The 63752-nt window shown below is 34.7% G+C and overlaps 1 protein-coding gene and 1 long non-coding RNA gene across 2 annotated transcripts; both read left to right on the forward strand.

The window, feature by feature from the left end:
• The first annotated feature begins 7548 nt into the window (after positions 1-7548).
• Positions 7549-26346, forward strand: LOC120203790 (biotin carboxyl carrier protein of acetyl-CoA carboxylase, chloroplastic-like). Its single transcript, XM_039203970.1, has 7 exons — positions 7549-7750; positions 23810-23863; positions 23957-24120; positions 24207-24528; positions 24640-24711; positions 25947-26012; positions 26114-26346. Exons 1-7 carry the CDS (start codon positions 7604-7606, stop codon positions 26135-26137), a joined length of 849 nt encoding a protein of 282 aa, XP_039059901.1. The 5' UTR covers positions 7549-7603; the 3' UTR covers positions 26138-26346.
• A 4423-nt stretch (positions 26347-30769) lies between these two features.
• On the forward strand, positions 30770-32197 carry LOC120198994. Its single transcript, XR_005523412.1, has 4 exons — positions 30770-31029; positions 31300-31402; positions 31678-31754; positions 32029-32197. It is a non-coding gene; the product is annotated as an uncharacterized LOC120198994 (long non-coding RNA).
• The last annotated feature ends 31555 nt before the right edge of the window (positions 32198-63752 follow it).

The following is a 63752-nucleotide window of genomic DNA, read 5'->3' on the forward strand; positions in this document are numbered from 1 at the left end:
CCGACGGTCCCAACAACTTCTTGATAGCCACTACTTGACACTTTGTCCGGACATTACTCTCGATTGATATCTACACAATCACACATATCATATACATATCAGCATTCCATTTGATAACTCTAATATTTCATTTCTTAAACTAAAAGAAAGATCTAATTCCATTTTCCCTTTGAAGTGTATCGATACACACTATAGTGTATCGGTATATTCCTTAACATGTATATCGAGACACTACCTGCATATCGATTCATAAATTACATTCGATGTTTTCATTTTAAGGGGTTTATCGATACACTTCCTGTGTATTGGTACACTTTGAACATTTTATGGAAATTTACCCTTGATGTATCGGTACATGTTGAATGTGTACCGATACACACTAGCCTAGAATTCATATTTAAGCCCGAAAATCACTCCATTTTCACCTCAACACTTCATATTTCATTCCTTTACATATTCCTAACTCACCTACTCATATTTAAACTCATTTCTATTCATTAATCATCTTTAACCTCAAAATCCTATCCTCCATATGTAATTCAAGAATTACACTCAATTTTCAACATGTTCCAAATTCAATTCTATTATTTCTAACTTCTTAATTAGACTATTGACAAGTCAAATTTGGTATGGAAATCTAATAACTATCTTCCTACCAAGATTTCCTTTATTCACTTCCTTACTTTAATCCTTTCTATACCTTTCCTCTTATTGTTTTAGGATAAATTAAGCTTTCTTTAAGCTTAAGTGTCACTTGATAATCAAAACCAAACTTAAAATTCAACTGAAAATCAACTAGTAAGAACTCTCACCTTTGCCTTGAGCTCCCACGTATGAAGAAGAAAGGAGAAAATGAGGACTCTGGAAGATGGGATATTTCTTCCCCTCATCCACGTGGTTTACTCCCTTAAAAAGGGAAAATAAAAAATCTTTCATTGCCAAATTTCCATTTTACCCTTTACTTAATTTAATAATTACCAATAATCCTTCACACAATATTCCAAATAAGTCCCTGAACTTTTCAATCTTTTAAAATCATACCTCAAAGTTTCAAAAATTCCATTTTAGTCACTGACCTTGATTTTGGGATATTACATAACCCATTCGCTAAATGCATGGCTTTTCCCCTTTAAAACGACATAGTTTTGTGTGTCATATATATAGTTAAGAGTAAGGCCATAACCGACCATATTTTCTCATATCTCCCATTTTTGTTTTAACCAAAGGAGAGAGAGAGAAAAAAAAAACTCTTTCAACTCTCCTTCCCCTCTCTTCACTCCTCCGCCGTGAGGATATCCGCAATAGCCGCAGCCACCGTACGTCGACGATGATGGCATAAGAAACCCCACCCGAATCAAACCCTCTGTCTTCCACTCTTTTCTTTTCTTAGAAAGCCGACCTTCCCACTACCCCCAAGAAAAATCGAGCCCCATACCCTTTGAAAACATAGATCTGACGAAGCAAGAAGGTTTTACCTTCGGTGGTGGGTCCTCATCATTTCGGTGAGGCTACAACAACCAGATCTTTCTCTAAAGGTAATATTTATCTCTTAATTTTTTTTCTTTCTCTCTGATTTTTTATTTTATTTTTTTTGTTTTCTTTTGCTCGAAAATCTCTTGGATTCTTCTCTAGTTTTTTTCTTCTCTACTTTGTTTTTTTATCCCCGAATGCCCTTTCCTCTATGTGTTGATTTTTTCTTTTATCTCTTGCTTGTGATGGATTTGATGATGCTACCGAGAAGATATGCTTGTGGTAGAGCTAGATTTGCGTCAAGATTCTTTGTTGTTTTCTTTTTATTTATTTCTGATTTGTTTGATTGATTTGGTTGATTGATACAAGTTCGATCACTGTTGATGAATACATTGGCTCAGGGGGCTTTCGACAGCAGCTCACGCGATTGGGGTAATGGCCGATTAAGCATACGCACCGATATGGGAGTTGAAGAGTTGGAGCCGGTGATGGACGATCCACATTATACTGATGGCGACGGCTGCTGTTGTTGGAGGATTAGGGTAAAAACCCTAATATGTTTGGGTTGATAAGATGGGTTGGTTCGGGTCAGCTAGGCCTGAGATGGGTCGGATCTTGGGCTGGGTCAGCCGTTTGTAACTGGGCCTAGGTCTGTTGGGTTGATTAGTATACTATTGGGCTTTGTCCTTGTGGGCTTCAAGTTGTAATTTGGGTTTGTATATTGGACCTGCAAAAATGTAAAAATAATAATAATAATAATAAAAGTAGAACCTGGACAAAAACGGGTGTTTACAACCATGTTTCCACTTTGTATTTTTTAACGTTTACGTGTTTGATAATATAACATAAATTTTTCTACTATATACTAAAACTAGTTACATACAACCAGAGAATTGATTCAAGTGGTAAGCAGTTTGATATCGTTTAAATAGGCTTCAAGTTCGAGTCTTTTTGTATGCATAAAATCTCCGTCGAGAGATTTACTCACCAAAATCAAGTATGCGACATGGGTCGGTCTGAATTAGTCACTGTTGAGAGACTCACCCATCAAAACTAGATACATGCAGAATAAGAACAAACCAAGTTAAATACTTGCATAACAAAATCAAAGGAAAAATCCTAGGTTAAATGAATATTCAAGGGTGTTTTATTACTTGTGTTTGTAGTGTAAAACGACGTGGAAAAATACCAAAATAATTGTTACGTAATTTTGTAATTGGTTGGTATGTAAAAACATAAGGGTAAATTACGTATGTAGTTATTCAATTATTATTTGGGTTTTGTTTTGATCATTCAACTATTGTTTTTATATCATGTCATCATTGAAAAAAATTAATTTTTTATGTTAATAGTTCTGTTAATTTTTTAATGGTAGGTGACCAGAATAAAATCAAAATGTAATGTTAGAAATAATTTTAAAAAAAATTGTTAGATGATTAAATACGTAATTTACTCAAAATAAAAGTAAAAATATTTGTTTAGCGGTCTTGCGTTTATCAATTACTAGTCGCTATAAATTTATTGTATGGCGCAATATAATGGATAAAATACAACCTATAGATTTGGCAATGACAGTTTAATTCATGTTGCGTTTATCAATTAACTCAAATGATTAGCTTAACTCTATGATTGAGGGCCTAACATCTCATGCAAGAGGCCCGAGTTTAATTCATGTTGGGAGCAAGAATGGTTTCTTTTATTTTATCCTCATAGATGATGACACGTGTCATCACCTAATTGGTTGAATAAAATTAATTAAAAAAATTGATAGAAAAAGGTGATGTGAAAATAAAATAAAAATAATAAATTGGCACGTCATGCCACATTAACATCTCCATTAAGTTTTTAATAGTGGGGTACCAAATTAAAACTTAAACTAAACGTTAGTTATGATTTTGAAAATAAAATAAAATTTAGTTACTAAAATGAAACAAAAATGATAGTTTATGTACTAAATATGTAGTTTACCCTTTTAATATTTACTTAATAAAGATAATTATAATTAGTGTGTTTCACTGTGTTGTTGTAACTCCCTAGACCCGATCTATGCGTTTCAACTAAGTCTAGTGAATCACATTCATGATTCTTAAAGATATTGTTCCAAAACCATTATTCAATCATGGTAAAATCACATTATAAATGACGTTTATGAAATTATAATAATTTATACTATAAAAATACAACTCATAAAATATAATGAAAAAAAACAAATTAATTTAAACATGTCTTAAAAATCCAAATTTACGATAAACCAAATATAAATAGCAAAGGAGTAATCATTATAAAATCCAATACTTTAAAATAAGGCCCATGTTACCAAAATAGTGTCAACTTAAAAGATAAAACATTACAATACGATATACTTCAAGAGATATGTTGATCCTCCAAGTGCTCAATCAGGTGAATCTAACCAACAATATCTGAAAGGGGAAAACATTTTCGAAAAGTGAGCTAGGCTCAGTGTGTCCCAACATTACTATAAAATCATGATAGGTACACTAAACAAATCATAGTCCAGTAAATCTCATAAAAATTATACTGTAGTAAATCTCATAAAAATTATACTACAGTAAATCTCATAAAAGAGTTACCTTAAGGGAACATCTTAGGGCCTGATAGCCTACCCAAGATAGATTTTGGGGCTGTGGGGCCTACCTAAGAACACATCTTAGGGCCGCAGGGCCTACTCGATAATGATCTCAGGGCCGCAGAGCCTACCTAAGAGTCACATTAGGTCCATAAAATTTTCCAGCTTGATCAGGGTTGTACTTTATAAATTCGTATTCCAAAAATTCAATTGCAATGTGACATAAATTCCATAAATCCATAAACATGATAATCATATACCATTTCAAAACAAAATCAGATAGCAATCATAATCCATAAACCATCACATTAAATCGGTGCATCAATAAAACAGTAACAAAAGAATTCAGTGTACTACATATTAAAACAAATAAAACAGCACATTAATAAATAGGGAACACACCTCGATAATAGGTTCAAGTAGTAGATCTACTGATTGTTGGTCTCACCACGCTCTACTACAGTTTTCGAACCTAATTTATAGTAACACTATATTACTAATGGGTAACATAATTAATCTCTAAAATCATAAAATTTACGGGTCTTACGGGTGAATACTGGAACACGTGGTTTAACTGATCTAGAAGAGCTGGGTCGAGCTGTCGAACGATCCGGAGAGTCTCTTGTACCTTCAAACAATAATAATTTATCAACCCCAAGTCTTATTTAATTGATCAAAGCTAAAATTCTTAAGTATATAAGCATTTTTCCGGGTTTGACTATCAATTTGGAGGATTTCGAGTCTGAATTTGACCAAACAGATTGCGAAATCGGAATCAGGACGTCGAAAAACATAAAGTATGACTTTTCAAAAATTCAAATTCTTGGTCAAAATCAAAGTCAACGAGTTTGACTGATGATTTGGAGGCCTTTAGGTTTCAATTTGGCAAAACGAATTTCAGAAACGGATTCGGCACGTCAAAAAATGTCAGAATATGTATACTCGAACAAAATCAAATGTCGTTTAATGACCGTTTAAAGCCGACCAAAGTTATGGTCAAAGGGGTTCAATAGTCTACATTCAAAAATTCCCAAAATATCACCTTTTTCAAAATAATTCCCAGAATGTCACCTTTTTTCAAAATAATTCCCAAAATATCACCTTTTTATAATTCCCAGAATGTCACTTTTTTTAAAATAATTCTCAAAATGTCATCGGGTCGGGTCGGGTCAACGGGTCGGTCAACGGGTCGTGACAGACCGGTCAACCCGGTTCAGACCGGTTTAGACCGGTTAAGCCGGTCACAACATCACCCGCCGTTCGCATCTTTCCCGGCGCGTGAGACCTCCTCCGGTCTCCAAAAATTCCTACAAAAATTTCCAAAAATTATTTTAAGCGATTTTGTGTCACTTACCAACCTCGGTTCAAATTTTTGAACGGTGGAGAGCTCGATTTCAACTCGGTCGAATCTTTGACCGCTCCACCTCCCACACGCGCCGCCGCCTACGGAGACAAGGACGACACCGTCGGACTCGGAATGACACCAGGAACACGATGGTGCGGGAGGTGTCGAAAACCGATTAACGATCGGAGATGAATTTAAGATTTTCTCGGCGGTGGTGCTAAAAAAAGTTGAGACTTTGACTCGAAATTCACGTCGTTTGGCAGCGTTTTGCTATAATTGGTTTACTGAGTTTTGATCACGGGTCGAAGATGAACACGACGGTGGTTTTAATTTTACGATTGGAGCTCGGGCAACGTCGGAATTGAGCTTGAAGGAAGGGGTATGGGAGAGCAAAGTTTAAGCAAAATCATGTGTTTTCTGATTTGAAATCAGAAAATACACTTATAACACTAAAGCTGCCAACAATTTTAGGGTAAATTCAGGGCTTGGTCCCTCAATTTTCTTTACATTTAAAATGGCCTATAAGTTTTCATAAATTTTATTTTAGTCACTAAATTTCACCAAATTACTTAATTAATAATAATTTTTTTCTTCAAAATTTTTCAGGTTGTTACAATTGTATTAGTAGTGTATTTCGGTGTGCGACGTTCACAGTAAAATTTTCCTAATAATATGACAAGTATATTAAAAATTATTTTTTATAAATAAAAATTTAGGTAAATTATACATTTAATTTCTCAATTATCATTTTTTCCCGTTTTAGTCACTCAATTATTTAAAAAAAAACCATACATAACACTACGTTTTGGTTTCATTTTAGTAATCCACTGTTAAATAATTAACAAAATTGTTGATGCAACATTTTTTTTTATTTTTTTCAATGATGACGTGGTATTATCTTATGGTAATACGTCAGCATTATCGTTAATTTTTAACGACGAGTGACCAAAATGAAACCAAAACTAAAAGATAGGTATGATTCTAAAAAAAATAATTGAGTGACTAAAACGGAACAAAAGTGATAGTTATGGTAGTAAATGTGTAGTTTACCCTAAAAATGAAAGGGTAAAGAATTTAAATGTTCCCCTGACTAATAAGATATTACTTTATTGAGCCCACTAACTATTAAAAGTCGTAAAATGATCATTGATTATAGGGTACTACTTTGTTGAGTCATTCAATTTTTAAAAGTTACAAATTGATCCCTTGACTATAAGGTACTACTTTGTTGAGTCATTCGACTATTAAAATTTTAAAAAGTGGTTACTCGACTATTCATATGTTCTAGATTCATCATTTTTCAGTTAAAATATTTTTGGGTATCTGGGCTGGATGTTAACTTGTTGACTAAGATATGATAAAATATGATCCCAGAAATGTTTAAGTTATATTTTTTTGAATCGACTCTCTATTTTAATTATGTCATCGAGCCAGTTCTTGAAATATTATGTCGTCGAGCCAGTACCTGAAAGCAAAGATAGTGCCAGGAAACATAAATAAAATATGATTTTATCATATCTCAATCAATTGGTTAATGCCCAACTTAGACGTCCATCAAATTTTTATCAAAAAAAAAAAGACAAGTTTAGAATTTATAAATAGCCAAGTGACTATTTTGTATCTTTTAATATTAAAGGGACTCAATAAAATAATGCATTATAGTTTAGGGATTATTTTACAACTTTTAATAATTGAGGGACTAAAAAAAGTAGTGTTCTATAGTTGGGGAATATTTGTATACTTTACCCAAAGTTAAATTAACAGGGCTAAATGGCAGATTAGTAGAAACTCGTCTCTCCTAGATTTCATCTAACGCTAAGGGTGCGTTTGGTTCACGGAATATAAGATAATCAGTGAGAATAAAAGATTACCAGGAATAAGATTACTGAGAATATTGTATTTTGTGTTTGGTTGGTTTAGCAGGAATATAAGATTACCGTATTTAGTTAAAAAAATAAAAAATAATTAGAATATATATTTGATCAAATTATATTTATTATATATTTATTTTTTAACAACTTAACAAATATTTATATATTTTCTTTAAAAAATTTAAATTCATCCACTCTTCTTCTCGACGGATTCCCCAAAGCCCTCTCCTCTCCTCTCCTCTCCTCTCCTCTCCTTCTCTGTTTCTCTTTTAAACAGTCTCTTCTTTCCTACAAATCCAATCGCTTGAAAATAAATAAATAAATAAATAAATGGCGTCTTCACTCTCAACAACAGCCTCCGCTGCCTTCACTTCCGTTGCTAAAACCACCGCTACTTTGCCTCCTTCCTCTAACCTTCAGCTCTCCAACCTCTCCTTTCGCTTCTCTTCCAACCCAAGCCGTCTATTGTTCTCCAAGGTAACTAAATCGTTCTTAATTCTCTCTCTTTCTAATTTTATTTCTTTACTGTACATTTTAGCTGCTTGTAATCTGTGAATCTTGCATTAGATTTTATTTTTTTCTTGATACGTTTAAGTTTGAGGGTAGCAGAGTTTGGATTGGTGGTCTCCATTGTTCGGTCTATTTTACGTATGAATCCTTGACTTTTTTTTCTGGTAAAATAGTAGCAAAAAGAGGAGAATATGATTTATTTTAATCTTTGCAATTGATTTTTCTGGCTTTTAGAACTGTTTCATATGCTGATTTATTTGCATATGAACCCCAAATTTTTGCTTTGGTTGTTATGATTGGATAAAAAATATTTTAATGCTTGAATTACATATTTAGACATGAAACTGTTTTGACATTGATGATTGTTTATTTGTGTGCGACATAAAGTTATCTCCTTGGTTAAACCCAAACATGAATTTTCTTTCAGCAACTTTTGGAAAACTAAAGGCAAGTGTTAATAAGGGGAAAAAGATAAGAAAAGAAAAAAGTATTTGGTATTCTTGTTTCTCGTTTTGTTTGTAATTAGATAGATCCTTTTTTTCTTGGTTATTTCTCTTTTATTGCATTGTGCTAGAAATCAGAAAGCAGTTTATCCAATAATCTAGGAATAGATTGCAAGGTATGGGAGTAAGGCGAACAAATTAGTTCCCTTTTCTCATTTTGTAAATATCTGTACCGCGATAAGTAATAGCTTTTTCCATGTCGCAGCATGGTTTGATCATTTTGTCATCATTCTTTGAAAGAGAAAAACACTTGCATGTTTTATTCCCGTGCTTTCATTTGCATGAGTCATCTTTGTAAAACAATACGCTTCCAGTTATAGAATTTCAAGTTCCTTTGTTGCTGGTCAAATGTGCACCCTTATGTAATAGAAGAATTTTATGAATAAGTAGAGCAATGAAGATTTATTGTTCTATTGATCCCATTATAGGCTTAACTCTGTACCATAATATTTACAACCATAAATCAACGTATTTCTCGGTGTTCTATCATATCATATGTTAAAAATATTAACTTGTTATTTTCCTTTTTGTTTTTTGGATAATACAACTTGTTAGTTTCAGTTATACTAAATTGCAATTTAAGTTGAATACATTTTGTAAGAGTTTATATGAAACAAAATATATATTGGAAATTAGCTCTGCAGGTTAAAGAAAATATACATGCTAGGCATTTGACCGTTTACAGATATGCAACTAGCTTTGATGCTTTATCAGTTTAGTAGGATTAATGGAACTCTGGTGTGGTTTACAAGAAGATCTGCGGTTAATCAACAGAATTAAGAATGAAAATTAGTAGAAAGAAGATGGAACTCTTGAAACTTTCTAGTCTCTATTAATTCAAGAAGATAAGAATAAGTTTTAATCATAATCCTAGTTTTAAAACCTAAAGAAACTTATAATTGTAGCAGTCTATAGTCTAATACTTAATAATATTGGAATAATAAAATATCATAAAATAAATAAAGCTCCTGCACCATTCTCTCCTGCTGGAAAATTTGACTCTGACGAGAAAACTTTAACATAAAATTTTGGTTCAACTCTTCTGCAACCCAAGTACTTTCACTAGCTGATTTGCGTAACCATTTCACCAAAAATCTCCTATATAGATTACCCCTTCTAGATCTTAGCTTTTAACATTCAACAAATCTTCAATAACCTCAGTGTTCACCTTAGTTAGCTTCATATGCATATTTAAAATTTTAACAAGACCCATCAAAACCAGCAAAAGATTACAAGTCAGACACGTTGAAAACTGGGTTGATATGCAAGTCTGAAGGCAACTTGATCAAATAAGCATTGGAGCTTATTTTATTCAACACCTTACATGGCCCAAACTTCTTTAACTTGATGAGTGCCCTTTTGAAACCTTTCTTGCCTTATATGTTCAAGATCTGAGTCTCTGTCTTCAAACATCCTAATTGGATTATGTATATTAGCTATCTCATTGATTGCTTTCAAGGCAACCATCAATTCTTCATGAACTTGTGGTATATAATCATTAAATGCTTATCCATCTCCACTCACCCTAGTCCCAATTGGAAAAGGATCTAAATCAAGCACAAGTTGAGGTTTTAGTCCATAGGTAGTTCAAAAGGTGTAATCTTAATTGTTCTATTCACATAATTGTATGCAACACTTGAATTCAGTAATAACCAAATCCTTACTCTTCACATGATTAAATTTCCAACATGAAACCTAAGCATATTTCCTAAACTCTGATAATCAGATGGTTAATAGCCTTTGTTTTTCTTTAACATTTTGTATTTGAAATTATAGACACATGAAAGCCACACAATATTAGTAGCGTAAGAAGTTTTTGAACAAGGAATGAAGTGTGTCGTCTTCGAGAAACGATCCACGTCCACCACTGTTAGAGTATACCCAAAGACCAATCATATGATGATTGTAATAATACTTTTATTTACCGATTTTATTGAATAAAAGGCATTGCTGCTATTATTTTCAGTTATATATATGTGTTTAACATAAACTGGAAGATAATAAAGTCCATATAATGACATAATTATTATTATTAAAAGATCCCTAGTCAAGTATTATTATGGGCATGGACAATAATAATACGCTTAAGACTAACATGTTATTGATTGATGACAACGAGTTGTCATTGACATAGAGATGTCAGAATTGATACATGATTATATTGTTAGAGAACAATGTATTGGATTGACCCACCATGAGCATATGTCTTGGATTATTATGTGACACTCATAACATTGCTCATGGTGATGACTATATGTATGATCCTCAGACTTGAGATCAATACTATCCCAACATATATTGTTGTATGTTTTGATGCAGCTAAACAAGCTCCGTAACTGGTTGTTCTATAAAGACTGTTATTGAATATATCTCAATATATGTAGTGGGTGTGTATGATTAAGATAGGATATGCCCTTCCTACATAATAGGAAATATATCACAGGCCACTTGATTGAGTAAGACTAGAAACGCATGGCCATGTTCGAATAAGTTGATATGAGATATCATAAACTATTCGTTAATTAAAGTCTACTCTAGAAATCAAGAAACAATAAATGGGCTATACAAGTGTGACTATTCCAAGACTTGTGCCTATTCTAGATATAAATGACATAAAGATATAATACATAAAAGAGTTAATCACCAAGATGATATGTCGAATCATATTTTCTTGTAACTTAGGTGACAATTGATATATTGCTAGATGTCACTCATTGTATGTAATATTAGAATTGTTCTAATAATTACTTCTAATGTTACAAGAACCTACAGGGTCACACCCTAAGATTGAAACGAGCAAAGATGTACAATTTGTTGTATGTTACTAAAATATATCTAGAGTTAATTAAGTATATATTTTAATAATCCCGAATATTTAATTTCAATTAATATAGATTTAATTAATTTGAAATAATAAAATCCCTGATATGATTAGGGTAACTTAGATATAAAAGGATTATTAAATTCCAATTAATTAAATATAGATTTAATTAATTTGAAATAATAAAAACCCTAATATGACTAGGGTAACTGGGCTATAAAAGGGTGTGTTAGGTCTAACAGCCGTTTTTGTGAGAACACACGCAAAACTTTCAGCCACTTTCTCTCAAAACTGTTTTGGGGGAAAACAAAGTTGCTCTCAATCGGGTGAACTGAGTAGAGGCCGAGACGTGATTTCGTGGAGGCTTACGATTCGAACCGATCTATACCACCAGAATTCACTGCTTTCCTTGCTTTTTTTCAAGGAACCCGCTCTCTTCCTTCCGATTTCAGTTTTTCGTACTTGGATCGTTGGTGAGACCGTCGAGTTTTGTTTCCGCTGCGCCATGGGGTGCGCCGACGGTCCCAACAACCACAACAAAGATTGAATCTTAACCCTATGTTTTCTTTGGTAATCCCAAGACAAAATCCATGCTCAAATGAGTTACGACACCTTTGGCATAGACAACAGAGTGTATAACCCTATATTTTATGAATTACCCTCGCCAAATTGACAAGGAAACCTTTTCACCAACTTGCTTACATCCTTGTACATTTCCCCCCAAAATATCGATCGACCACTAACCATGGTCTTACCTCTTCCAAAGTGATCTCCCAAGCAATTTTCATGAAGTTCCCTCATAACATGCTCACCTAAAGAACCTTTCAGATGCACAAACGATTGCCTCTTAACACATACCCATCATGTAATTGATAAACCCAATTTTCATGTTTAGTCGACCCTTCCAATTCAGAAATCATAGGGCCAATATATGGGTCAATTTTTTTTATTGATTCTTCAATTCCTCAAAACCCATCACTTCCGCACTCATTTCCATTAGTACTAAAGATCGTCTACCAAGATTATCTGTCACAACATTAGTTTCATTGGTCGTGTATTTCACTAAGAAATTAAAGTCATTTAGATAAGAACCCCACTTAGCATGACAACCCTTCCTTTTCTTTGAACTTGAAAATTCCAACGCTTGATGATTCGAGTAAACTGCTAATTCCCAAGAAGTCAAGTAATGCTCCCAATGTTGAACAGTCCTTACCAAAGCATAAAACTCTAGATCGTAAGTGGAATAATGCTATTTTGCATCAAATAACTTTTTCACTAAAATGTTCAGTCGGCCTTCTTGACAGAGAACAACTCCATTTCTTATGAATCTTACCTAAGATGCATCACATTCGATGAGAAGTAACTTCTTAAAATCTGGGAGTGCAGGAACAAGTGATTCCATCATCAAAATGTTAACCGATTCAAAGGCGTTTTAGCTGATTTTGGTTACTTGAAGCTGTCCATCTTAAAGAATTAAGTAATAGTGCTCGTAATAGTGTCGGAGTTATGATAAACCTCCTATAAAATGAATCCAACCCATGAAAGCTTCAAACATATTTAAAATTCTGCGGTGTAGGTCATCCTTTAATTACACAAACCTTCTTCAAATTCATATAACACCTCCAAAACTTGTTGCAAGAGGGACATGTGTTTGTCCTTGCTTTTACTGTAAACCAGTATGTTGTTAGAATAAACAACGAAGGAATTCAATACGACATAATACTTATCCATGACCCACATAAAAGTGATATGTGTTAGGCCAAAAAAGCATCATTAACCATGCATATAGACCTGTAAGAGTTTTAAATGCTGTTTTCCAATCGTTTCCACCTTTCAATTTGATTTTGTGGTACCTGCTTCTCAAATCAATCTTTTAACACACCTTAGAACGAGCCAATTGATCATACATATCATTTAATGTCTTCAGTAGGGTAGATGAAGAGACCTGGTAGACTCAATTGATTTTCCCCCACCCTTCATTTACATCACATTGAGACGGTAAATAGAGTTACTTTTGTCTCATTTAAAAGGGATGCTCCAAGCTTTAAATTTCTCTTCCCCCAGCTTAAATTTCAAAAAGATCACAATTTAGCGGTCACTTACAAGCAAGGTTAGAGGATTGTTGTCAACAGTAAAGGAAAGAGAGAATGAGTGCGATAGGTAGATAGAGAAGTAGAGAGAATTCGAAAAAGTCGATTGCTTTCGTTAAGGAATGGACAGTGTTCATTGATAATCTTAGTAAGAGGGTTTCAAGGCATGTACTAAGGGATTATTTTAGTCCTTATGGTCAGATTTTGAGAATATTCATTCCACGGTTTTTAGAGAAATCAAATTACAAGTCCTCGATGTTTGCTTTTGTCCAATTTGCTGAGGAGGAAAGTAGGAAGAGAGCAATCTAGTTTGTGAATGGTAAATGGTTTGATGGGAGGAGAATCTCTGTGGGGGTTGCTAAATATCAGAAGGCAAATAAGGAGGAGGATGCTGAGGGGAAGAGTACGCTGGTGATCAAGTCAAAAAAGCAGGATTTGTCTTATATTAGGAGTAAGACACAGTCGTTGAAAAGCTTTAGGGATGACAGATCATATAAGGAAGTCATGAAGCCTGATGTTAACAGGAGAAGAGAACAGGAGTTAGAGATTAATGTCGAGGACAACAAACGGAATGATACTGGTGTGAGGAATGTGTGGGAGATGCATCTATTGGCGGAATGGGTTAAACGATCATTAACAGGAATAATGAAACCATCTTATGAGTATGAGTCATTAAAGGAAGCCTTGGAGATAGAGGGATTCGGTGTCCAGGTTTCGAGATGGGGTTATGCTTGGAAGGCTTGTATCATCACTTTTGACTCGGTTGATGAATTCTCTTATGTTTGGGAGAATAAAAAGGAAGAGTTGTCCTTGTGTTTTGATTGGTTGGCACCAGTTTTAAATGAGAATGGAGTTCCTTTGGCTTTGTGTCAGATAGATTTATGTGGTTTGCCCCTTCTGTGCTGGAATGAGGCTTTCTTGGAGAAACTTACTGGGAAATGGGGAAGGTTTATCTGTTTTAAGGAAGATTCAAAAAATAGATATGATCTCTCGTCGGCAAAGGTTTTGCTCAGGGTGGAGAGCCCCTTCGATGTTCCAGAAACGGTTACTGTTGGTTCTTACGGTAGATCGTTCAAAATCAAGATTTCCATGGGGTCTGTCTTGATTCAACCAGACCAGTTGGGGAAGAGGATGGATGAGGAAAATTCAAATAAGCTGAACAGTGACTACGTATTTTTCGAGGTAGAGGATGATTGTGTTCCTGCTCTGGCAATTGACAGAGAAGAGTCAACAGAGAAATTCTAGGCATAAAGTTATCTCTTGGTTGAATGCTGGCCATAACAGTGGTTTGATTGTAGTTAGTGGGGGACAAGCTAATTCAAGGAAGTCAAATGAAGAAACTTCTAATTGTGGGCTGTCAGGTTTTTGGAAAGGGGTCAGTCCAAGTGGGAGATCACGTGGGGCTAGATTTGAGAGAAAATATTCTACCCGTTGAAATAGCCCATTCTGAAGACAAGGAGGTTTCTTTAACTTCTAATAACAAAATCTGTCATTCTGGGCTGCTTATAATATAAAATGGATTGGAGATAAATTCATACTTTAGCCCAATAACAGATCAGCCAATCCTATATATTTTGCAGAAGATGATGATACTAGGATGGTGACAAGAATTACAGAGGGGGAGAAAGATTTGGTTCAAGGCAAGCTGGGAGTCGACGGATGAAGAGCAGTCTGTTGGACAGCGGAGTAGACATGAGGATCTTGTGTTAGGTTCTCATAGGTTTAATGATTTACAGAGGGATAGCGTACCTGGTGATAATGAGGTTGCGTCACAGATGATGAAGGAGGGTATGGAGGATTTACAAGGCAACTTTAAGGAGGGTAGTGGTTCTAAGTTGAGTGACAGAGACCGAACCTTGGTTGTGAGAGATGGAACCAGCTCAGGATCAATGATAGATGGCATTAATTTAGTTAAGGAGAACAATTTGGATTCTTCAAAATATTCTGTTCAGGGGCTTTCTTGGTCAAAAAATTTAGTGAACCGTAGAAGGCTAAGAATTGCACCCTGCCATTCAGGTAGTGTGTGCTCGGAGGGGGAAGTGGATATTAGCTTTTATGTCTATCGAAGGGTGATTAATAGTATGGCCAGGGAATCTTTGGATCATGTCAGGGAGGCTTCTCAGCCTTCTCAGGAGTTTGTTCAAGCTAGGCTAGAAGCTGTAGCTACTAGGGAAGTATGTGACATACTGGAAATTTCCTTTAAAGGGGGGCATCAGATTTTAAAAGAAGAGATTTTCAAGATGCAGATGATGGGGTCTGGTCAGGGTTCCTGATGGTTCCTTGCGGATTAATTTTGGTGTTGAATGATTTTATATCATATGTCAAAAATAAAAATTATTACATGGAATATTAGGGGGCTTGGGAAAAGTGAGAAAATCAGAGCAGTGGCAAGATTGGTTTACAGCGAAAAGCCAGTCATTTTGTTATTATAGGAAACAAAACTGAATGTTTGTCGAAGTGGGTTAATGAGAAAGCTTGGAGGTAATATGCTCAGAGGTAGTTGTTTTTTTTCAGCTGAGGGTTCTGCAGGTGGCTTGATGTGTTTGTGGAACGAGGAATTTTTTGAGGTCAGTGATCAGCATAATCACAGTAGATTTATGGCATTATCAGGGAAGTTCAGGTTGAGCAATTTTGAATGTGTCATTATAAATGTCTATGGTCCATTAGTAGAGGCTGAGAAAGAGGAGTTTTTCAGGGATTTTTTGTGTTTTGTGCAAAGTCTGAATTCGCCTGTTTGTATAGGGGGGATTTCAATGCGTATGTGATTCAAAAAATGCTTCCTAAATCCTTATCGGATCATAACCCAATTCTGTTGGTGGAAGAGTGCAATAATTGGGGTCCTAAGCCGTTTCGGTTTTATAACTACTTGCTCGAGGAAGAGGGGTTTGATGGGGTGGTGGAACAATCTTTTACAAATCTGAGGAAGGATAATGGTGGTAGGGGTTTGTTTTCAATTCTTAGAGGAACTAAGTAGGTTATTAGGAATTGGCCAAGGAAAAATCAGAGGGGATTTTCTGATGATATTTCAGAATTAGAAACAATGATTAATGGGCTGGAATTGAAACTACAGGGAGGGGGATTATCTACTCAAGAAAGGGACTTGCTTGTTATTTCGAGGAAGAAGCTCTGGAATTTGCATAGCAAGGAGGAGAGTATTTGGTTGCAGAGGTCAAGAGTGAAATGGAGTATTGAAGGGGATAGAAACACAAAGTTATTCCATCTGTGCGCATTGAACAGGAACATAATTAACACAATTTATTCATTGAAGGTGGCAGAAGATGTTATTTCAGACCCGAATCAGTTGAGAGACTTTGGTTTTTATTATTTCAAGGGTAACTATAATTCGAAAACAACTCTAGAGGTGGATGATATTGATTTGAATTTTGCCAAACTGTCAGCTAATCAAAAGGAGTTTCTTGAAGTTAAATTCTCTGAACAGGAAGTGTGGGAGGCAGTTTTTCACTCGGATAGTGCCAAAGCATCGGAGCCAGACGGTTACCCCATGGGTTTCTTTAAGAGATTCTGGCCAACTCTGAAGCCATATATTATGAAATTTGTTGAAGAATTTATAATGGAAGGAACTGGGAGCATGGGGTCAATCATGCTTTTTTAACTTTGATTCCCAAGATCAGAAATCCTGAAGGTATCGAGGATTACAAACCAATTAGCTTAGTTGGCAGCCTGTATAAAATTATTTCTAAAGTCTTATCTAGAGGGCTTATTTCTGTTATTAAAGATGTTGTTAGTCCTTCTCAGTTTGTCTTTACTCCTGGAAGGCAGCTGTTGGATTGTGCCTTTTTGGCCAATGAAGTTATTGATTTTTGGAGGAAAAAGGGAGGAAAGGTGTTGTTTTCAAGGTTGATTTTCGAAGGGCTTATGATTCGGTGGAATGGCCGATCTTGTTGAGACTACTTAAAATTATGGGATTTGGAGAAAAGTGGATTTCATGGATTGACTTTTGCATTTCATCTGCCTCGATCTCCATTCTTGTCAATGGTTCTCCGACTAACGAATTCAAGATGGGGAAAGGGTTGAGGCAAGGATGTAGTTTGTCTCCTCTGCTGTTTAATATTGTTGGGGAACTACTGAATTTAATGTTGTCTAAGTCTGCTGATTGTGCTCTGTTTGAAGGGTTCAGTGTTGGAAGGGGATAATAAGTTCCATTTGACGCACCTGCAGTTTGCAGATGACTTAATTTTATTCTGTAGGGATTCTCCTACCCAGATTCTAAATATTAGGAGAGTCTTGAGGGTTTTTAGTTTAATGTCAGGCCTCCATCTTAACTTATCCAAAAGTAAGCTGTTTGGTGTTAATTTGGATGAGGAAGTTCTTAAGGATTGGGCTATTATTGCAGGCTGTGGTGTGGGGGCTTTTCCTATGAATTACCTTGGTTTATCGATTGGTACGTGTAGAAATTCAGAAATGTTGTGGGATCCAGTAGTGCAGAAGTTCAATAGCAAATTAGCAGGCTGGAAAGCTACCTCATTATCGATGGCAGGGAGATTAGTGTTGGTGAAGTCTGTTTTGTCGTCCTTACCTATTTTTTTTCTATCTATTTTCAAAATCCCTTCAAAGATAAGTCTTAAGCTAAACTCTTTGATGGCTAAATTCCTTTGGGGGATAGTCCTATGAAGAAACGAATTCATTGGGTTAATTGGAAAACGGTGTGTCAACCTTACGAGGAGGGTGGATTGGGTGTCCTGAATTTGTTTATGGCCAATAGAGTGTTACTTGGGAAGTGGGTGTGGAAATTTGCAAAAGAGAGAGATTCTCAGTGGAAGAAGATGATTTGTTGCAAGCACAATATCAGTAATTTAGCTCTTTCAATTGATAAGGCTGCTAATCCTAATGATTCATGGATATAGAGAGGAATTTTGAACAATTATGAGAAAAAGGATGATATTGGGAACTATTTGAGGTCAAATTCAAAGATACAAGTAGGGAATGGTAGATCAATTGGATTTTGGAATGACGTTTGGGTTAATAATATAACTCTAAAAGATCAATTTCCTAGAATTTACGCCTTATCGATCAATAAATTGGGAACAGTTGCAGACTTTGGTTGTTATGAAAACAATGGCTGGGTTTGGAATATTCGATTAAGGAGGAGTTTATGTGACTGGGAGTTGGATAAATGGTTTTCTCTAATGACATTGATTGAGAATATTGTTTTGATCGATTCAGTTGATGATTTTCTAACTTGGTCAGGGAATGGAAATGGTTTGTTCTCAGTTAAGACTTGCAGATCCACACTTACACGCAGTTTTGGAGGGAATTTCCAGTGGAATAAATGGGTATGGTCTGCGTTGGCTCCTCCAAAATTGAAACTTTTCTATGGCAACTATCTCACCAAAAACTTGCTGCTAAAGTGGAGTTGGTAAAAAGAGGTGTTCCCCTGGATAATTTATTATGTCCTTTATGCCAAAAGGAGGAAGAAACAATTAAAAACCTTTTTATATTATGTCCTGTTGCTTGGGAGTTGTGGAATAGATTCATTAAGTTATGGGAGGTTTCTACAGTTTTGCCCAAAGATCCCATGTCTTTACTGTGTTCTTGGTCTAATTTAAAGGCTTCTTCTATTTGGAAGTTTATACCAGGAGTTGTACTGTGGTCGCTTTGGAAGGCTAGGAATTTAGTGGTGTTCGAAAATTGGAATTTTGACAGCTCTACAATGTTATTCATTTGCAGATTCAGGCTGGCCACATGGTTTTTAGCTAAATTTCCTAAGGCTAATTTCCAGGTTGATTTATTAATAAGGGATTCACGGCTTGCAGACAATATAGCTGTCAATTCTATTAAGAAGGATCAGTGCTGGTTCCCGCCTCCAACCGATTTTTATAAATTCAATGTAGATGTGGCAGTTAGACGGGATGGTTTTAAGGGTGGAATTGGAGGTTTGTTGAAAGATTCGAATGGTTCTATCTTGATCACTTTTTCTAAGGCTGTGGGACCTGGTCATCCTTTGTTTGCTGAGTTGAAAGCTATTAGAGAAGGCATTGATTTGTTTCTTAATTCGGATTAGGTGTTAAAGGGAAGACTTATTGTGGAGAGTGACTGTAAAACAGTAGTGGGTTGGATTTTGAGGCCCTTTGCTGCCCCTTCGTTTTTTTGTTATCTGGTTGGGGAAATTGCGGATTTAATTTCCGATAGAGACATTATGGTTAGGTTGGTTCCTAGGGCTTGTAATTGGGAGGCTGACAAGTTAGCTAAGGACGGGATAGGTTGAATGTCCTTAGTGTTATAATGGTTGTTTGGTCTTTTATTTCGGGTTTTCTGTAATCTATAGTCTTATGTAATTTTCAGTTATTAATCTACTGAGGTACTCTTTTCCTCCTTCTGCTAGTCGCCTCTTCTCAAGAGGCAACTATGAGGGAGGTTTTTAATGAGACCTCCTATTCCTATAAAAAAAATACATATCATTTAATCGAGGAATGGGAAACTTTTATTTGATGGTAATTTTATTAATTACACGTGTATCCACACACATCCTTCAAGATCCTTCCTTCTTTGGAGTAACATTGGACATGCACAAGAGCTCGAACTTCATGCAGCGAACCCTTTTAATTATTAAAAGAAGATAATAATAGGTTGTGGCAATAAATATTCCACAACTAATTTATATTAGGGTTACAAATAAAGTCTTAATATAGCCCTAGATTTAAAAACTAAAGAAAACTTATAAGCCATCCAACCATCCATAATATGTATAATACCTAATAAAATTGAAATAATAAAATATTATAAAATAAATAAAGCTCCTGTGTCAAACTCTCGGTTTTTTAGCATCTTGAAAACGAGCTCCATTGCCTTCTTAGTTATGACTAATACTAGTTTTAATATCATCTTAATCTTTTATGAAGTTTAACCAAACTCTTGTATATGTTAAGTGCTAAATCCCATAGTAAGGTAAAATGCTTGATAAATTATTTTAGAATATTATGCACTAGTAGAAATTACTGATAATGTTATTTAGATGCTACTGACAACTTAAAACAGTCATGCAACTTGCCCATGAAATGGAACTGCCCTATAGAATCAATGTTATTTGTTGAGTTGCTATGTAGAAGTACAATCCCAAATTCAATAGTCGAGTTACCGATAGTAAAAAGCTATTTCTATGTATAGTGAATTCAGTTGTGGACATCTAAATCTTATAAGTAATTTAACCTATCTCATTAATAAAGCCTATTTTGTTAGATTCATTGTAAAATTCGTACTATCATCTTTTGTACCAGATTACTTTTGCTTCGATTTATCTTATGTTAAGCACATATCAAAGAGTATACTAATTATTTATTGTTTGTTTTAAAATTTATAGTCGAAATGTATTACATGAATGATTTTTCTTTAAGAAAGTACTTAACTTTTTGCATCAAGAAAAAGTTTAATTTTACTAGGTGAAGCCATATGTATGGTTCATTTTGGTATCATGTATGTGGGTTAATCCTGGGATTGTTTTTGGTATTATCAAATAGAAATATGATGCCAAAGCTATGTATGTTGTCTTGGAATATTAGGGGGTTGGGCAAAAAAGAAAAACAGAGAGCTGTTCAAAAAATAGTTTATGAGAAAAAACCAACGTTTCTTTTTTTACAAGAAACAAAACTTGAGATTTTACCAAGATCTTTTTTAAGGAGAAGTGGGTTGAGTAAGTTGCAAGGGGTCGTTGAGTCACCAGCAGCAGGTTCTTCAGGGGGTATTTTAAGTTGTTGGGATGATAGTTTTTTTGAGAAAGAAGATCAGCATGTTCACAGGAGGTTTATTGCTATTTTCGGGAAGTTCAAATCCAACCAACTTAGATGTGGTTTCATAAATGTTTATGGTCCATCTGTGAAAGAAGAAAAGGCTGGTTTTTTGAAGAACTGGGACTGTTTTTAAATGGGTTCAGCATTCCTTTTTGTGTGGGAGGGGACTTCAATGCATATTTAACAGAAGAAGAGGAGGGTCGTTCTCATAACAGGAATTCTATGGAAATCTTCAGTCTTTTTATTCAACAAACGGGGCTAATTGATCTGCCTTTAATTGGGGGGAATTTTACATGGAGCAGCAACTGGGATTATCCCACTGTTGTCAGACTTGACAGGTTTCTGGTTAATGTTAGTTTCTCTGCAGCATTTTCTGGTATCACTCAATCGTTATTACCTAAATTCATTGGATTAATTGGTCGACAGATGCTCTGCCAAAAGTGTTGGGGGTCTTGGTGTTTTGGATCTTAATTATATGAATAGAGCTCTCCTAGGAAAATGGTCGTGGAGATTTGCTAATGATAGAGAGTCAGTGTGGAAGAAGGTTATTTGCTGTAAGTATAATCTGGACACTAGATCTCTGTTGTTCAAGGATAAACTTCCTGCACATGCTTCTTGGATTTGGAAATCGGTAGTTCAATATCATTTCAAAGAGGATCAGTTTGGAGCTAAGTTTCGAAGTATGTTCAAAGTACGGGTGGGGAATGGAGAGAGCATCAGTTTTTGGTTTGATAGTTGGGCGCTTGATTTCCCTCTTAAAGTAGTTTTCCTGAGACTGTTTGTTCTGTCTGTAAACATGAATGGAAAGCTTAATGAGTTTGGAGAGTTTCGGTCATCAGTTTGGTCTTGGCATGTTCAATTGAGAAGAAATCTAAGTGACTGGGAGGTGGAACAGTTTTCTGATCTTATGGCGATAATTCACAATATCACTCTTTCTCATGATTTGTCAGATGGGTTGGTTTGGAAAGGGAATGGGGAAGGTATCTATTCTGTCAAGTCCAATGTGAAGTCTTGCTGTCCTGTTTCGATAACAGACTCCTTTTGGATGAGATATATTTGGAGAGGTTTAGTGCCTCCTAGAGTGGAGATCTTTATGTGGCAGGTGGTGTATAATAGATCGGCAGTAAAGCAAGAATTACAAAGGAGAAGAGTTTCAGCTATTGTTGATGTTGCATGCCCGTTTTGTAAAAAGGGTGAATCTTCAGCACATTTATTTTTCACTTGCACCGTGGCATGGACTCTTTGGAACAAATTTCTGAAAATTTGGGGAGTGTGTTCGGTTCTGCAGGACAATGCTCAAAGTTTTATGGTAGCTTGGGAAGAAATGGTCCTTAATTCTAAAATTTGGTCATTTATTCCGGGAGTGGTTATATGGACGATTTGGAAAACTAGGAATGACATTGTGTTCGATGGGGGAAGGGTAAATCAGATGGAGTTATTTTTATGGCAAGATGTAGGTTGGCTACTTGGTTCTTTAGCTAAATTCAATGACATGGCTATTCTAAAGGACTTTCATTTCTAATCCAACTCTTGGGGACTGTTGTTCTAATTCAAGGTTTTCGATCATCAAAACTGTGTCTTGGTCTCCTCCTCCAAAGGGTTTTATAAAATTGAACGTCGATGCAGAAGTGAATGGAGATTGTAGGAAAAGTGGTGTTGGGGGCATTCTAAGAGTTGAGGATAGCTCGGTGATGGGTTCTTTCCAAGAGGCAGCTGGTCCAGGTCCACCTCTGTTGATTGAGATTATGGCAATAAGGACTTATCTTTCTTCGGTTTGATTCATCAGAGGTTTAAAGAACGCTTAATTGTTGAATCAGACAGTAAACTAGCAGTGGAGTGGGTCAAAAATTATGATTGTTGTCCGTTTGTCTACAAAGCCTTTGTGAAAGACATTGTTATTTTGTTAAGAGATCTTAATGGTATTATTAGATGGGTTCCTAGATCAGCCAATGTTGAGGCTGATAGCTTAGCTAAAGCTGGTATTGGCTAGTTACACAGCTTTCTCTTAGGCTTTAGTTAGGATTTGGGTTGATTATTGTAAAGGGTGTGTTTGTTTTTAAACATTATGTATCTTTCGGTTTTTAATGAATTAAGGCACTCTTTTTCTCCTTTCGCTGATTAAGGAGCACTTTGTGCTCCATTAATCATGAAGGAGGTTTTTAACGAGACCTACCTTCTTATAAAAAAAAATGCATTGCCTAAGAGAAAGAAACCAGGAAAAACTGCATTTTTAATTGTATAGAGCTGATTTTTCCCCATAATCATTTATAAATCTTTGGAAGAGGATAGTTTTGTTTGGAGGACTAGTCCAAACATTTATAATAAACTATCACCTCTAACCGCATGGTGATCATCGTATCTTACTGTGCAAAGTTAAATGAAATCCTTTAGGATGTTCATAATGCTTTCAATAATGCAGAAAGTTCACTCCGTGTTGATTTAACTCAATTTCATGGTTGACTAAATTATGTGAAGAAAAAGCATGCTACTATATATATTACAGTCGACTGATGTGGTTGAGATTCTTCATTGCTTGAAAATAAGATGTGGCTGAGGTATTCATTAATTCTAAAAACATGTTCTCTCCTCGTTCTAAATTAATGGAGTTATTTGGAAATAAACAGTTGGTTTTTTAGTCTTTTCATGTAGTTTGGATGTTATACATGTAATATAATATTGAAATTGCGAGGCTCATCAATAGTTGGAACTTGACATCTTTCTACTTGTGCAGGCCTCAAACATTTTGCTTTCTTGCTATAAATTATAGAGAATAAAAATGCCCTCTGAAATTTTATGTTCTGTCAAGTTTACTTTAATTCTTGTTTTTCTCTGTTGAATTGAAAATTTTGCTGGTCTCTACATTGCAGAGTTTGCTTCCTGGTCAGAACTCTTCTACAGTGGTGAAAAGCCAACTTAATGAGGTAATTTTCTTTAAATGATTTTGGTTAGAGTATTGGTTTCCAAGTTTTGATTCCTTAATATACATGATTTTGGGATCATCTGTTGTCTTCAAGGTTGCCATTGATGGATCATCAAATGCTTCTGCTACACCTACAGTCAAATCAGGGCCACCAAACGCAGAAGCAAAAATTAAGCCATCAAGCGATGTACCTCCTCCATCTTTGGCCACAGAAGAATCAATCTCAGAATTCCTTAATCAAGTTTCAAGTCTAGTAAAGTAAGCTTTTTATTGTCGAATTTTGTTTTTTTTTTTAATTCCCCAAAGTTTACTCAATTTAATTGTTATTATATGTTTTCTTCTAGGCTAGTTGATTCACGAGATATTGTGGAGTTGCAGCTTAAACAACTTGACTGTGAACTTATAATCCGGAAAAAGGTGGCCTTGCCCCAACCACCATCTGCAGCTCCAGTTGATATGATGCAGTCACCCTCTCAATCACCAGTAATGCCTACAACCCCATCTGTCCCTGCACCTCCGCCTCTTGGTCAAGCATCTGCTGCCCCAACTCCAGCACCTTCGCCAGCTGCTCCTAAGTCAGCCAAATCATCACTTCCACCTCTTAAAAGTCCAATGGCTGGTACATTCTACAGATGTCCGGCTCCTGGTGAACCACCATTTGTGAAGGTGAACAGTCCATGTTGGTTTTTATTGGATTTTAATGGTGCTGCTATATTGTCTATCCTGTAGTTGATTCTCTTTGGCTCTTTGGACTGAAGCAAAATGTTTTCTCTGTAGGTTGGAGACAAAGTGCTGAAGGGTCAGGTGTTATGCATCATTGAGGCAATGAAGTTGATGAATGAAATAGAGGTAAGTTCATATTCTTTCTGCCTAGAATAGATATAATGATTTGTCATACAAATACTACCCTTCATTGACATTTTCTCCTGTTAATATTTTAGAACTTCTATGTATAAAATAATGTTGATTTATTTAGGTCTGAACTTTGAAAGAAATTTTGAGATGTAACTCTAAAGCGTTCGAAGAATGGGGTGTCTTAGTTTACATGTCAAGTTTTACAAGGAATGGGGACAGGAATTTGATAACAAATATGCCAATGAAGGTCTCAAGGTATCTCTAATCAAAAAAAAAAAAAGGTCTCAAGGTATCTTTTTGCTTATGAGAGCCAGTGATCACCCTAAAGTCATCATGTGCTTGGTGGTCCAACCTGCCAGGATACCAAGTGCCCTGCAAAACCCCTTAGCCTGCTTGCAGCATGTACGCACATGATGTTTTGTGCTGCTAGTTTTGAAGTTAATAAATTTCCTACTAACAGCAATAGCTTTTAGTCTAGTAGTAGTAGAGACTTGATCCTTAGAGGTGTTAGAGTGAGGTTGCAGTCTCCCGAGCATCACTAGGGAATTGAGGTGGGGTGAGATTGTTGGATTATAGGAGGTAGTGACCACTTTTCATCAGGTGCTTGACAGCCCAACCCATCGAGGTACCAAGTGTCCCTAGCAAAATCCCTCAGGCCACCTGTAGCATGTAAGGATGTTGGGTTTTGTGCTAAAAGCCTACAAACTTAGAAGGAAATAAAATTCCTGCTAACTAGCAGCGATTACTTTTGAGTCTATGGGTTAGGACTTGATTACATTTTAACTTTGACAGGACTTGATGTTTATTTTCCTGTGAGAGGAAAAATGTTCCAAACCATATTTATGAACATGTTGCAGTTTTTATGATGGATTGCAGTGGTTGAGGTTCATTGCATGCATTTGTGTTCTGTTTTGTATGATATACTGCGAAAAATACATGAGTAGCTTTTGGCTTAAACTAGTTGGTTAGTTGAAGATGAGCTAGCCAAATATAGGCGAGACAGTGTCCGGATTAGCCTTTCTTGTTGGAGCACTCTCAACAACTAACCAGAAAGCTTGCATTTTGATTCTCTTTGGTGATCACAGCCCATGGTTGCAGCGGTAGTAGTGGCCGAGTGTGATGTGTTATACAGACCTTAATCAAGAGAATGGTTTTTTCGTAACCACAGTTTATGAAATTGTCAAAACTGTTGCTTATGTCACTTAACTGGAAAATGCTTATTTCTTTAGGCTGATCAATCGGGAACCATAGTTGAGATCGTTGCAGAAGATGGCAAATCAGTCAGCGTTGACACTGTGAGTATTCTTAACTGCCTTGAATTCAATTATGGCAAACAAGAATCCTTTGCATTGAAGTACATTTGATTCTGACATTCTTGTTTGTAATCCTTTTGCAGCCTCTATTTGTGATTGAACCTTGAAACCAAGACTCCGAGTAGGCAAAGCCGAAACGATGGAGTGTAGGTTGAGTTTATGGTAAACGTTGTGAGATGAGGCATTGTTTTGTTGTGATATAGTGATTTGGCTCGAGTTGGTAGAGATGCAAATAACCTGTTTTCATAATGAAAATATTTATGATGAAAACCCTTTTACACTTGAGTGATAAATTAGTAGCAGCAGCTTCTCTCGATATAACTCTACTTTTATATTCGTGAATGGCCTTTTTTCTTTATCTGAATCTCAGTTTTAATTTTGTATTTTGCTGTCTGATAATTACATGTATTAGTGACAGCCTTAAGTGTCTCATACTTGAAATTGACAATAGTTTTTTCTTCTGTTGTTTTTGTTGTTTTATCGGTTGAAAAGTCCTCTCTTTCTTTTCTTTGATTCAAACTCATCATAAAACCTTATATTCTCTACAAATTCTAATAAAAAACTAAAAGCTAAAACTTTATCGATCTTCATTGTCAAAGAACGTCGAATGGTGACACATAAACAAAAAGAAGTTGATAGTTATTAATTTGAAGAAAAAAAGTTGACTACAATGATAGTAATGAAAACGAATTAACAATTTAATAATTGTATTACAAGATTAAGAGGGCTATCAGAAAATCTTTCGTTTCCACCAAAATATTAGAAAATCTGATATGACATCTTAATATGAAAGCCCAAGATTCACAACATCCATACAACCTAACTTCCCGAAACCCAATAGCAATTTTCTAGAAATTAGGCCTAAATCTGCGTTACTCTGCAATTAGGAATGTAAACAGTTGAACTTTAATATTATTGAGTTTGATGATTCGAAAAGTTTAAAATTGAATTTAACTCGACCTGAAAGCTTGGGAGCTTAAAATTATTAAGTAGACTCGAATTCAAAATAAAAATTAAAACTCGACTCGAGCTCGAAAAAACTTAGAAGTCAAAACATTCTCAGACTTAGCTCGATTGAAGCTCAAACATGGGTTTGAACTTGAATTTTTAAGTACATGAAAGCTTTATATTGTATATATATATAATTTAAAAAAACATATAAATGTAATATTAGTAATAATTATTTTTTTTTAAAAAAAATTAATATATTATTTTTTCGACTTGCTCACGTGATTTTCGTGTAGGGTATCAAGTAGCTCACTTTGGCTCGTTAAAAATTTGAGTCGAGTTCGAGCTCGAGTCAAGTTCATCCGATTCGAATGTTGACAGAGCTTTGTTCTAGTCGAATTCGAGTAGCTTACGATCTGTCTCATCTCATTTACAATAATACTCTATAATTCAATGTTTGGATAAGTAGCATTTTAGTCCTTGAAGTTATACACTCTTCCTGTATAGGTACCTAGACTATTTTATGTCCACATTAATACTTGAACTTGTCTACTCCTACATTAGTACTTAAACTATTTTTTAGTCCATATTACCACCTAAACTTGTCTACGTTTTTCGCCTTGATATATTTTATAACAGTTTTTTTTATAGTTTTAATAAATTTTATATATTTTTATAATTTCTATAAATGCTTACAATTTCTTATAGTTTTATTTTGGAGTGATGATGTGGCACAATTTTTAGAGTGCCACGTCACTCTTTATTATCCTTTTACAAAAAGGATATTAATGTGGGAAAAATAAAGAAGATCAAGTATTATTGTGGATAAAAAAATTAGTACTAATATGAGAAAAGCAGACAAGTTTAAGTATTAATGTAAACTAAAAAAAGTTTAGATATTAATTTGAAAAAAATAAACACGTTCAAAGGTTAAAATGTGACTTATGCCTTTAATATTTGTTTAATTACTTAGTTCTCAGTAGGGATGAAATTTACTACCAAACCGACAGATTTCGATCCGATTCAACTCAATAGGGTTGGTTTTTTTATTTAAAAAATTGGGTTCAATTCGGGTTGAAAATTATATAGGGGTGAGGTCGGGTTGGGTTCTAGTGGAGGGTGAAAAATCTTCGACCCGACCCAATCCTGGAGTAATAGTGTAATTTTTCATATAAAATTATAGATAATTGTTATAATACTCTTCTCTATAGTTTTATTTAATTAGGTCCTTATTTTAGATTGGATTAGGTCGGGTATGGTCGGGTTGGATTTATACTCCAAAATATGGGGTTAGGTCAGGTTTGAGTGGAAGAAATATAATCTTCGAGTCAGATCGATTGGATAGAAGATATATATTTTTTGGATTAGGTCGGGTTCAAGTGGAGATATATATTTCGGGTTGAATCAAATTAACAAAAAAATCTGCCCCAACCCGAAGTGATGCCGTCCCTAGTTCTTTATCGTTTGTCAATTGAAAATCGAAAAAGCATTTTAGACCCGAAAAATCAGAAAACATTTTAAACTAACGATTTTCAGTGAGTTGGTTTAAAGGAGAATTTTGAAGTCCGAGGTGAGTCAAGAGACATGGGAATGTACAGTTATCAAAGTGAAATTCTAATAATTTTACTCACTCATCCTTAATTGAAGCGATCAACAACTACTTTTATACTTCTTCAGAAAATTAATGGGTAAAGTACACAAGTGGTCCCTCGACTATAAGATATTATTTTGTTGAGTTCTCTGACTATTAAAAGTTATAAAATGATGATCATCTGAATGTTGTTTTGTTGAGTCCCTCGACTAGTAGAAGTTACAAAACGATCACATGACTATTCATATGTTTCAAACTTGTCATTTTCTGTTATAAAATTGACGACAATTTGAGCTGGATGTTAACGTGTTGACTTGGATATGATAAAATTTGATCCATGAATCATTTGAGTGGTATTTTATGGATTAAATCTTCGTTTACATTATGTTGTTGAGTCAGTGCTTGAAACATTATATTGTCGAGTCAGTATTTGAAAGCAACGATATTGACAGTAGACATCATTAAAATATAATTTTATCATATCTTAGTCAACAGATTAACTTCTACTTCAGACGGCTGTCAATTTTTAACATAAAAGGATGAGTTTGGAATATATAAATAGTCGTGTGACCATTTTGTATTTCTTAATAGTCGGGGGACTCAACAAAACAACGTCATATAGTCGGGAGACCATTTTATAACTTTTAATAGTTGAGGGACTCAATAAAGCAATACCCTATTGTCGGGGGACTATTTGTGTGCTTTACCCACAATTAATTGTTGAGAGCACTTTAGTTTATATTTTTTAAAAATTTATGAAATAAAAAAAATATAATAAAATTTTAAGATTTTACAAATTTTAAAATAAACTAATTATGTTAATTAATCATTTCTCTCAAAATAATAAAACAAGAATATATAATGAATTTGTGAAAATCAAATCAAACAATTAGAAAAAAATTATGGGTAAATTACATCGTTCCTCACTAGAATTTACTCTCTCTCTTATTTTCTCACTGTACTTTCAATTTTTCTAATTTGCTCACTAAACTTTACGAATTGAATCATTTTGCTCGCTTGATCGTTAATAATTTGACGCTGTTATGACGTGACTTTAATAAAAAAAATTGAATTGTTACAAATAAATAAATAAAACACGTCAAAAAAATGAAAAGTAAAAAAAATTAGGATAAATAATATTACCCAAATCACTTATTTACCAAAAGCACGAGAAGGTCAGTGTGGCTTCTCAAAATTCCTCCCAAATTTGTGTTAGGGTTTCTATGAATTCAGGGGTTTAAGGTTTATATGATTTGAAGGTTATAGGGTTTAGGGGATTTGAGTATTTTGAAATCAATCGAGGGTTTGTGAGAACTGATTCTGAAATCAATCGAAGGTTTAAATAATTTTGTGTGTTTGAAAAATCGAAGGTGGGTGTGGATCCGATATCAGAAGCATGGGGAGTCTTGTGTTGTGGTTGAGGGGTATGACAAGTATGTTATACGATTAGTGTTTGAAAACCAATTTATATGTTTCAATTGTTGTTTCAATTGTGACCCATATCTAGGGTTTTTGAAAACTACTATAAAAAATTAGGATTTTATGTTATTTCATTTAGTGTTTTTCTTAATTTTTGTTTAAATATGAAATGTATGATCGATTGTGACCCACTTTAGGATGTTTTGGTTTAGACTTTAGGTTTATGTGTTTTGCTTTGTTGTAGTTACTGGTACTGTTTGGGTTAATATTGTAGAAATGGTTTATGTGTTATCATTTATTTATGACTGCTATTGTTTATGTGTTTAGTAGGGATGGTGTTAGTGAGGACCACACATAGGGGTGGGAATAGGCCAAGTCGGCCTACAGGGGCCTACGACCTGGCCTGGCCTGACCTATTTAGTAAAATGGCTAGGCTCGGGCTTTTTTAAAAGCATATTAAATTAAATAGACTAGACTTAGGTTTATTAAAAAGCCTTATAAGCCTGATAGGCCGGCCTATATATATTGATATATACTTATATTATTTTTTTGGTACCAATATAAATGAGCAAATACTAATTGAACCAAATACTAGGCAGTGACTAAAATGAAATAATTACACATATTGTGACCAAACTCAATCATAAACAAAAATGGTATAACATGTAAACTGGTGACAAAAATATAAATGTGGAAAGATAAAGGCTCAAAACAAAATAAACCCTAAATCTAATATATAACCTAAAACTTAAACTAAACCCCCATCTCTTTCTCTCTTCGTTCTCTCCTTTCTACCCAAATGCAGCAACCGACCATTCTCAAGCCAAGGTTAAACGCGCCGGCCACCGACCCACGACGTCCTCTTTGCTTCGATTGGCCATCCCGAACCGACCGAGGAGTCGAACCAGTCCTAATCAAGGCCAAACCGAGACCCCAAGTAGACCCTTTTGTCTTCTTCCTCACTCAACTTAGAACTGAAAAGCCGAACCAAACAACTTTCTAACCCGGAGACTTCAACGCTGACGAAATCTCCAACAAAAGGTAACCACTCCTCACTTTCTATATATATATATTTTTAAAAGTCTGCTTGGAATCGAACGAAAGTAAGAAAGAATAGAGAAGAAAAATTTGCTTGCTTTGTTATATTGATAACGCGTTAAAAATGAGGAGAGAATCCCCTTACAAGTTACAACCGTTTGTTTTTTTAGTTCGAATCGGGGGCCTCTCTTACATTTTTTGAATCAGTGTGAGAAAAATGGAAAAATGCTGAGAAATTTTATTGTTTTCTCTATGCGTTCGGTGATTCCAAAGTATGGGCAAGGGATGGGCGCTGTTGTCGGGCATGGTGTGGCGTGGGGAACAACAAAGTATAGGAGCTGCTGTCGGGCAGGGTGCTTGCGTGGGGAACAACAAGGTATGGTCAAAAATTGTCCTAACCAAAGCTCACGCAGTTTCACTTTATAACATAAATTCACTACCACATTCCAAAACTCAATTAATTGAAATTCCCCACCATATATATATATATATGTATATATGATGAAAATGCCAAACCATGTTGATGCCATCATTTTTCTCATTTGTATAGCCACCCGATGACATAGCATGAATCAATGAATATGTTCATCTAAATCTAGCTTATTTTCCTATTCCTTTTAACGTTTCCTTTTCCTATTACGTTTGTTGAAGTAAAACAGAGAACACAAGTAACAAAAATTGCAGAGCAAACAAAAATCGTATCCTTTTCACTTCAAGCTTTGATAGAGGTAAAACTTCAAAACCTTGCCACTTTTAGTGCTGATGATAGAGTAATTGATGAATTTCGTTCTAAATTAAACGAAGAATCTGTTGAAGCTCTAATTTGTGGTGGAGATTGGTTTCGTCGGAAATATAATGTGAAGAAAAAATCAAAGGTTAATATTACTTATTATAATTTTTATAAGTAATATTTAATCATTTTTTAGTAACTTGTTCATTTATTTATGTAGTGTTTTTCAGTCCAGTAACTAACATATATGTATTTCTCTTCTTATTTTGAAGGCTGAAAAAGAAGAGATACAAATCACATTGAAGTTTTGATTGTCTTGTCTGGTTAGAAAGCTTGCATGTTACATTGAAATTCTTATGGTGATTGTGTATGATCTGGAGGAGCTAATGATGAAATGGCGCTACTATTAATTTTTTTGGTAGATATTTTATGTACCAGTTCTGTTCAAATGGAATGGAGATGTAGGCTTTTTTTTGTTTGTAATAGTTAATATGTTGGTTTGATAGACTTGGATGATGCTACCTCATAAGGTTCTCTTTTGTTTTGGATTATTTTATATCATCTGATGATTTCAGTTTATATTATTAATATATTTGTAGGACTACCAACTAAATTAACGTTAGATTAAAAATTAAGCCAAATTATATATATTAAGGCCTTGTTTAGCCTATTATAGAAGGTGTGCTTGTTTTTTTTGGTGAAGAAGGCTTTTAAAAAGGCTATCAAGCCAAGCCGAGTCAAAATAAAAGCCTTTGATAGGCTGTAGGCCAGACTTAGGCCTAAAAAATTCATCGTAGGCCAGACTCGATCCTTTTAAAGCCTGGCCTGGCCTATTCCCACCTCTAACCACACAGAAAATGTTAGTGAGGACCACATAGAAACTGTTAGGGAAGACCACATTATTGTGAAATCAATTTAATGCCTTTTGTTGGATAAAGTTAATGAGGACCGCATGCATTTACTGTAAAAACTGTTAGGTTAATGCATTTATGTGAAAACATGTACATGTATTTTTTAACGCTTTTACTGTAAAATTGTTAGTGAGGACCACATGTATCTTTGCTTTTGATATTGTGTGTTTGGGCTCAATAACATATACAATATGAATTTTGACAACTGCATTGTGAAAATATGTGCATGTATTTTTTAATTATTTTTTTATTTTACAGCCACATATTTAAAGTGATAGGGAATAACATATATAATATATTTTTTAATTTATTTCACATCTACATCTTCATAATACTGCACAATAGTGGTTCACAATGGTGGACATCTTGTAAATCACCCCAAAATAGAATATATTGGTAAAAAATTGCCTTCTTTTATATATGTCACATTGAATCTATGTCAATGCTAGATTTATATGATATGGTTAAAAAGTTAAGATATGTTGGACCACATGACATGGATTAGAGAAAACCAAGGGTGCATTAATTATTAAAGCACTGAAAACTGATAGTGATATGTTAAGTATGTTAGGTAATATGCCTAGGAACAGGTATGTACATGTTTACATAGAAGAATCAATGGAACGCATACATGAAACAAATGTTGCTCCCATTGAAACTGAACCAAATGTGATTATTGAACATAATACTGAAATTGACTTGGCTGATGGTGAAATAATTAGGAATATTGAAACTGTTAGGATTGTTGAAACTGTTAATTTTTTTTCTAATAGTGAGGATGAAGATTTAAAATATTTAGCTTTTGAGAGTCAAAGTTTTGACAATTTGTTTGAGGATAGTGAAAATAACTTGGCTGATGGTGAGGATGAAATTTGTGATGTGCCTATGGGGTGGATAAGAATATACTTGGATTTACTATAGGGAATGAAAGTGATGGCCTGGATAGTGAAAATGAGGGTTCAGAGTCATTACACAGTGCATATGACTCTGAAACAGAGGGTAATAGCAACAAATACCTTGAGTTCAATAGTGAGGTTGATCTAGAAAAACCCCAAGTTTAGCTAAAGAATGTTATTTCCCAATGCAAAAGTCATTAAAGAAGTTGTGAGACAATATGGACTAAAAAATAGGTACAATATCAACTTTAAGGTAAAAAATAGGTACAATGATCCTAGAAGAATCCATGTTGTGTGTAAGGCTGAGTGCTCATGGATGATTTGGGCATCAAGATTGAATCCCAAAGTTGAGACATATACAACTTGTAACACACCCAACCCGTACCTGACCCGGATACAAATCCGAGGTGTCACATTGACTATTCAAAGCGTTTACATTTATAGAAATCATGGAAAATTTAAACTTTCATTAAAATAAAGTTAACCATTTACATAAGTACAATAAAAATATTACAAAAACTTATTAGAGCATATATAAATCACAATTTGTCTACATGCCAACACATTTGATACAACAAAATACATACTGTGTTATTTACTTCTGATCTGATCTCTGGTGGGGATATGCTGTTATGCAGATCCTAAGTCTGATCCTCTTACTTCTTAGTTCCTACATGTAAAACGCTTACACGCTAAGTCACAGACTTAGTGAGGCATAAAAATACAATAATGTATTTCCTAAGAATATGAACATGCAATCTAATTATTTAAAATAAAATCACAACTATAATATCATTATTTAATCATGTCACATATGATCCATCCTGAAAAATAATAACATGATAGCATATAATAACGTAACCACTTTTTATATCTTTTATAGGCCCATGTACATTACTGAGAACTTAAGGTATGCGAGTACATTGAAGTTGTGCACATATGCTGTCACCACAGCTCGTATAAGGGTCTACTAAGTGGCATGTGAAATTTGTCCCGAAGGACCTCATGTATGTCCCGAAGGACCTCATATATGTCCCGAATGACCTCATACAATCCCTCGACTCTTAGTATGCCAACTATACTTATAGCTCTCATGTCACATAACACGGGCTTAAATATTTATATGTTCCATATCATCACTAATTCATCATATGTTCATGTACTCATATCATTTCTCTTATAATCACATATGTCTTATCACATACCATGTATCACATGTACATATAATCAATTATATCATATCATATAGCTTATGTCAAAACATATAAACATATAACACTTATGCATATGTTTATAATAATCATAATATATGCATGTTCATAACTATTGAACCATGAAATTTAACATAGGAAATAGAATTATCACAAGTCTTATTTCCATTAACTACATCTATTCTATAAAATGCACTCACCTTAGCCTCACTTGATCCCAATCACTTCTATGACTTACTTTCTCTCTCTTGATCGTTTCTAACTCCTTGGTTGTTTCGAAACTTGCTTATGCTCAATATGTACACAATCATACATTATATATATATATATCATCATTCTAAGTATCATAATTTGATCCTTAATAATCCAAGCTAAGAGAAAGGCTTTATACAATTTTCCACTTGAGTAGTATCGATACCCCTTCAATGGTACCGATACTTCCCTAGCTGTGGTATCGATACCAAGCTTGGGTATCGATACCCATTTTCGATTCTGTGATCCTTATTTTTAAAATGGTATCGATACTAACCTAATCGTATCGGTACCCTTAGTATCGATACTACCCCTTAGTTATCTATACCCTTTAAATCACTTGTCAAATTTGGGCTTATGGTATCGATACTGTTCAACCAGTATCAATACCCCTACTCCAATATCCATTCATTTACCCTTGAAGTATCGGTACTGAATGAAGCAGTACCGATACTCATAGCCCAAAATTTACTTTTAAAACCCGAATATTCACCAATACCAATCTAAACCTTCCATTTTAAGCTCCTATCATGTCATTAAACTCAATTACCCTTACTCAAATCAACTTATATCCATATAACCCATAATTATCTTCAAAATCTCATCCTATATCTTGAAATCAAGATTCCTATCAAATTTTCCAACATGTTCTAATTTCAATTCTATCACTTCATACTTCTTAATTTAGCTTATGACAAGTCAAATTTAGTTTCAAATTCTACTTATTAACTCTCTTCCAATATTTCACTTATAAATCCCTTATCTTTAATCATTCCTAACTAATACAAATCAGCTAACAAGAACTCACCTTTTTCTAAATAGCTTTCATGCTTGGAGGAGGAAGAAGAAGAGTTCTCTGGAACTTTGATTTTTGTCTTCCTTCAATCCACGTGGTTATAATATAACCATTATCAAATTTAATTATCTTCTTTCCCAAATGACCATTTTGACCTTCTATTCATCATTATTTGTAATTCAATCCTACATAGAAGTTTCCATATAAGCCCCCTAATATTTTTAATTTATCTACTTTATTCATTAAATTCTAAAATTTTACAATTTGGTCATTAACCCGGTGTTTGGGATGTTGCAAATCTCCCCTTAAGAAAATTCATGCTCGAATTTTCATTGCACAAAGAGATTAGGGTACTGATCCCCCATATCCTCTTTATGTTCCCATGTTGCTTCCTCTATCTTGTGATTCTTCCATAACACCTTGGCCAATGGAATAGTCTTGTTTCGCAACTGTTTCACCTCATGAGCCAATATTTATATAAATTATTCTTCATAGGTCAAATCAGGCTGAACTTCTATCTCTTCGGGGGTCACAATATGGGAGGGATCAAACCTATATCTCTGAAGCATAGAAACATGGAAAACGTTATGATTTTTCTTCATTTCCAATGGCAAAACTAATTGGTATGCCACTGGTCCTATTCTCTTAACGATCTCATAGGGCCCAATAAACCGTGGACCAAGTTTTCCTTTTCATCCAAATCTCAACACTTTCTTCCACGGAGATACTTTTAGAAACACTTTATCTCCAATTTGAAACTCGATTTCTTTCCTCTTGAGACCATCATACGATTCTGTCGATAGTTATTGCTCTTTTCATCCAAATCTCAACACTTTCTTCCACGGAGATACTTTTAGAAACACTTTATCTCCAATTTGAAACTCGATTTCTTTCCTCTTGAGACCATCATACGATTTCTGTCGATTAGTTATTGCTTTCAGATTGTTCTGAATCACTTGAACTTTTTCCTCCACTTCCTTAATCAACTCAAGACCAATAATTTCTCGATCCTTAAGCTCATACCAGTTCAAGGGAGTACGACACTTTCTCCTATATAAAGCCTCATAGGGAGCCATTTTTATGCTTGACTGGTAGCTATTGTTGTAAGCAAATTTGGCAAGTGGCAAGTATTTTTCCCACTATCCCTTGAACTCTATTAGACATGCTCTCAACATATCCTCTAGAATTTGGATAATCCGCTCGAATAGTCCATCAGTCTGAGGATGAAACGTAGTGCTAAATTTCAAGTGAGTTCCTAACGCTCTATGCAAAGTCTTCTAAAAACCTTGATATGAATATATGATCCCGATCAGAAATAATAGAAGCATGTACACCATGTAATCGAATAAACTCCATGATGTACAATTCAATATACTTATCCATTGAAAAATTGGTTCTTACAGGGATGAAATAAGTTGACTTAGCCTATCCACAATCACTCAAATTGAATCTCTTTTATTCGGAGTCAAGGGCAATCCTGTTACAAAATCCATCGTCACATGCTCCCATTTCCATTGAGGAATATACAATGGTTGCAATAGTCCTGATAGAACCTGATGCTTAGCTTTAACTTGCTGACAAGTTAAACACTTGGGCATAATTTTCGTAATAATTTTCTTTATTCCTGACCACCAATATCAACTTTTGAGATCCATATACATCTTATTTCCACCTGGGTGCATTGTCAATGGACTATAGTGAGCTTCTATTAACAAATCATTCTTCAATTCATCATCCTTTGGAATCACTAATCTCCCTCGATAATACAGATTCCCATAAGATTTAATCTCATAATCTTTATTCTCTTCACTCTTTATTTATTGTACCCTCTTCAAACACTTTTTATCTTTGGTTTGCAATTCCTTAATTTGATCTAGCCATGTTGGCTTAAGTTTCAATTCCACACATATTGCACCATCTCCATCCAATGACAACCTGACATCTAAAGCTCGTAAGGCTACAAACGTCTTCCGACTTAAGGCATCAGTTACCACATTTTCTTTTCCAGGATGAAAATCGATTACCACATCATAATCCTTTAGAAATTACACCCATCTTCTTTGTTTTAAATTCAACTCTTTCTGAGTCACCATATACTTCAAGCTATTATGATCGGTATATAAATAACAACGTTCACTATATAAGTAGTGACGCTAAATCTTAAGAGCCAACACTACAGCAGCTAACTCCAAGTCATGTGTTGGATAGTTCATTTCATGTGATTTCAATTGTCTAGGCGCATAGGCCACTACTTTGCCTTCTTGCATCAGCATACATCCCAAGCCATTATGAGACGCATCACTATAAACAACGTAATTCTTGCCAGATTCAGGTTGAACCAATACTGGAGTTTTTGTCAAAATCTTCTTCAACGTTTCAAAACTTTCTTAACACTCAGGAATCCAAGCAAATGCCACATCTTTCCTCATCAACCTAGTTAAAGGTAAAGCTATCAATGAAAAGTTCTTAAGGAACCTTCGATAATAACCTGCGAGCCCCAGAAAACTTTGAACTTCTAACACATTCTTTGGAACTTCCTATTCTAAAATAACTTTATCTTTTGAGGATCGACACAAATTCCTTCTGAAAAAATTACATGTCCAAGAAATGTTACTTCATTTAACCAAAATTCACACTTAGATAGTTTGGCATATAAATTCTTATCTCATAAAATTTGCAAAACTATCTTTAGATGTGCACTATGCTCTTCTTTCGACTTCGAGTACACCAATATGTCATCAATGAAAACCACTACGAACTGGTCCAAGTAAGGTTAAAAATATTCTATTCATCAGGTTCATGAAAGCAACCAGTGTATTCGTAACTCCAAACGGCATAACAATGAACTCGTAGTGACCATATCTCGTTCTAAAAGCCGTTTTTGGAATATATTTCTCCTGAATCTTCAATTGATGATAACCAGAACATAAATCGATCTTCTAGAATACTGAAGCTCCCTTCAATTGATCCAACAAATCATCAATTCTAAGGAGAGGATACTCGTTTTTAATAGTCACCTTGTTAAGTTACCTATAATCAATGCAGAGACGCATCAAACCATCATTCTTTTTAACGAACAACACTGGAGCTCCCCAGGGTGATGCACTTGGTCTTATAAATATTTTATCCAATAATTCTTGTAACTGAATCTTTAATTCTTGTAACTCTTTCAGAGCCATTTTGTATGGTTCCATTACAATAGGTGTTGTTCCAGGCATAACTTCTATTTGGAATTCAACCTCTCTATCCGGAGGTAAACTTGGAAACTCTGCAGGAAAAACATTGGGAAACTCTTTGACTATGGGAATCTCTTCTAACCCTTTCTCCTTGGTTCTAGTGTCCATTACATTAGCAATGAAACCCTGACATCCTTGTAGCAATAACTTCTTGGCTGACATCATTGATCTTACATTTGCCAATGGATTCCATCTTTCATTGAACACTATAACTTCCACCCCTTCTGAACTGATCAACAATACTCTATTCAGACTATAATCGATGTTAGCTTGATAACGATATAACCAGTCCATTCCCAGTATCACTTCAAATTCATCAAAGGGTAATTCCATCAGATTAGCAGGGAATTCAATTCCCTGAATCCGTATGGGATACCCTCTACACACCTTATTTACCCGAGCACTGTGCCCTAATGGATTTGTTACTATTACATCACTACTAGTGACTTCTAATTGAATTCCAAATTATCTCACCAATTTACTACTAATATATGAATATGTAAAATCAGGATTATTCAATACCATAACACATTTATCATACAATAGGAAAGTACATGTGATTATCTCCAAATCATCACGCTCTTCATTAGTCTTTATATATGTTATACACTCGGGCAGTGGATCACACTTCTTGTTGAGTTAAGGATTCAGGCTGACTTCTTTCTCTACCCCTTCCTCTTCCTCTCTAACACATCGAAGCATATCACTCCGACTGTGCATGCTCTCCATCCCTCAATGAACAATCCCGCATATAATGTTTCATTTCCCCACATCAAAAATAGGCTCCAAATAACTCGACATATTATGCTATGGATTCTTCCAAAAAGTTTACATTGTCTGACTTAACCCTGATTTGCTCTCTCAGATTCAGACCCTACTGACTGAGTCTATCTGACTCTCATCTGATTTGATCCTCTAGCAGAGGATGCCACTGACTTAAACCTCATCTGAGATAAAAAACCATAATCCCTACCTCTCTTGGGTAGTGCAAAACTTGATGAAGCCCCAGCTCTTTTAGACGTTTGGGCTCTTTGCTCTCCAAATCTTTCATTTTGAGCTCTCTCTAGAGCTTTAGCTCGATTAACTATCTCTTGAAAAGAAGACAGATTTAACACAATCAACATATCCTTTAACCTCGGGCGTAAGCCCTCCATAAACCATTCACATGCATCTTTCTCTGTCGGAATCAGTTCAGTCGCAAAACGACTTAACTTATTGAACTCGCACTTGTATTCATACATAGTGCGATTCAATTGCTTTAGATTCAAGAATTCTTGCTTCATTTGCATGATGAACTGATCTCCTATATACTTATGCTTGAACTCTTCTAAGAACAAGGACCATGTCACCTGGTCATCCTCATAGTGACATTAGTCCACCAAATTCTCGTATGCCCTCGGAGCAAGGAGACCACTCCATCTAGCTTCTCCACATCATAACAGTGGAGTTCATCTAATATGATTTTCACATCATTGAGCCAAAAGTCTATAGTAATAAAACCTTCCTCGGCTTCACCTTTGAACTCAGGATCTCCTAGTCCTTTCAACTCTTTTGCCACATTCATTATTTGAGTTGAGGAAGCAGGAGGTTGGAAATGCGTCAGGATAGCGTCCAACGTCCTAAAAAAGACATCTTGGTCTTGCATAGTCACTCTTGAAGGTGCCTTTCCTTCACCTTACCTGGCCAGGGCAGGTGAATTACTACTCTTTACTGGCATATCCTCTCACGCTTCACTTCGGGAGCTATCGTGTCTAAAAATCTAATAAGATATAACCATATAGTTCTATTAACAAAACAACATACTCGTTACCCTATCAGATCAGAAGTTCTTACTATTTTGTTGGCATGTATATAATTAAAGACACTCTAGACTTTGGTTGATGCCTAGAATCAGCTAAACCTTAGCTCTGATACAATTAAATGTAATACCCTCAACCCGTACCTGACCTGGATACGAATCCGAGGTGCACATTGACTATTCAAAATGTTTACATTTATAGAAATCGTGGAAAAATTAAACTTTCATTAAAATAAAGTTAACCATTTACATAAGTACAATCAAAATATTACAAAAACCGATCAGAGCATATGTAAATCAAAATTTGTCTACATGCCAACACATTTGATACAACAAAATGCATACTGTGTAATTTACTTCTGATCTAATCTCTGGTGGAGATATACTGTTCTACAGATCCTAAGTCTGATCCTCTTGCTTCTCAGTACCTACATGTAAAATGCTTACATGCTAAGGCATAGACTTAGTGAGTCATAAAAATAAAATAATGCATTTTCTAAGAATATGAACAAGCAATTTAATTATTTAAAATAAAATCACAACTATCATAGCATTATTCAATCATGTCACATATGATCCATCATGAACAATAATAACATGATAGCATATAATAACGTAACCACTTTTTATATCTTTTATAGGCCCATGTACATTACTGAGAACTTAAAGTATGTGAGTATATTGAGGTTTTGCACATATGCTTTCACCACAGCTCGTATAAGGGCCCACTAAGCGGCATGTGAAATTTGTCCCAAAAGACCTCGTGTATGTCCCGAAGGACCTCGTATATGTCCCAAAGGACCTCATATAATCCCTCAACTCTTGGTATGCCAACTATACCTATAGCTCTCATGTCACATAACATGGGCTTAAATATTTATATGTTCTATATCATCATTAATTCATCATAAGTTCATGCACTCATATCATTTCTCTTATAATCACATATGTCTTATCACATACCATGTATCACATGTACATATAATCGACTATATCATATAGATTATGTCAAAACTTATAAACATATAACACTTATGCACGTGTTTATAATAATCATAATATATGCATGTTCATAACTATTGAACCATGAACTTTAACATAGGAAATAGAATTATCACAAGTCTTATTTCCATTAACTACATCTATACTATAAAATGCACATACCTTAGCCCCACTTGATCCCAATTACTTCTATGACTTACTTTCTCTCTCTTGATCATTTCTAAATCCTTGGTTGTTCCGAAACTTACTTATGCTCAATATATACACAATCATACATTTTATATACATATCAACATTCTATGTATCATAATTTGATCCTTAATAATCCAAGCTAAAAGAAAGGCTTTATACAATTTTCCACTTGAGTAGTATCGGTACCCCCTTAATGGTACTGATACTTCCCTAGCTGTGGTATCGATACCAAGCCTCGGTATCGATACCCATTTTTCAATTCTGTGATCCCTATTTTCAAAATGGTACTGATACTGACCTATGGTATCGATACCCTTAGTATCAATACTACCCCTTAGGTATCGATACCCCTTGAAGCACTTGTCAAATTCAGGCTTATGGTATCGATATTGTTCAACCAGTATCGATACTCTACTGTAATATCCATTCATTTTCCCTTGAAGTATCGGTACTGGATAAAGCAGTACCGATACTTATAGCCCAGAATTCAGTTTTAAAACCCGAAAATTAACCAATACCAATCTAAACCTTTCATTTTAAGCTCCTATCATGTCATTAAACTCAATTACCCTTACTCAAATCAACTTATATCCATATAACCCATCATTATCTTCAAAATCTCATCCTATATCTTGAAATCAAGAATCCTATCAAATTTTCCAACATGTTCTAATTTCAATCCTAACACCACATACTTCTTAATTTACCTGACGACAAGTCAAATTTAGTTTCAAATTTTACTTATTAACTCTCTTCCAAGATTTCACTTATAAACCCCTTATCTTTAATCCTTTCTAACTCATTCATCTTTTGATTTTAAGATAACTTAAACTTTCCTTATGCTTAAATATCATCTAAGGAATAATAACCACGTTTAAAATCAATACAAAATCAGCTAACAAGAACTCACTTTTTTCCAAATAGCTTTCACGCCTGGAGGAGAAAGAAGAAGAGTTCTTTGGAACTTTGATTTTTGTCTTCCTTCAATCCACGTGGTTATAATACAACCACTATCAAATTTAATTATCTTCTTTCCTAAATGATCATTTTAACCTTTTATTCATCATTCTTTGCAATTCAATCCTACATATAATTTTCCATATAAGCACCTTACCTTTTCAATTTATCTAGTTTATTCACTATTATGAAATTTTACAATAAGGTCACTAACCCGGTGTTTGGGATGTTACACAACTTGGTAGATTAAGATATATGTTGGAGAGAATAATTGTATTAGAGATTTGAATAATAAAAAGTGTACCTATAAGTGGTTGGCTAAAGAATATATAGAGAAATTTAGGGTTGACCCTAATTATTCTTTTAGTTCCCTAAGACAAGATGTGGAAAATGACCACATCATTGATGTACCATCATCAAAATGTAATAAAGCAAAAAAGAAGTTTTAAAGATTATCCATGGGAATCAAGATCACCAATATGCAAAGACAGTTGGGTTTCAAGATTTTGAATCTCCAAACAGATGGTGGGGGTGATTTATCTACTTTTATGCCCTATCTTAAGAGTCAGGGTATTATTCACAAGCTGTCTTGCCCTTATACATCTTAGCAGAATAGGCTTATCAAATGGAAGCAAAAATAGATTATTGCAGTTGGATTGGCTATACTGGCTCAGGCATCAATGCCACTATCCTTTTAGAACGATGCATTTGTCAATGTCATTTTTCTCATCAATAGGTTGCCTACTTCAGCTTTGAGAAGTATGAGTCCTTACTTTAAATTGTTTGGTAAGATTCCAGATCTTATTATGGTGATAGTTTTTGGATGTTTTTGTTTTTCTTTCTTAAGGTCGTTTCATCAACATAAATTTCAGTTTAGGTCTTCTCCTTGTTTGTTTTTGGGCTTTTCTACTAGACAAAAAGGGTATAAATGTTTAGATTATACAGGTAGAGTGCAGGTTTCTAGACATGTTCAATTTGGTGAGTTTGTTTTTCCTTGTGATACTAACTTCAAAATTGATGCTCGTAAAGGGTGGCAGACTTCTTTACATTTTCAACTTCCCCCTGACCATTCTCTTAAAATTGGTGCTTCTATTAAGGCTAGTATGTTTTTTCTCCTTTTATTTATAATTTTTCAAGACACAAAATGGTTTATGATTAATCTGTACAGGATAATAGTGTTTTTTCTTCACAGAGTCCATCTCCATCTACTTTCATTTTCCTCTAGTATAGGTTCCTACATATCCACTATCATCATATTCATCACCATTGTTATCTACCTCCATTCCCACTTCATATTCATCTGTGCCACATACTAATCTATCTATATCATATATTCCACCTCCATCTTCACGTGCTTCCATCTTCATTCCATTGCAAACACATGATTCTTTATTCTCATTACATTCATCATCATCTCTAGTAACATCCATCTCCACATCATTTTCATATACTTCAAAAATTCCACCTCCATCTCTAGTAGAACCCACCTCCATCTCCATTCCTTCCTCAAAACAAGTTACTAATGATCATCCCATGATTACTAGAGGCAAATTTGGTATTTTTAAGCCAAAACTGTTTAGCACTGAGGTGAAAGATAAAGAACTTGTGGGTGTCTTTGAGGCTTTACGATATCCCTCTTTGAAGGTTACTATGTAAGAGGAGTATGATGCTCTACTTCGAAATGAAACTTGTCCTTTGCAACCTCTGCCTTCTAATCACGTGCCAATAGGGTGAAAATGACTATTCAAGACTAAAAGAAAGCCTGATGGAACAATTGATAGGCTGAAAGCTCATTTGGTTGCTAAGGGGTACTCTTAGAAAGTGGATATTGATTTTAAGGAGACCTTTAGCCCTATGGTCAATGCTTCCACAATCAGAGTTGTTCTTCTGGTGGTTGTTATGAATAAATGGGTCATTCGTAATATTGACATCAACAATGCGTTCTTAAATGAAGAGCTTACTAAGGAGATATTCATATGTCAGCCTCTTGGGTTTGAAAAGACTGGTTCTTCTGGAGAAAAGTTGGTATGTAGGCTTGAGAAGGCCTTATATGGGCTTAAGCAAGCTCCCCAAGTATGGTTTGATACCATGAAGACCTTTTTAGTTGCAAAGATGGGCTTTGTTACTTCTTGGGCAGATTCTTCTTTGTTTATTAAAAACACTACAACTTTGAAACTTCTTCTCATGGTCTATGTTGATAATATTATCATCACTTGAACTATTTCAACTGAAGTGGATGAGGTTGTGCATCAAATTAACTCTAAATTTTCTCTTAAGGATTTGGGTGAACCTAGGATGTTTCTTGGAATAGAGGTTCAACATTGTTCTCAAGGGCTACTCCTGAAGTAAATGAATTATATCATTGAGTTGCTCAGTAAGTTGAATATGCAGTCCACTAAGCCCACTCTCATTGTTATGATTGTTTTTTCAAAGCTAAAGGCTAAAGATAATCAAAAGTTTGCTGACATGCAATTCTGTAAGAGTATTATTAGTAGCTTGCAATATATATGACTCACTAGGCCTGATATAGTATATGTTGTGAACAAGGTGAGTCAGCATATGAATGATCCATGTGAGGTTCATTGGAAGGCTGTTAAAAGAATTCTTTGTTACTTAAGTGGGATTTTAGATCATTGCTTTTTTTTAGAATACATGTGTTCAACCTGGTCAATTACACTAATGTTGGTTGGGCCTTATCAGTTGAAGATATGAGGTAAACCATTGGTTATTGTATTTTTCTTGGGTCCAATCTTGTAGCTTGGTGTTCCAAAAAGCAATGTGTTGTCTCTCATTCAACATCTGAAGTAGAGTATCACATCCTTGCTAATTCAGTTTCTAAGCTGGTATATGTGTAGTAACTTTTGTTAGAAATTGGAGTTTCTCTTGCAAATAAGCCAACTGTATGGTGTGGCAATACCTCTACATTGTCCATGGCTACAAATCCCATACATCATGCTACGATAAAGCATGTTGAAATTGACTTTCATTTTGTTCGAGAAAAAGTTCTTTCTAGGAAACTCCTTGTATATTATGTTCCTTCCTCTAAGCAGGTTGTTGATGTGCTTACAAAACTTATTGCTTCATATATGTTTAAAGCTATGAGAAAGCATTGTGTGCTTTTATGGGAGAAATTTTTTCATGAAGAGTAACCATGAGAATAATAGAGTATATAGGTTGTTATATTCCTGTTGTAACTATTTTTAGTTAGTTGGGTTTAATGGTTATAAGATGGCACATTATAAAAGCTTAATGTTGATTGCCCATCGTCGATGATTATTAGTTATCTTGTTTTTAAATACTATTTTGTCTTTATGACATATTTTTCTATATTATCGTGGCACTCGTTTTCTCTGCTCTTGTGGCATGTTCCTTATGGTAATTTTCACATACATTTGTGATCATTTTGGTGCTTGAACAAAGACCCCCATGATGTTTGTTTTTTGATTGGTTTGTCGGTGGTCACATATAGTCATATCATCTATTTGGTAAAAGGTTGCTTCATATATAATTAGAATTCTGAGAGAAATAACCTATCAAATAGTTTGGTTTTCTCACCCTTCCTTTTTCACTTCGTAAACCTTCTTGTTCAATAGAGACAATGAGTTTTATGAAGGTTAATGAGTTCTTTTGGTGTTGGACGTCATTCTCAATGGAATTTATTTTTTCTTCGTATCTTTGGGTTTAATATTTTTGTTTTTTTATGAATTTCTTTTGTGACTATTGTCCCTATTTTATCTCTATGTTTGGGTGCGTTATAATTATAATTCCTTCTAGTATTTTTATTAATGAAATCCAGTTGCTATTATTAATAAAAGGGTTAACTACATGGTTGATCACTTATGTTTGTGTTTTGTCCACTTTTCCTCACTAATTTAAAAAACATACTATATGATCACATTTGTTTTTATTTAATTAAGATGTAGTCACCATGAGTTATCTGTTGCTGACAATTAAAGATTAGGTGACGTGGTATTTTGGTATAATCACACATTTGATCCCTGTTATTTATATATTCTCTCAATTTAGTAATACTTTCAATAAATTAAAATAAATTGAATCCCCCAATCGAATGACGCCACGTGTCATCATTCAGTTGGAGGACTAACTTTATTTTAATTTAATATATTTACTTTCTACCAATAAGAGGGTGACGCGTGTCATCCCCTTGTTGAAAGAAAATAAAGCAAAGTAAATTTGTGTTAAAGAGATTTGAACTTAAGTCACTTAGAAAACCAAACATGTACCTACCCATTTAGCCAAGACTAATGTTCAGTTCAAATAGATAACATGTTGTATATATTTTGTATCTTAGTGTATAAATAATTAGCTTAAATTCATAATATTTTATATATTAATTTAAAATATTTTAATATTATCTTATTAAATAAATTTTATTATCAACTTAATTTAAAAAAAGTAATTTAAATATATATATATATATATATATATATGTTAAAATATTTTGAAGTTAGGATAAGAATAAATTATATTTAATAATTTAAGGTAATAATATAATATATTTAGTACATTAAGATAAAATATATACTTTGAAAAAATAAAAATAAAAATAAAATATATTTTTAAAAGTTTAGATAAGAATGAAATATATTTTTAAATAAAAAAACTAAATATTTTTAAATAAAAAAAACTAAATATTTTTAAATCAAATTACTAATAAAATATATTTAATAAGTTAATATTTAAAAATATTTTTAAAGGTAATATATATGAAATATTATGAATTTAAGTTAAGTAGTTATACGCTAAGATATAAAATATATACATCATGTTGTCAATTTTAAACTAAACATTGGTCATGGCTCAATGGTTGGGTACATGCTTGATTTGCTATGTGACCTAGGTTTAAATTCTTTTAACCCTGTAATACCCAATATTTGTCCAGGCTTCAAACTTATTTGAGTGCATGAAAGCTCGTGCAAATTGACCTTGGAGAAAAGGAAAGTGCTACCATATCAGAGAATATCATGGGCAATCTTGCCATATCAAACGTGATCTCCTATCAAGGGAAACGATTATTGTTAATTGATGTGATTAGATAATATTAGATGTTATTTCCTTAGATAAGAAGATCTTGTATTATTTGGGCACATTTTATTCGTCGATGTAAATAAACTAGACCATTGGATTTTTGGAGGCTCGGGTATAAAGAGTGGCCTTGTCCACTCGTTAAAAAACATACAAAAAAGGGAGAAAAGAAAAGGAGGAAAAGAAGAGAAATATTATATGTCGTTTCCTTAGATAAGAAAATATTGTATTATTTAGGCACATCTTAGCCGTCGATGTAAATAATCTATACCATTGAATGTTTGGAGTCTCAACTATAAATAGTGGCCTTCTCCATCTCATTGAAAAAAAAAAACATAGAAAAAAGATGAGAAAAAAATGGAGGAAAAGAAGAGAAAAGAATCACCCATTGTAATTCGAAGAACAAGAGAAATAAAAGTGAGTTTTTGTATAAAGTTAATTCCTTTTTATTTTATTTTTTTTTACTTTTTTCTTTGTTGCATCGATCGATATCGATCTTGTTTTTTTTAAGTCTATTGGATGAGAGAAAACTAATGAACATGGGAAAAACTCTTAATCATATTTCCTTAAATCTAACATTCATTGAGGTTTCACAATGAAAACCGTTAATTTTCCTTTATCTTTAATTTTTTTACTTTTGTGTTTATTGCTTCGATCTTGCTTTTGCTTAAAAGTATCATTGGATGAGAGAAAACCGATGAACAAGAAAAAGAGCTTTCCAATAAATCTTTACAAATTTAACATTCCTTGAGGTTTCTCGATTTAAAACTGGTGGTGGATTTGAGCGAGATTTTTCTTTTTAAACATGCAAACTCTTTATTTTAATTATTCTTTCTTGCTTTAATCTTATTTTAATTGGTGCCGATTTTTTCTTTTATTTTTTTCTTAATTTGATTGTCTTTTGAATTTATTTAATTTTTCGTTCTTTCCTTTATTTTGTTTTTCTAATTGGATTTTCTTTTTCATGTTAGATTTATTTTTTGGGTTGTAATTAAATATTTTATTTTATTTTCAGTTTCTTTCCTTTTTAATCTAAAATTCTAAAATGTTATTTTGTTATTAATCATTTTCTTTAATTTTTAGTTGTTTATGTTTATAATCCATTTATTTCTTTATTGAGTATTTTGCATTTATTCTCACATATCCTTTAATTTTTTATTAATTTATCTTGACATGTGTGATTTGCATTATTCATTTTATTGTGGTACCCGTGACTCTTTTTCTTAGTTTTCCTTATTAAGATAACTCGTAACTGTGTTGGTACCGAAAGGGCGATGTGGGGGTGGTCATCCTTCCTCACACGTAACCAACTCTCGAACCTTTACAATTGAATCTATGGTAAGATGTAGATCCGGTAAAAAAGTAAAATTTAGGTATCCGACCTTACCTAACCCAAAAGGTTGGTGGCGACTCTAAAAAGGTAAAATTCACTTTATGTCGAAATGTGGTCTCGGGACCAACCGAAGGACCGTTGCGACAGCTTGTCAACTCCACTGGGACATGAAGAGAGTCAAGTTATAATCTGTTATTTGTTATCTTTTTAAGAGAAAATTGTAAGTTTGAGCTTTTTGTCACAACCCCAAATAAAAAATAAAATAAATGTAAAATTTAATTTGGTTGAAATTTAGGGGCCAAATTGCAAGTTTGTAAAACTGACAGCTCGTTTTGAGTCAAGTTATAATCTGTTATTTGTTATCTTTTTAAGAGAAAATTGTAAGTTTGAGCTTTTTGTCACAACCCCAAATAAAAAATAAAATAAATGTAAAATTTAATTTGGTTGAAATTTAGGGGCCAAATTGCAAGTTTGTAAAACTGACAGCTCGTTTTAGAAGCTGCAGGAAATTCGAGGACCTAACTCTGAATTATTCCATTCTCTGTCGGTGTTGAAAAAAAATTAAGAGTTGATGGTTACAGAGTTCGAACCACTATCACCAACATGGTTAACTATGCCCTTGCCATTTAGGCTAGGGTATTGTTGGTGATATTTTTGGGTAAGTATATTATCTAAAGCCTAAACCCGATCATACCCCAAAAATTCCCAAATTTAAATTCCCAAATCCCAAACTTCCCCTAAATTGCACCCATCACCGGCCTCCCTATATCATCTCTATCAGACTACCGTTCATCGCTCTGACACCATCAATGGACTCACCATCGACTGCGACCAAATTTCGAGCATCATTGTATTGTGAAATACCTCCTTTAGATGTGAATCGATGATTTTTCGTGCGACGGAAAATCCTCTAAATACGCTAATGTTCTTGTCAATTTTCATTGATCTAGTTGTCGTCGTCGCTCACCACTACCTTTGTTGGCTTCCCCGACATCGTGCGACCGAAACTCGATCAATTTCACTCCTCGTCGATACGTCATTACCGACCGTCGTTGGGGGCAAGTTTTGAATTCTTTTCCGTTGAGATTGGCGAGTGTTGTTGTGAAATTGGATTGATTTTTAGCTAAATTTGAGTGTGTAGTTGTTCAGGGAAGAATCGATCGGTCAAAACGACCCTGGTCGTAGTCGCACGCGCCAACAGTGCGCATGAGGCTCTCCAGCTGGTTAAGGAGCATTTTAGAACCGATCCAGTCAGACCAAGCCAGTCCAATCAAATATGTCTGAACCGAGTCAACTCACTTGATTCAACTCGTCCAAGTCAACTTGTTGACTTTGACCTATTGATTTTGAACGTTAACTTTGACAACAAGTCAAATTTTTCAAAAAGTCATATTTTATGTTTTTCGACGTCCTGAGTCTGAATCCGAAGTTTGTTTTGACAAATTCAAACTGAAAGCCTCCAAATTAATCATCAAACTTAACCTATTAAACTAAGGTTAGAAACTGATCAAATATTGTTATTTGAAGGTACACGAGACTCTCCTGATCGCTTGATAGCTCGACCCAGCTCTCTCGATCCGTTCGACCTCGTGAGCCAGTGATTACTCGTATGAATTACAAACCCTATGAATACCTAGGCTAAAATATTACTTCGATATTAACCTAATTTTATTATGAATTAGGTTCGAGCACTGTTGTAGAACGTGGTGATGCCGATGCTTAGTAGATTTGTTGTTAGATTCCATTTTGCAAGGTGTGTTCCCTATGTGCTACATGACTGTTTATCTATTTTGAAATGTGTTTCATCGAAATTTATGATTTACTGATTTACTGCTTGATGGTTATGGACTATGGCTGAATGATATATGTTATCTGATTATTTGTTTTCACTAGAAATATGATTGTGCCGATTATGGATCATGGAATTTACTGCTTATTATGTGAATTGTTTTATTAAGATATTGATTTGGGTATGATACTGGAGTATGGATGTTCAACTTTGATCAAGCTGTTAATTCCTTACAGACCTAAGGTGACCCCTTGGGTTGGCTTTGATGCCCCGAGAACTTTCTGGGGTAGGCTCTCAAGCCTTAAGATGCTACTTTAGGTTGGCTCCTTATACCCAATGGGTATAAGGTAAGTCATATGGATGCAATTCTAGGGAACTGCATATGGTGTACGGGATGAGTGTAAACTACGAGTTTTAAAACTTAAACTTGATTATGATTTTTATGATATTTTACATAATTATTACTTGATTATTTCACCATTATGTTTTATTTGCACTATTGAGACACACTGAGCTCTCTAGCTCACCCTTTTCAAATTATTTCCCCCTTTCAAATATTTTTGGATAGGTACCCCGAACCAGACACTTAGAGGATTGAAAAATTCTTACAGAATTTTTTGTTGTATTATTTTTATCTTCTGAACTGCTTTATTTACGGTTACATGTGCCCTTATTTTGAAATATTTATGCTTATGATTTTCACCGTAATAAATTATGATGTATTTTATTTTATTCAGTCACTGACGGATAGTTATCTACTTGATGAAATTTTTATCATTTTTAACTATGTGTTCTTTTTGTTAGATATTGTTTGTAATACAATTTTAAATTATCGAAAAATGTTTTTAGAAATTTTATTGTAATTCACTAGATCTAGTCGTAACACATAGGCTGGGTCTAGGGGATTGCATTTAATTGGTATAAGAGCTTTTAGTTTTTAAACCTCGAACTATAAATGGGTCCTACATAAAATTTACACTATTTTGAAAATGTTTTATAAAATTTCTATAAGGCCATGTCATCCATTTTTATAAGTTAAATGTGTTCAGTACTCTCGTGCCTAATCTAACCCCAAGTTTAACTCTTGTACTGAATCGATATCCTCCCTATGAGCGCTAGATGAGGTCATTGACCTGGCCAACAGTGAGGTCGATCTGCTAGGACCGCTGACCTGATAGATGATTATGATATAGATCCATCGCCTGCTCTTGGAATTGATATACCAACATCGGTCAAGGGAGCACCAGCCATTGGCGCTGAGCCTAAGAGAGTGGTGTTAGATGATACTCTTGTTAGGTAATTTCTATAGATGATTCAGGGTGCAGTCAGAGCTACTGGTGTCGTACCTAAGGTCCTGATTACATAGACCCTGATCACCAATGGGGTCAAAATTTTTAGAGGTCCGACTAGCAGAGCTCCTATTGAAGCTGAAGATTGGCTCTGTGATATAGAGAGATGTATGAATTAGCTAGGTTTGGATCTGTCGAAGAGGAATCTAGGAGTTGTTACGATGCTAGAAGGGAATGCCCACACCTAGTGGGAGTCAGTTGTGAGTAGTGTTCCTACTGATCGTCTGACGTGGGATTTCTTCAAAGAGTGCTTTAGGAAGCGTTTCCTTGGAGAGCGCTATATAGCTGAGAGGTGACAGCAGTGCAGAGAGACATGTCATTCTCTAAGTATGAGATGTAATTTTTAAAGTAACTAAAATATGGTGCTAGCTTGGTTCCCACTAAGAGGGACATATGCCGTAAGTTCGCCTTAGGACTCAGATAAAGTTGCGTAGGATGGTTATGACCTATCAGGATGAGATTTTTAATGTTTTGGTGGGTAGAGCGAAGAATACTGAGGAGGTAGAGATCTTGGCTCCTGTTAGAGATCGTGTTGATCGAGAGCGACCTAAGAGGTCTTTTGGGCCGATTGAGTCTTCTGCACGTTCTAATAAGATGACTCGTATTTCCATGCCCTAAAAGAGCAATACTAGTTTTAGGTCTGCTGTATCTCTACCCCGAGCTGTTAGTCGTGGTGGTTCATAGAGAATGCCTCATGTGCCTATTTGTGACTTTTATGGAAATCGATAAGGGAGAGAGTGTCGTAAGAATATAAGTACTTGTTTTCATTGTGGATCCAGTGGTCACTTTCAGAGGGACTATCCACAGCTAGCATCGTCAGAGCAGACAACTAACCAGACTTTTTCACGTTCTCAAGCTTCAGTGCAGACCCCATCTAGAGGTCATAGCCTGGGAAAGACTCACAGAACAGTTTCCAGAGCAGATAGTAAGCCTGATCCCTACAGAGAATAGGGCCATTAGCATCAGAGGTCAGACAACTAACTCTGGTGTATGCTACCAAACGTCGGGATGACAGGGACGAGCCAGAGGTCATTGCAGGTATATTTACTATTTATTCTGCTCCATACTTTGCATTATTATACAATGTCTCCATCCGCTCCTATATTTCGAGTTTGGTATCTCGAGACCTTCAAATTCTGATATAAGACACCGAGAGTGTCGTTACTATTATGAATCCAGTAGGATAGTCAGTGGTTATAAATAAGGTATTCAAGCATTTTCCTCTAGAGGTTCAAGGTGAAATTTTCCTTGCCGACCTTATGGAGCTTCCTTTAGAGGAGTTCAATATGATTCTGGGGATGGATTGGTTGAATGAACATCGGTTCAATCTAGATTATGAGTATAAGAGAGCTACCCTAAAGACTTCTGATGGTTGGACTGTTGTGTTAGTTGAAGAGCGTTGAGGTTATCTTTCTAATATAATATCGACTTTGGTTATCGATCGAATAATCCAGAATGGATATGAGACTTTCATTGCCTGTATCTTAAACAGAAAGACTCATTGTCTAAGATTGAGGAGATTCGTATAGTTAGCGAGTTTCTCGATGTCTTTCCTGAGGAGTTTCATGGTTACCTCCTGATAGAGAGGTAGAGTTTGAGATTGAGACTTATTTTAGATCTGCACATTTTTCCATGACACCCTATCGCATGGCCCCGAAGGAACTTAAAGAGTTGAAGGTCCAGTTACAAGAGTAACTTGATCGAGGTTTCATCAGACATAGTACCTCACCCTGGGGAACTTCAGTCTTGTTCATAAAAAAGAAGAATGGATTGCTTAGGCTATGCATTGATTACCGGAAGTTGAACAAGTTGGCGGTTAAGAATAAATACCCACTACCCAGGATTAATGACTTATTCGATCAATTGTATGGAGCTACTATGTTTTTTTAAGATTCATATTTGCTCGGGTACTATCAGTTGAAGGTTAAGGGTTCAGATGTTGCAAAGACTGCCATTCGCACTAGATATGGGCACTATGAGTTCTTGGTGATGCCTTTTGGTCTGACGAATGCTCCCACAACTTTTATGGATGTGATGAATCGTGTGTTCTGACCCTATCTAGATCACTTTATAGTGGTTTTCATTGATGATATTATGGTCTATTCCCAGACTGAGACAGAGCATAATGAGCACTTGAGGATTGTTCTGTAGACACTAAGAGAGCATAGTTTTTATGCCAAATTGAGCAAGTGTGAGTTATGGCTTCGGGAGGTGTCATTTCTGGGGCATATTGTTTCTGCGAAAGGTATTCAGGTCGATCCATGTAAAGTTGAGGCCATTGTGAGTTGGAAGCAACCCAAGAATGTCTCTGTGATTCATAGTTTCTTGGGTTTAGCTGGGTATTATCGATGTCTTTTCGAGGGATTTTTTATCATTATCACTCATTTAAAAAAATTGTTGAGGAAGAATATTTGATTTGACTGGGATGATGAACAACAGGAGAGTTTTGAGAAATTGAAGATAACTTTGACTCAAGCTCCAATTTTGACTCAACTTGAGTCCGAGAAAGATTTTACAGAGTATAGTGATGTTTCACATCTAGACTTGGTTCTGTTCTGATGCAAGAGGGGAGGGTAGTCGCTTATATGTCCCATCAGTTGAGGTCGCATGAGTGAAATTACCCGACCGATGATTTGGAGTTGGCAACTGTAATCTTTTTTTTAAAGATCTGGAGACACTATCTCCATGGAGAGAGTGTTACATCTTCACTGATCACAAGAGTTTGAAGTATCTTATAACCTATAAGGAACTTAATATGAGGCAGCGTTGTTGGCTCGAGCTTTTGAAGGATTATAATTGTGAGATTGACTATCATTCGAGTAAAGCTAATGTCATCGCTGACACTCTAAGCCAGAAAACAATAGTTGATCTAAGGTCTTTATTATTTACTAGGATAAATTTATATGATGATGGCATTCTGTTAGTATAATTTCAGGTCAAGCCGATCTTGGCCGAGGAGATCAAGGCCAAGCAACTTCTTGATAGCTCCTTGCTTCCCATCTTTATGCAAGTGGAGTAGGGGACTACCTCGGATTATGCTTTCGATGAGGATGGAGTTTTATGTTTCAAAGTTCGATATTGTGTACCTGATGAAGTAGAGTTAAGACAAACTATCCTCAGTGAAGCCCACAATAGTCCATATGTTATGCACCCCGATAGAGATAAGATGTACCTGAATCTGATAGAGATGTACCATTGGGTTTGTAACACCCATAATCCGTATAATTATACCTATACAGAGTATAGATGTTATCCGAATTTCAAAAACCATTTTATCAATTCAAAAGCGATTTAAAATTTATTTTCTTAAAATGGTAAATGATATTATAAAAATATCATATCATATAAATCATGTTTCGTTATAACCAATTTAATTCAAAAGATTTTTTTATATGAATAGTGAACAATACCCGTGAACAGTGGGGGAATCGGTTCCCCTTTTACATTTTGGAATTTTTTGCTAAAACATGGTTACTGTTTATTGCTACAGTAACTGCTACAATGAGCTACAGTAACTCCGAAAATACATATAAGTTCATAAAATTCCATTTTGTTTTCAATTTTGTTCAACAAAGCAAATAAAACACAATAATTACATGCCACTAATTAAATCTACATCACATATTAGGATGTCTTACTGATAAGGAAATATACTTCTTGATGCTTGATGTTGCCTTGAACTCTCATTCCTCTACGTGCTTTTTACCTACGCGTGAAAATCATCACACGCTAAGTATATACTTAGTGAGGCAATTTAAACAAAAAACAGTGCAATACAATTCATGCATAATTTCATTATAAAAACCAAATACCTTAAAATCATATTATTTGCATATCCAATATTTTACCATGATCAAAATAATATCATTGAGTATAAAATTCCTTACCAATATACTTGCCAGTATTTCCTTAAGCTCGTAAGCTTAATTTCATGCTTACCATTTATTAACCAATAATCTATAAAACTATAGACAATAGCCCAATATACAACCCTGAGGACCCTAGGTATTCGAGTAATATTTGCACCATAGTGCTACACATAAGGTCGTGCCCACCATATACAACGAAGTGTATTACACATATGGTCGTGCCCACCATATACACCGAAGTTTATTATAAACCTGCAGCTGCTATACTCTATGACATGCCAACTATACCCTGTCCCTCAATGACTTACTTGGGCATATAGTCTATATTATTCAATCCATCCATGGCAAATTATATTATCATAATTTAACATTGGGCAGTTCATACCCGAAATAATATTCATGGTAAAATATCACAATTTTCATAGTCAATGCATTATATTTTCAACCTTTGACATTTTTTTTAAAATATGTCAAATATATGGTAAGTGATATAAATATCATGTCAACATAAACAAGGTCGACTTATTGCATGTCTTCTTGATGATGTATAAAACATCCATGTATAATGTCATACATGTATTGCACTCACCTTGACACTTTATATCTTTGAAAATATGTGCCTCACTATTGTCCATAATAAACCCTTTTCTATTTGACTTGTTTCGATCATAATTCAATCACGATCTGAATAATCACACATTCATACGATACATATGTTAGTATTAAACTAACATAAACATATCCCATAACAACTCCAAGATACACTTGAACTCAATTTCCACCAAATATTTAAACACTTATAAATTCTTTTTAATCTTGTCACTAATTTTTCCAACTTATATAAAATGGTCCTTCACCATTTTATCACTTATATTCTTAATACCATAAATTCCAGCATAGCACATCAATTATATAACACTTACACAGCAATCCCTCAATTTTCCAGAATTTATGAATTGATTTCCAACTTTTCAAAACTTACGAAATGGTCCTCAAATTTTCTAAAACTTGTAGCATACTTCCTTCATCATTTTCAACCCATGTATAATTTTTCCATAAATTTTCTCACTCAAACAATCCATGACCAAAACTCATAGAACAAGTTCTAAAAAGATTAAACATGTTCTAATCATCACACATGCTTGAATATGAATCTACTACCTCACAAACATCAAAATTCATCATCAATTTCATGATCCTTTATATGAACACAAGCCCTTAAATTTGGGATCTTTGAACACCAAGAAGATTACCATGCAATATTGGTACCAAAAGATAGAGTTTTTCATGAATACCAATTTTTTATTTACAACTTACTCAAAATCCTAAGTAAATTACTTAAAATTTGAGTTGAATCTTTCCCTTACCTTTGAAGCAAACCCACAGCAAGCTTGGATGAGGAAGAAGCTGAAAATGCTCCACATTATTGATAGTCTAATATTAAATAATCCATCACATGGTATAATGGAATTTTTTATTCAAATCCTTAGGAATTTCCATTTTTGCCATTAATGATTTTCCATATTCACCATAAAACCTATACACCTCATCCTTATCATCTTTCAAAGTCAAAGATGAAATATTTTGACTTTAAATTTCTGAATTTTCCCATGAAATTTCAAAACTTGCATTTTAGTCACTAAATTCCACTGTTTCGATTAGATCTGAAAAATTCTATATTTTCAGACCAAATTTCTTTGTTCCAAAATATTAAAATAATATTTCCAACTATTTTATAACATCCTTCAAATTTTTGTAAGATTCCAATTCAATCTGAAATTGCCGATTCTTTACCGGTTTTAACCATTTCTAATTTTTCTTTACCAAATTCCAAATTCAAAAATATAATTCCATAAAACCCCACTCTCAAGAGCAAACTATCTATTTATGAAATAAAATTATTTTCAAGAACTTTACCACTTAATTTCCTCAAACTTTTCCCAATTTACTACTTTGACCAACAAACTTTAAAAATTTACATTTTGGTCACTAACCAAAATTTAGGGTATTATAAGGTTTGTATGAAGAAGGACATCTATGATTTTGTGGCTAGATGTTTGACTTGTCAGCAAGTTAAGGTAGAGCACAAACATCCTTCGAGTTTGTTATAGCCTATCAAGATTCCTGAGTGGAAATGAAAGCGTATTACTATGGATTTTATTACTGGCTTGCCTTTGACCCCTTCGAAAAACAATTCTGTCTGGGTGATTGTTGATAGACTTATTAAGTTGGCTCATTTTATTCCCGTGCGGGTAAATTATTTGTTGGAAAATTTGCTAGATTGTATATCTCAGATATCGTCAGATTGCATGGTGTTCCGCTATCTATCATTTCTGATCGAGATTCGAGATTTACTTCGAGATTCTGGGAAGAACTACATGAGGCTCTAGGTACTAAACTAAATTTTAGTATAGCTTTCCACCCGCAGACTGATGGTCAATCTGAGTGAGTGATTTAGGTTCTTGAGGATATGTTGCGAGGTTGTGTGATTGACTTTAGTGGTAGATGAGAGGACTTTTCTCCCTTTTCTGAGTTTGCTTACAATAATAGCTACCAGGTCAGCATTCTTATGGTACCGTATGAAGCACTGTATGGGCGTAGATATCGTACCTCGATCAGTTGGATATAATTACATGATAGAAAGACTTTGGGACATGAGTTAGTGCGTGAGACTGAGGAAACCAATTGGTTGATCTGTGACCACTTGAAGGAGGCATTTGAGAGGTAGAGTTTTATGCTGACCAGAAAAAGAAATACATTGAGTTTGAGGTTGGAGATCAGGTCTTTTTGAAGGTATCTTCGTGGAAGAAATTGTTGAGATTTGGCTGCAAAGGTAAATTGAGTCTGAGATTTATTGGGCCATAGCATATCCTAAAGAGAGCAGGACTAGTTCCATATCAGCTCGAGTTGCCTCCTCAGCTCAGCCGTATTCATGATGTCTTTCACGTGTCCATGTTGAGGCTCTATCGTCCAGACCCTAGCCACATCATTCAGTTAGAGGATGTTGATTTGAGGCCAATTCTATCCTATGAGAAGGTGCATGTTCAGATTTTGGATCGAGATGAGAGAGTGCCGAGGAACAAACATATTTCGATGGTAAAGGTTCAGTGGAGTAACAATTGTCACAACCACAAATAAAATAAAATAAATTTAAAATTTAATTTGGTTGAAATTTTGGGGCCTAATTGTAAGTTTTTAAAGCTTGCAGCCCGTTTTAGAAGCTATAGGAAATTTAGGGACATAACCATAAATTATTCTATTTTCTGTTGGTGTTGAAAAAAATAAAAATTAAGAGTTGGTGGTTGCAAAGGTTTAAACCCTTGTCACCAGCATGGTTACCAATGCCCTAGCCATTTATGCTAGGATACTATTGGTGATATTTTTGGGTAAATGCATTATTTAAAGCCTAAACCCAGTCATACCCCAAAAATCCCCAAATTCAAACTCCCAAATCCCTAACTTCCCTTAAACCACACCCATCGTTAACCTCCCCAAATCATCACCGTCCAGCCACCATTCTTTTCTCTAACACCATCAATGGACTCACTGTCGACTGGCGACCAAAGTTCGAGCATCGTTGTGCCGTGAAACACCTCCTTTCGCCGCGAATCGATGACTTCTTGTGAGATTGAAAACCCCCCAAAATTGTGTCACTATTCTCATTGATTTTCGCTGATCTAGTCATTATTGTCGCTCATTTTCACCTTCGGTGGCTTCCCTGGCATTCTACGATCGAAACTCGATCGATTTCACTATTCGTTGATGCACCGCCACTGAGCGTCCTTGGGGGTAAGGTTCAAATTCTTTTTCGTTGAGATTGGTGAGTGTTGTTGTGAAATTGGATTGGTTTTTGGTTAAATTGGAGTGCGTAGTTGTTCAAGGAAAAATTGGCTTGAAAAAATGAACCTCGTCGCCGTCACCCGTGCCGCTACGCATTGACAGTGTGCGTGGGGCTCTTCAGTCTGTCCAAGAGCATTCTAGAACCGATCTAGTCAGACTAAACCGGTCCAGTCAAACCGGTCTGAATCGAGTCAACTCATCTAAGTCAACCTGGACTGAGTCAACTCGATTGAGTCAACCCGTTGAATTTGAACCATTGACTTAAACCGTTGACTTTGATCGTTGCTTTTGAGCAAAAAATTCAAATTTTTTGAAAACTCATATTTTAAGTTTTTCGGCGTCCTAAGTCCGACTCTGAAATCCGTTTTGCCAAATTCAAACTCAAAAGCATGTGAAATAACCGTTAAACTCGAGCATGCATATGTACATAAGTAATTTGGTTATGAATAATTAAATTAAGGTTAGATACTGATCAATTATTGTTATTTGAAAGTACATGAGACTCTCCCGATCACTCGACAGCTCGACCCGTCTCCTCTTAATCCATTCGACCTCTTGAGCCAGTGATTACTCGTATGAATCGCGAATCCTATGAATACCTAGGCTAAAATCTTACTTCGATATTAACCCAATTTTATTATGAATTAGGTTCGCACTGTTATGACTGTTTTATCTGTTTTAATATATGTTTCGCCAAAATTTATGATTTACTGATTGATGGCTTATGGACTTTGACTGAATGATAAATGCTATCTGATTATTTGTTTTCACTATAAATATGATTATGACGATTATGGATCATGGAATTTATTGCTTATTATGTGAACTATTTTATTGAGATACTGATTTGGGTAGGATACTAGAGTATGGAGGTTCATTTATGATCAAGCTGGTAATTCTTTACGGACCTAAGGAGACCATTGGGTAGGCTCTAAGGGCCCAAGAACTTTCTTGGATAGGCTCTCGGGCCCCAAGATGTTCCCTTAGGTTGGCTTCTTATACCCAATTTTGTTGAATTATTACTAGATTGTTTCACCATTATGTTTTATTTGCACTATTGAGACACACTAAGCTCCCTAGCTCACCATTTTCAAAATGTTTCCCCCCCTTTCAGATACATTTGGATAGGCACCCCGAACAAGGCACTTGGTGGATCGACACTTTCTTACAGAACTTTTTGTTATAATGTTTCTATCTTCCAAACTGCTTTATTTACGGTGACATGTGCCCTTATTTTGAAATACTCATGCTTATGATTTTCACTCCGATACGAATTATGATTTATTTTATTTTATTCAGTCACTGACGGATTGATATTTACTCGATAAAAATTTTATTAATTTTTAAATATGTGTTCTTTTTGTTAGATATTGTTTATAATACAATTTTAAATTATCAAAAATGTTTTTGGAAATTTTATTGTAATCCACTAGATCTAGTCATAACGCATAGGTTGTGTCTAGGGGGTTACTCTTTTATTTAATTTTTAGATCCTTTTAAATTTACCAGTATTTTTATTTTCGTAAATAGTTGTACTGATTTATGCTTTCAGTGATTTTCAGATGTTTTAAAAGGGTCATTGCATCTCTTAAGCTTTATACCTGAGCATCATACCTATTAAGTGGGGGTCAAAGCAATGTCTTCATGGGAATTTATTCTTCGTATAGGCCTAGCAAGTAGCCTTCGAGGTTCATATACCTTATATCTTCGTGAGAATTTATTCTTTGTACAGGCATAAGGAAATGTATCCTCTCAAGTTTAACTTGGTCCATACAAACCTGTGATGGGTTTAGGATCGAGGGTTTGGTAAAGCCCAAGGGGCACAAACAATGAAAAATCGGGTACCTTTTTAGAACCAAACTATGTTACAATGAAATTAAAGCCCACCCCAAAGTCATGTTGAAACCCTAAGATGCTCGAATTTTCTTACCTTACCTTTTTACTTATTGCTCAAAGCATGTGAACTAGAGATGTATACGGTTAGGTTTTATTGTTATGCTAAAAAGCATGCGAGTAGAAATCATGTTCGGGTAGGAATAAAAGCATGTAGGGTAGATATAATGTGAGATATGAATTATTGTGATTTTGATTTTAATTATTAATTTACCTTACTAACTTATTTCTTTTTTTGTTTCTTTGTTTTCATTTTTCCATCATTTGCATCTTTGCATTCTGCATTTGCATTTTTCTACATTTGCATTTATCATGAAAGTACCTATGGATTTATGGAAGAATTCGTGACAGTGATTCTAATCACACAAGGTCATATCACCCTTGTTTTGAAAATGATAATGTTAATTCCTCTGATGATGACCACTCAATGGGAAGCTCAAGGTGCACCACCAAGAGTTGTGGGGTATAAAAGCGTGAGGACTAGAATTTGATCAGGGGCATATGCCCTTAATCAATGATGTGGCAATTCAAAAATATGGTCACCAAATCACCCACTGCAGAGCTTTCTTGGTTTGGTATGAAAAATCATTTCATCTTCTTTGAATGTGTTTTTTCATTAGTTCTTGTTTAAATTTTAAAAATGGTTGGATGTTTACATTTGATGAATAAATGCTACCTTCTAAGGCTATGAAAAATGAATCAATATTTAAAACTTGAAGGATCATTGAAAGTCAAGTAATATAGTACTCCTTTGAGGATCGAGGTTGTAGTCCTTTGATAACTGACGAGATTAAACCTTTCTTTTCCCGTCCCTAGCCAGAAAGCATAATCCCTTGATTTTTTACTTGAAATTATTTGTGATCAACATTGCAACACATAACCTTGACATTACCCTTTCTTGAAATATAAAAAATGGTGCCCTTACCTTTTCATGAGTAGTCATCATTGACATTATATTACCATATCCAAGAATACGACTTAAAAGTCATGTCAACATCTTCTTAGACACAAAAGCATCCTTCTGAGGTCTAATGAAATCCAACGACATCAAACATAAGATATTATCTTGAGTATAGATCTTTTCACAAGAACACGAGATGGGGCATATTGCATTGACCTTTTGAGGGAGAGCTTGAGTAATTGAGATAAAAAAAAAGAAAAAAGGAAAAGAAAAAAATAATCATGCATTAATGAGTTGTTTTTTCAGTTAATAAAAAGGTTAATCCTAAACACCTCTCCCCCTGAAGACACCTCTCTCACAAAGATTTTCATGTATGAAATGATGAACGACCTTAATTCACTATTCATTCACAAAAAAGAGAAATATCCCTTGTGGTCTCCATTTGAGCCTAATTTTTTTTGGATTCAACCCTATCGAAGGATCACTCTCCACACTAGGGGCAAGACGAAAGAAAACTTGCTCACATGAGTGAAGATAATCAACAATAAAGAACCGCAACTTTGACCATATACAATTGTTTGAAGATTCAAATATAATTAAGAAAAACATGAGATGTTTCAAATACACATTATGCATTTTGCTCAAATGAAATTTAAGTCCAAAATTCATCAATTAGAAAAGACAAGAAACATATGCAAGAAGACTCTCATAAACAATGACTCTTC

Source organism: Hibiscus syriacus, unplaced genomic scaffold, assembly GCF_006381635.1.
Source record: "Hibiscus syriacus cultivar Baekdansim isolate YM2019G1 unplaced genomic scaffold, ASM638163v2 tig00000340_pilon, whole genome shotgun sequence".
In the NCBI taxonomy this organism is placed as follows: Eukaryota; Viridiplantae; Streptophyta; class Magnoliopsida; order Malvales; family Malvaceae; genus Hibiscus; species Hibiscus syriacus.

Excerpts from the sequence above, each read along its gene's own strand:
- LOC120203790 (XM_039203970.1), top strand. The coding sequence starts at position 7,604 with ATGGCGTCTTCACTCTCAACAACAGCCTCCGCTGCCTTCACTTCCGTT. Across the intron at positions 24,529-24,639 it reads GTGAACCACCATTTGTGAAG|GTTGGAGACAAAGTGCTGAA; the intron begins GTGAACAGTCCA and ends TTTTCTCTGTAG. Across the intron at positions 26,013-26,113 it reads AATCAGTCAGCGTTGACACT|CCTCTATTTGTGATTGAACC; the intron begins GTGAGTATTCTT and ends ATCCTTTTGCAG.